This window comes from Arachis stenosperma, chromosome 9, assembly GCF_014773155.1.
Source record: "Arachis stenosperma cultivar V10309 chromosome 9, arast.V10309.gnm1.PFL2, whole genome shotgun sequence".
NCBI lineage: Eukaryota > Viridiplantae > Streptophyta > Magnoliopsida > Fabales > Fabaceae > Arachis > Arachis stenosperma.
Window position 1 is genome coordinate 58519343 of NC_080385.1, and position 72089 is coordinate 58591431.

The 72089-nt window shown below is 39.7% G+C and overlaps 2 non-coding genes across 2 annotated transcripts; both read left to right on the top strand.

Annotated features, from left to right (window-relative positions):
• Nucleotides 1–23320: 23320 nt before the first annotated feature.
• LOC130953378 (small nucleolar RNA R71) lies at nt 23321–23428 on the top strand. Its single transcript, XR_009075548.1, has one exon. It is a non-coding gene; the product is annotated as a small nucleolar RNA R71 (small nucleolar RNA).
• Nucleotides 23429–40944: 17516 nt separating this feature from the next.
• On the top strand, nt 40945–41052 carry LOC130953112 (small nucleolar RNA R71). Its single transcript, XR_009075284.1, has one exon. It is a non-coding gene; the product is annotated as a small nucleolar RNA R71 (small nucleolar RNA).
• Nucleotides 41053–72089: the final 31037 nt, after the last annotated feature.

Sequence of the window (72089 nt, forward strand, 5' to 3'; positions counted from 1 at the left end):
ATTCTGAACTTAAAAGGATAAAAGTGAGATGCCAAAACTGTTCAGAGGCAAAAAGCTACAAGTCCCGCTCATCTAATTGGAGCTAAGTTTCATTGATATTATGGAGTCCATAGTATATTCTCTTCCTTTTATCCTATTTGATTTTCAGTTGCTTGAGGACAAGCAACAATTTAAGTTTGGTGTTATGATGAGCGGATAATTTATACGCTTTTTGGCATTGTTTTTAGTATGTTTTTAGTATGTTTTAGTTAGTTTTTATTATGTTTTTATTAGTTTTTAGTTAAAATTCACTTTTCTGGACTTTACTATGAGTTTGTGTGTTTTTCTGTGATTTCAGGTATTTTCTGGCTGAAATTGAGGGACCTGAGCAAAAATCTGATTCAGAGGCTGAAAAGGACTGCAGATGCTGTTGGATTCTGACCTCCCTGCACTCGAAGTGGATTTTCTGGAGCTACAGAAGCCCAATTGGCGCGCTTTAAATTTCCTTCAAAAAGTAGACATCCTGGGCTTTCCAGAAATGTATAATAGTCCATACATTTCCCGATATTTGATGTCCCAAACCGGCGTTCCAAATCAGCTCAAAACTGGCCGGCGTTAAATGCCGGAACTGGCACAAGAATGGGAGTTAAACGCCCAAACTGGCACAAAAGCTGGCGTTTAACTCCAAGAAGAGTCTCTACACATGAAAGCTTCAATGCTCAGCCCAAGCACACACCAAGTGGGCCGGAAGTGGATTTTTATGTCATTTACTCATCTTTGTAAACCCTAAGCTACTAGTTCTCTACAAATAGGACCTTTTGCTATTGTACTTTCATCTTGGTTCTTCTGGTTCCCTCTCTGGGGCTGAAGCCAATGATCACCATTATCACTTATGTATTTCCAACGGTGGAGTTTCTACACACCATAGATTAAGGTGTGGAGCTCTGCTGTACCTCGAGTATTAATGCAATTACTATTGTTCTTCTATTCAATTTAGCTTATTCCTGTTCTAAGATATTCATTCGTGCCCAAGAACATGATGAATGTGATGATTATGTGACGCTCATCATCATTCTCACTTATGAACGCGTGCCTGACAACCACTTCCGTTCTACAAGCAAAGAAGGCTTGAATGTTTATCTCTTGGATTCCTTAATCGGAATCTTCGTGGTATAAGCTAGAATTGATGGCGGCATTCTTGAGAATCCGAAAAGTCTATACCTTGTCTGTGGTATTCCGAGTAGGATTCAAGGATTGAATGACTGTGACGAGCTTCAAACTCGTGATTGTAGGGCGTTAGTGACAGACGCAAAAGAATCACTGGATTCTATTCCGACATGATCGAGAACCGACAGATGAATAGCCGTGCTGTGACAGAGCGCGTTGAACATTTTCACTGAGAAGACGGGACTGTAGCCACTGACAACGATGATGCTCAACATACAGCTTGCCATGGAAAGGAGTAAGAAGGATTGGAAGAAGAGAGTAGGAAAGCAGAGAGACGGAAGGGACAAAGCATCTCCATTCGCTTATCTGAAATTCTCACCAATGAATTACATAAGTATCTCTATCTGTATTTTATGCTTTATTCATAAATCACCCATAACCATTTGAATTTGCCTGACTGAAATTTACAAGATGACCATAGCTTGCTTCATACCAACAATCTCCGTGGGATCGACCCTTACTCGCGTAAGGTTTATTACTTGGACGACCCAGTGCACTTGCTGGTTAGTTGTGCGAAGTTGTGATAAAGAGTTGAGATTGTAATTTAGCGTACCATGTTGATGGTGCCATTGATGATCACAATTTTGTGCACTAATTTCCATTAACTCAAATCTTTTGCTAATTCTATTAGTATGTTGATTAGTACATTTGGATTGAGGTTAACTAGTCTTGTTTGACTTTCACTCATGGAAGATAACTTCTACCTTCTTCCAATGTTGGGGATGACGAAATAAGATAAATTCTTGTTTATTATTGTGATAGGATTGATTAGTCTTATTTGACTTTCTCCCTGTTTGTTGGAGTTGACTAGATAAGATGAATTAATCATTGTATGACTAGGATAGAAAGCCTATGATCTCAACCCTTGCCAAGAATGTCTCTCTTTATTACTTGCTTTCTTTAATTGCTTGTTTGATTTACTCTTCTTGCCATTTTATAAACAAAACTCCTTGATCCCCGTAGTCAATAATTGAGCACTTCATTGCAATTCCTTGTGAGACGACCCGGATTTCAAATACTTCGGTTAAATCTTATTGGGGATTGTTAATTATGACAACCAATATTTTTGTATGAAAGGATTGTTGATTGGTTTGGAAACTATACTTTACAACGAGACTCCATATAGCGAGAATTGCGTTGATTAGGAATTTCTCTTATAGAAAGAAGAATTTCTTTGTAAGCATAGCTCCAAACCAACAAATAACTCTCACATCAAATTAAATTTGGTTGTCACAAGTAACAAACCCCAAATAAGAATTAACCAAAGTATTTGAACTCCGGATCGTCTCACAAGGAATTGCAATGAAGTGCTCAATTATTGGCTATGAGGATGCAAGGGGTTTTGATTTTGTATTTTTGCAAGAAAGTAAATGGCAAGAAAAGTAAATGAACAATTAACTAATAAGAGAAAGGAAAATTACTCTTGGCTAGACATAGGTAATTGAGATCACCATCCTTGTCTACAACCCATATATTGATAATTATGAGAGGCCAACCTATTAAGTCTACTTCCAAAAGCCTTAAGTACGTAGTATCTAATCCTAGGCTTGAAGTATATCAAATAGGCTTGATCATATCAACCCATAAGGTCTAACCTCACTACTAATTAACCTAGTAGTAGGCTAGTGTCAATGGCTATCAAATTGATCACCAAGGGTTCTCAAATCACCAATTCATTGAGTCCCATTGACTCAAGGTCACTCAATTCCCTTAGCATAGGCCAAGAGTAAAGAGAACTACTCAAAAACTAGTGAAAGCATTTTAATAAACACCTAGAGTGCAAGAAAGGTAAACATCATCAAATGCAAGAATTAGCAAAACCCATAACTATCACAAGCAAGAAATCAACAATAACATAGAAGAGCATGGAAACATAAAATTGCATTAAAGAAAAACAAGATCCAACAATTGTTCATAAACATAAAAGAGAGCAAAACAAGAAATTAACCAGAGAAACTAAGAAGACTAAGACAATAGAACACTAAAATATCAAGAGAGTTGAAATCAAAACAAGAAATGAAAGATAAATTTGAGAGTGATTAACCTAACTTTATCCTAATTTCTATCCTAAATCTAGAGAGAGGAGAGAGCCTATCTCTCTAGAATTCAACCCTAAAACATGATGAAAACTAAACTATGACTACTTGGTTCATTCCCCCTTCAATCCTTGGGTTCAATAGCATCAGAAATGAGATGGATTGGGCCCAAAATGAGCAAGAAATTGCCCCCAATGAGTTGCCCAAAATAGACCCACGCTGCTCCATCAGCGCACAGTGATCATGCAAGCTAAAATAGAAAAATACAACATAATGAAAGATTAGAAAAACAGCGATAAAGTAAAGATAGGGAGATTGAAACTAGACCACCTCAGCGATGGTGGTTGCTGCCCCCTCTTGGAAATCCTCTGGAGTGTTTAAGCTCCTCAATGTCATCTGATGGAGGAGAGTTGACTGGTTGTTGATAATTATGTTGAGGATAAGGTTCATAGGCATATGGTGGTAGTTGTTGATAGTCACAAGAAAATTCACTATAGCCATTGAATTGACATGCATTAGGATGGGAATTATACCTATAAGTAACTGGAGGTTATTGCTAAGAGGAGTGATCAATTCCTTGAGGTTCCTCCCATCTTTGATGGTTCCATCCTTGGTACATGTTGTCATTGAGGTTTACATTTCCTACAACATAGTTTGAACCAAACTCATAGCCACAGGGATGAAAATTCACGGTGAAACCAAAAACAAAACTAACAAAAGTCCTAAAGCTAACAAAAACTAGCAAATAAGCAAAAGGCAAACATATTCACAATATTCACATATATACAATAACCAATAACAAGGCACACAATTGCAATTCCCCGGCAACGGTGCCATTTCGATGAAGAGATTATTGATGGTATAAAATTTCACAATAAATTCTCGTTGCAAGTATAGTTTCTAGCCAACAAAGAATCATCTCATACAAAAATTTGGTTATTACAAGTAACAAACCCCTATAAAAACAAACCGAAGTATTCAAACCTCGGGTCGTTTCTCAAAGGAATTGCAGGATAGTGTTCTTGTTATTGGTTATGGACATGTATATTTTGCGGTTTTTGAATAATAAGAAACAAGAAATGTAAATGGCAAAAGAAATAAGCTAATGTCTAGAAAAACTCTTGGCAAGGTATGAGAATTAGAAGTCCAATCCTCATTATCTTTATCAATTGTGACAACAATTGTTCATTGCTCTACTTAGTTAACCTCTAACTATGAAGGAAAGTCAAGTGGAAATAATCAATTTGATTCCTCAAGTCCTAGTCAACTCCTAAGGAAAGACTAGCTTTAGTGAAATTCAAATCAATTAGCAACTTCTAATTATCAATCAATAAAGGACTTTGACAACTCAAGAGTCTCCAATTACTCAACCAAAGCCAAGAGGAGAAAAATCTACTCTTAGCATCCTTCCAAGTATTTTATCAAACACTTGGAAGGCATAAAAGGAAAGCAATCTAAAATCACAACAAGAATAAGATCTAACAACTACCAATTGTAAAGAATTAAGAACAACAATCAAAGAAGGCACATTTAACATGAATTACCTCAAATTGCATTAAAAAAAATAAGAGGAACAAGAATGTATCAACAACAAAGTATACAAAATAAGGGAGATCTCAACAAAAGAGTAAAAGAACAAGATGTAGCAACAAGAAATTGAGAAGGAGAAGTAAATGAGAAGAAGAATTAAAACCTAGATCTAAGAAGAGATTAAACCTAATCCTAATCCTAGGTCTAGAGAGAAGAGAGAGCTTCTCTCTCTAGAAACTAACTCTAAACTACTTCTCCAAATAAACTCTGACTAATTGGTAACTAATTGGTAACTTGTGTGGTAACTACTTGATAACTTCCCCTTCAATCCTTGGGTTTAATAGCATCAGAAGTGAGTTGAATTTGGGATTGGGATGCCCAGAAATTGTCCCCATCAGATTCACACTAAGTGGGTCACGTGCAAGTACTGACGTGTATGCATGGGTCACGCGTACGCGTCGCTTGACAATTTGCTATCCACACGTGCGCGTCGCCATGCGACTTCACTTTTCCACGCGTGTGCGTCGATCTCAGCATCCCAAATCCTTGTTTCTTCATGATTTCTCCACTTTGCATGCTTTTCTCCATTCCTTGCCTTTCCATCCTAAATTCAGTAACAAACACATCAAGGCATCTAGTGGAATCAAAGGTGAATCAAAATTATCAATTTAAGGGCCTAAAAAGCATGTTTTTACACTTAAGCACAATTTAGGAGAAGATTATGAAACCATGCTATTTCCTTGAATAAATGTGAGAAAAGTGGATAAAATCCACCTAAATTAAGCACAATATGTACCACGAAATAGTGGCACATCAAATCTCCCCACACTTAATCCAAGCATGTCCTCTTGCTCAACCAAGAAAGAGGCAAAGGGTACTATCATTTATTCAATGAAAATAACTATATGCAGTCTACCTAAATGCAACTATCTAAATGCAAGTTCCTAAATAGAAGTAAGTACTTAGTCAAAATAAATCAATTTCCAAGAAAACCAATATAAACATAAGGGCAAAGGGTATTAACAACTAAGCCAAACCACAATTGAATTGAGCTATTAAATATTATAAAAACTTGCAAGAGAGAAAATGATTCTAGGTGAAAACATGTAATTAAGCATTAAACCCTCACCGAATGTGTATCCGCTCTAGTCGCTCAAGTGTATAGGGTTGATCACTCAATTTTCCCCTAATCATGCTTTCCAAGATTTGTTTTTCATCTAACAATCAACAATTATTCAATGCATGCATACAAATATCATGAGGTCTTTTCTTGGGTTGTAATGGGGCTAGGGTCAAGTTAAGGGTATGCATATGGTCAAATGAGCTTGAGATTTGAATCTTTGATTAACTTAAACTTCCCACCTAACCTATGACAACCTATATAATTTCAAAGCTAACCTAACTACCTATTCTTCACTTTTTCACATACTCATGCATTTTCATTTCACTTCACAACACATATGCATTGATTTTTATTGAACTTCACTTTGGGGCATTTTGTCCCTTTTTTATTGTTTTTTGTTTTTTTCTTTTTCTATTTTTTTCTTTTCTTTTTCATATTTTTTTTCCTTTGTGTTTCTCATTTTTTTTTTCTTCTTGCAATAAAGTATACACAAAAGCATCAATGCATATGGGTTTACATTTAATTAACACATGAGTATGTACCTAATTCCCAATATTTTCAACAAAAATACAACGCATACCTTTTCCCAACCAATGTCCCAAGTTTTCCCACACTTGAATGATACACACTCTCACTAGCCTATGCTAATCAAAGATCCAAATAAAGGACATTTATTGTTTTCCGCTTTAAGGCTTGTAATGTGCTAAATTATTTGAAAGTGGTGCACGAAATTGCAATCACACTTTTGCAATCCGCACAACTAACCAGCAAGTGCACTGGGTCGTCCAAGTAATACCTTACGTGAGTAAGGGTCGATCCCACGGAGATTATTGGTTTGAAGCAAGCTATGTTTATTTTATTATTCTTAGTCAGCATTTCAATTAAAATTATCAGTTTGAATTATTAGAAAAATAAAAGAGCGTGAATTAATTACTTGTAATGCAGTAATGGAGAATATGTTGGAGTTTTGGAGATGCTTTGTCTTCTGAATTTCTGTAATGTAATATTCCATCCATGGAAAAGTGTAAAGTTCCCTCCATGGCAAGCTGTATGTAGGGTGTCACCATTGTCAGTGGCTACCTCCCATCCTCTCAGTGAAAACGGTCCAGATGCTCTGTCACAGCACGGCTAATCAGCTGTTGGTTCTCGATCATGTTGGAATAGGATCCATTGATCCTTTTGCGTTTGTCATCACGCCCAGCAATTGCGAGTTTGAAGCTCGTCACAGCCATTCAATCCTTGAATCCTACTCGGAATACCACACGTTTGAATGGAGAAATAGAAACAATTGCATTAATTCATCGAGACGCTGCAGAGCTCCTTACCCCCAACAATGGAGTTTAGAGACTCATGCCGTCAAAGTGTATAAAATTCAGATCTGAAAATGTCATCAGGTCCAAAATAAGTCCTAAAAGTTGTTTAAATAGTAAACTAGTAACCTAGGTTTACAGAAAATGAGTAAACTAAGATAATTGGTGCCGAAATCCACTTCTGGGGCCCACTTGGTGTATGCTGGGGCTGAGACTTAAGCCTCTCACGTGCTTGGGCTGTTTCTGGAGTTGAACGCTAGGTTGTAACGTGTTTTGGGCGTTGAACTCCAACTTGTAACCTGTTTCTGGCGCTGGCGTTTACGTCGTCTATCTTTGCGCAAAGTATGGACTATTATATATTGCTGGAAATCCCTGGATGTCTACTTTCGAACCCAATTGTGAGCACGTCAATTGGACTCCTGTAGCTCCAGAAAATCCATTCCGAGTACAGGGTGGTCAGGATCCAACAGCATTGGCAGTCCTTTTTCAGCCTAAATCAGATTTTTGCTCAGCTCCCTCAATTTCAGTCAGAAAATACCTGAAACACAGAAAAATACACAAACTCATAGTAAAGTCCAGAAATATGATTTTTGCCTAAAAACTAATGATATTCTACTAAAAACTAATTAAAACATACAAAAATCTACATGAAATTACCCCCAAAAAGCGTATAAAATATCCGCTCATCAGAAAGATAGGCTATTTGGGTAAGTGAGTTACATGAAACAATGTCCTCAATCATATATATGCATGTATACAAGGAATAATGGACATAAAGAATCAAACAAATCAAAGATCACAATCATAGAAAGAGAATAATGCACATAAGAAGGAAAATAAATGGTTATAAGATGTAACTACACAATTAGGCTCAAAACTCAGAAGCTTGTGTTCTTAGCTCAAAACATGTTCCACAAGATATAATTCAAGCAAGTTCAATGGAATCAAAATTTTTCACTCAAGTCAATTGGGCCCTATAAGTAATTTCTTGGAAAATCTCAATATTTTGACAAGGCTTATTTCCTCAATGCAATATTGTGATTGAGAAATTTTAAAATTCTCTTAGTTTATCCCTTTTTCAAACAAATCAAATTCTCTTATGTGAAAAGTGTCAACTAAGCTTCAATAATCCAAAATTTTTTTTTTTGGAATTTTTTTTCAAATCACAACCACTAAATCAAAACCACCAGACTAAAATAACTACATATATATATATATATATATATATATATATATATATATATATATATACTATCAACTACAAATGCAAATCCAACTAAAAGTATCAAAATATACACATCCAAAGATGCTAAGTGCAATAAACTAAAAGTACCTAAAATACCAATATGTACAATAATCTAAAGTGCAGTAAATGAGAGTGCAAGTGCTAAAATAAGACAAAATAAAGCAACTAAAACTGAAGTCTAAAATCGTCACCCAAAATATAAACCCCGCCGATGACGTCGACCTCCCCACACTTAGAATGAAGCATCGTCCCCGATGCTACAAGTGGGACTAGGTGGAAGGATTGACATCTGCATCTGGCTAGGGCTCTGGCTGTGGCTATGGTTGTGGCTGTGTAGAAGCCTGAATCTCTGGAGGTGCCTCTGCCTGTCCAGCCTCCTCCTCAAGATCTGTCTCCTCCTCAGAATGATCGAAAGTGTCGGGATCAAGGGATATGACTACTCCCAGCGATGCCAACATCTGAAACACGCGCTAAAAGTATCGTTCGATGCGCCTAAAGTGTCGCTCGTGGCGACAGTCGCTCTGATCCATGCGCCCGATAAGATCCTAAACTAGTCTGTAGGTCGGCTGAGGTGCTGATCACGGCAGTGGTGGTGGCTGACTGCCTGCTGCGGACGGTGCAGTGATGTTGCTGCTGCTGGAGAAGGTGGTGGACTAGATGTTGCTGCTGCTGAGCGGGCTCTGGATCTCCGTGGGGCTGGTCTATCGTCCACCCAAGTCCCTTACAAAATCACTTTCTCCTTTTCGTGGATCGGGGGCGGAGACTCCTCATCCTCATGCCAGGGTACGCCAACCCGCTGTCACATCTCTATGACCAAAGCAGGGAATCGGAGTGTGCCACGGACATGCGCTCGCCACATATACTTCCTGATCAGGCGGGGAAAATATAGCTGGTGCCCTTCCATAATGCACCTGATTAGAGCGAGCATGTCCACCAAAATCTCTGAGAAGTGCGTGGTAGGCATCACATAATGAACAAAGATCTGCTGCCATGTCCTCGCTTCCCGAGTCAGATAATCGAACATTATCCCCATGGGTTTTGTTTTATTGGCATCCATCTCCTAAGGGGCGTCCGGGGTGGCAACTATACTCCTCAGTGCATCATAGTCATATGTCATGCAGTGCATCTCCACCTCAGCCTGCATAAAAGCATCTGTATCACTGGTCTTGGGCTGACAGCAGAGTGCATCCTCACTGTCAGCTTTTGTAATCAGAACTTGCCTGCCTCTCAGGTGAATCGAATCAAGGGTCGGTGAAAAGAAATTGTAGTAAAATTCTCGGACCCACAAGTCATTCACTTTAACTAGAACCCTATCCACAAAGGACAGGCCCAACGCATCAATCCGAAGCTCAATGGACTACCTCACATATGAAGGAATGGCGAGCTTCTTCTCTAGATTGAGCTTCCGCCCCTGAAAATTTGGAAAATGGAGCTCACAGTACAGGTTTGGAAACTTGTCTGTGTCCGTGGTGGGCAGTAAATGATCTGCTTTCTCCTTGTCTGAAAGAGGGTTCTTGGCATAATCAAAGAAGGGAGAAGCAGTGGAAGATCGAGATTTTTTCCTTTTTTGAGAGGTAACCTTCGCTTTCCCTCTGTCAGTCATCCTGGAGAAAATAGAAATCACAGGATATAAACAATTAAGCCAAGAAGAGGAATATAAAGCAAGAAATCAAGTACGGACAGAAAAACACACTGCAAGAGGATTGAACATGTTCATGAAGTAAGTTAAAGGAGAGAATTCTTGGAATGCAAGCAAACATAATTCAGATAACAATCAAAACACAATTTAAGAAACATGCAATAATAACAAAATGCTTGTTTGTTAAGCAACCATAATCATCATGCCCAAAAGAATATATAAGAGTTAATGTTAAAACTAAAAAGAAGAATTAGAGAGTTAACAAGGGTCAAATGTTAGAAAACTAAGTTAAATATAGTGGCATGACAAATATGGAACTTAACCAAGAGAAGCTCACAATCATAAGAAACAAGCACGCTCACATTCATGAGAATGATGCGAATTATTGATGATGAAATATAAATTACATGAATGCATAGATTAGAAGAGCAAGTGATCATCAATATCCATGGTCACTAAGTTTGTAACAATTAGTGTTAAGAACAATTTTGGATTAGCACTTAGTGTGACCAAAAGAAAGTTGAAAGCAATTCGAGTTCGAAAGGGTTCACACTAGTGGAAGTTACAAATGTACGAACCTCTATCAAGAAAGACAAGTTTAAATCAAATGGTAAGCTTTGGCATTAGTTCATTGGTCAAGTAAGTTGAAAATTGAGCCTTAACCAAGAAGTCATAAAGCATTCGAGTTATCTTGAAATGTTGAGAACACAAGAAGGTTCACATTGAATAGTTAATCAAGGTACTATTTGACACAGAAGTCCGACAAATAGTTCTTTGAATTAACCAATTTCAATGCTCATCAACGGGAAACCAAATAAAACGGAAATGCCGACCAAGTTAACTAAGGAATTGCACTTGGTATAAAATGAATGAATTTTCAAACCAAAAAAGTGCCAAGTGCAGCACCTAAGTTGCAAGTTAATACCAAATTATTTTTCAAAAATTTTAGCAGCATTCCAACAGTAAATTAGACGTTCTCGGATAGCAAACAGCAGCAAAATAGCATCATGTGAATCCAAAATACATAAGACGTGTCTACAAGCAAGGATTTCATATGATTCAGGTAGCATCAAGCAAACCAAAATAACTTAAATCACATGGCAGTGCCCAAGATTAACAAACAGCAATATGGAAAAACACACAACACCAACATCATCACTATTCAGTATGCAAGTAACATTCAGAAATTAAACAAAAAATGGAGCATTTATCAGGCCTAGAATCCTCTAACCACAACCTAGCTACCTAACCTCATGCAATTCTATCTAACCTAATCAAAAAGCAATTAAACAATACTAACTAGGTTATTTACACAGAAGCATAAACGAGAAATGAAAAACGAAGGGGACATAGGGGGACCTGGAAAGATGAGCAGAGCAGAACTGGAAGAGGCAAGAGAAGTGTGAACGGAAGTTGAGGGGGCAGTGCCGATCAGAGACGGCAGCAGCCTGGTGCAGCTGTGGTGCTGAGATGGTGGACTGAGGCATCGTGTAGTAGCGCAGAGCAAGGAATATGGGAGCGAATTTTGCCCTGGGCGCGGAGACAGTAAAGAAATAGCGGATAGAGGATGAAGGGTTTGGTGATAGTGAAGTGGGGTTCGCTAGCAGCACTTGGTTCGCGGCGGTGCTGGCTTGAGCATAGCGGTAAAATAGCCGAAAGAGGGAAAGAGAGAGAAGGGAAAGAGAAGAAGAAATAAAGGAGGAAAGAAAGAGGGTGATTGACGATGGTGGGTGTCGCTGGAGTGATGGCGATGGTGGTGGTTGCAGAGCTTGAAGTTTGTGGTTATGGGGTTTGGTGGTGGGAGACGGAAATGGAACATTGAAAGGGGCAAAAGACGTGATTTTGCAAGGGCTTCTCACGTAGATGGGGTTTATCGAATTTGAATCCACGTGTATGCACAAGGCACGCGTGCGCGTGGGTGGACAGAAAAGGCATCGACGCAGAAGCGCTATGCACGCGTATGAGCATAGGGAGAGAGTGCCGACCGACGCGTACACGTGATGTACGCATATGCGTGGAATGAGAATTGTGCAAGAAGCACAATTCTTGCACCAAGTTGGCATGACTCTCGGGAAGAAGTATGGGTGGTGCACTTGACACATCGACACGTACGCGTCATGGACGCTTGCGCATAGATGGTGAGTTTGTGAATCGACGCGTACGCGTGATGTACGTGTATGCGTGGGTTGGAATTGTGCCAAAGGCACAAAATGGGCATAAATAGGGCACAACTCTCTAGAAAAATCTATGGGATGCTGGCCATTCGGCTATGCCTACCCTATTTTAACTTATGTATTTTCAACGGTGGAGTTTCTACACATCATAGATTAAGGTGTGAAGCTCTACTGTTCCTCGAGTATTAATGTAAAGTACTATTGTTCTTCTATTTAATTTATGCTTATTCTTATTCTAAGATATTCATTCGCACACAAGAACATGATTAATGTGATGATTATGTGAAACTCATCACCATTCTCACTGATGAACGCGTGATTGATAACCACTTCCGTTCTACATGGAAACAAGCTTGAATATATATCTCTTGCATTTCTAATCAACGATTCACATCGACTCCCCTCTGACAATGGGGCATCTGAATTCGAGATTAGAGTCTTCGTGGTATAGGCTAGACTCCATTGGCAGCATTCTTGAGATCCGAAAAGTCTAAACCTTGTCTGTGGTATTCCGAGTAGGATTTGGGATGGGATGACTGTGACGAGCTTCAAACTCGCGACTGTAGGGCTTGGTGAAAGACGCAAAAAGATAGTAAATCCTATTCCTACATAATCGATATCTGTGCATGGTATTTTTCATCCGAGACGAGCAATCCAACAGTTGATTAGCCGTACAGAAACCGTAGAGGACCATTTTCACTGAGAGGACGGGAAGTAGCCATTGACAACGATGACACCCAACATACAGCTTGCCATGGAAAGGAGTATGAAGGATTGGATGAAGGCAGTAGGAAAGTAGAGATTTAGAAGGAATAACGCATCTCCATATGCTTATCTGAAATTCTCACCAATGAATTACATAAGTATCTCTATCTTTATTTTTTGTTTATTTATATTTTAATTATTAAAACTCCATAGCCATTTCAATCCGCCTGACTGAGATTTACAAGATGACCATAGCTTGCTTCAAGCCAACAATCTCCATGGGATCGACCCCTACTCACGTAAGGTTTATTACTTGGACGACCCAGTGCACTTGATGGTTAGTTGTGCGAAGTTGTGAAAAAGAGTTGAGATTACAATTGTGCGTACCAAGTTGTTGGCGCCATTGAGATCACAATTTCGTGCACCAAGTTTTTGGCGCCGTTGCCGGGGATTGTTCGAGTTTGGACAACTGACGGTTCATCTTGTTGCTCATATTAGGTAATTTTCTTCTTGTTTTAACTATTATTTTCTTTTCAAAAAGTTTTCAAAAATCTTTCAAAATTTTTTTCTTTGTTTTTCTTTTTCCAAAAGATTTTTTTGAAAAAGAAATCCAAAAAAAAATTAATAAAATTATAAAAACCAAAAATTTTGTGTTTCTTGTTTGAGTCTAGTGTCAATTTTTAAGTTTGGTGTCAATTGCATGTTTTTAAAATTTGTGCATTTTTCGAAAAATTTCATGCATTGCATTCTTCATGATCTTCAAGTTGTTCTTGACAAGTCTTCTTGTTTGATCTTCATATTTTCTTGTTTTATGTCTTTTGTTGTTTTTCATATGCATTTTTTGAATTATTAGTGTCTAAACATGAAAAATCTCTAAGTTTGGTGTCTTGCATATTTTTCTTTTCTTGAAAATTTTCAAAAATAAGTTCTTGATGTTCACCATGATCTTCAAAGTGTTCTTGGTGTTCATCTTGACATTCATAGTGTTCTTGCATGCATCATTTGTTTTAATCCAAAATTTTTATGTCTTGAGTCATTTTGTTGGTTTTCTCTCTCCTCACTAAAAATTCAAAAATAAAAAAATTATCTTTTCCTTTAATTACTCATAAATTTCGAAATCTTTGGGTTGACTTAGTCAAAAAATTTTTGTTTCTTGTTAGTCAAGTCAAGATTTCAATTTAAAAAAAAATATATTTTCAAAATCTTTTTTAAAATCAATTCTTTTTCATTTTTATTTCATGATTTTCAAAAAATTTGTAAAAAATTGTTTTTCAAAATATTTTTCTTATTTTTACTTTAAATTTTCAAAAACTTTACTAACAATTAATGTGATTGATTCAAAAATTTCAAGTTTGTTACGTTCTTGTTAAGAAAGGTTCAACCTTTAAATTCTAGAATCATATCTTTTAGTTTCTTGTTAGTCAAATCATTAACTTTAATTTTCAAAATCAAATCTTTTTAAAATTTCTTTTTCAAATCTTTTTCAAAATAAATTTCAATCATATCTTTTTCAAATTATAATTTCAAAATCTTTTCTAACTTCTTATCTTTTCAAAATTGATTTTCAAATCTTTTTCAATTAACTAATTGACTTTTTGTTTGTTTTACTATTTCTTATCTTTTTCAAAACCACCTAACTACTTTTCTCTCTATAATTTTCGAAAATCACCTCCACTTTTTCAAAAATCTTTTTTATTTAACTAATTGTTTTAATTTTTAATTTTATCCCTTTTCTTAATTTTCAAATTTTAACTAATAATTAAAATAAAAACAAAAATATTTTTCCTTTTTCTTAATTAAAATTCGAATTTTCTTATGCCTCTCTCATTTCTTTCTATTTATTTATTCATTTACTAACTGTTCCGAGGGTTACCTGAAACTGTAGGTTGATCTCGAACGAGATCTTCTGTACTGGTCGGAGTTGACATTTTCGGCTGGTGGGTGGTAGCCGAAGATGTTGTGTCCGACTTGTTTGCCTGGCTATGCTGTTGATCCTTTGTCACCGGAGGGTAGTGGTACCTACAAGGGACCCTGATGCTTAAGTTAGAAAGGGTATTAAGCAGGTTTTTAGTAGAATTTGAGTATAAGTTATACCTGGGTGCTCCAGTGTATTTATAGAAGTGTGGAGTGACCTTTTTAGATAAGATAAGTTAGTTATCTTATCTTTATCTTATCTTTAAGTGAGGTCATCTTATCTTCAAAGGAACCGCCCTTCTCTCTGTAGGCTTTGGGATGCCTTAGGATTTGGGGTGTGGTCCTCCGTTTGGGCCCTTTTTTGGGCTTTCCTGGTGATTTGACCGAGCTCTTTGAGAAGAGGTCAGATTTTTCTAACCTGAAGAGGTCGGTCGACTTGTCAGTAGAGCATCCCGGGTCGGACAGCTCGACCCAGGGTATGAACAGTGCCTTTGCTCGAGCTTGGTCTTCTGTTTTGAGGTCGAGTCCTCAGTTTTAGGACTTCAATCCTTTTATGGTGAAGCCGAACTCGAGCATTTTGTCGATTTCTTCTTTGTAGGGTTCTCCTTTTTGAATAGGGAACACTTTTCTTTTGCTTCTTAAAAGCGCGCGTTCTTGCATTTAGTGCTCGTAGCCTTGGGAATGTGCAAGGGTTTAATACCCATATTAATTGGTTTTTAATTGCCCCGTTTCTCTTAAGCTCTCTGTTTTTGAATTTCATGCTTAAAAAATAGTTTCTCTTCTCCGTAACTTTCCTTTTCTTTCTCTCTTTCTATTTTCTTAAGTTTGCAGTTTTCGTATTTCTTCCTGCGACATTGCTTGGCGATTATTAGTGCTTTCCTTATTGTGAAAGGGAGACTCCTGATTCCATCTTCTACCTTTAACTTCGTCGAAGCTTTCTACTTTTTCCAGGTTGGTTCTTCTTACTGCTTTTTTTGCTTCCTTTGTTGCTTTGCATCCGGTTTTTGGTAAAGTTTGATTTTGTTGTGATGCATGTTGTCACTGATGCCTTTGCTTTCCTGGAAAGATTATTTCTTTGATATCTTTTCACCACGTTGGTAACTGTGATGACTTTGGGTATGAACAGTAACTTTGCTGACGAACCTTTGTAGAAAGTAACGATTTTTTGATGGCTGGTTTTATTTTGTGTCATTTGCCTATTTGGGGGGGATTTATTTCTCTGAAAAAGGTGGCGTGTTTGATGACTTCTTCTTGATACGTTTTGCTGCTTGGTAGTTTTATTTGCTGATAAGCTGAGACTGTGAATTTGGAAGGTAGTTATTTTAATGACTTTATTTGATTTGTAGCTTTTTGGGGTAATGTCTTTCTTTTCTTCTCGGGATGTCGCTTTTTAAGAGAGGGCTTTCCTTTGTCTTTGCTGAGAGTTTTGTTGGGATGTTAGTCTTGAAGGTTTTCCTGAGTCCTTATTCTGTTAACTGCCTCCAAAGGATGCCCCTGGATCTTTTTGGTGTGGGTCCTGGGGTTTCCTTTTGTTGACTGTATTGCACTGGATTATGTTGTCCGAGTTTTTTTGATTTCGTCCGAGATGTTTTTTTTGTAATCCAATCTTCTTTTCTTGTTTCTAGGACTAGTTGGCCCATGTTTTCTCGCAAAAATATTTTCGAGGCATCTTCTAAGGTCCCTGAGGGGATGTCCAATTGGCTGGACTCCTTTGTGTTGCTGTGTGTTTCTTTAGCCAATTCTGAATTTTGTGTAGCACTTAGAAGACATCACCGTATTTGTAGCAGTGAGGATCAAGAGAACAATTATGAGTTAGTGGCACCTGATTTTGATGATAGAGTTTGCTTCCCTGTCCTGACTCAGGGGGCGTCCCTTTTTCTATGCCTATGACTTCTTTTTCAGCCAAATGAACATCACATTTCCTTTTACTTCTTTTGAAACTGACTTGTTATGGTCCTATAACGTTGCCCACTCTCAGCTTCATCCGAATTCTTGGGGCTTCATCAAGATTTTTCAGTTGGTTTGTCAAGAATTTGCTGTTACACCTTCTCAAAGTCTCTTTTTGTATCTTTTCGTGTTGACCAAGCCTGGGACTACCAAGAAGAAGGCTTCTTGGATTTCTTTTAGGTCTGCCAAGGGGCATAAAGTTTTTTCTATGTATGACGAGTCTTTCTGGGATTTTAGGAATTACTTCTTTATGGTCCGGGCTATTGAAGGAGCCCGGCCTTTCTTTCTGGACAAAAATAATGAACAGCGCTTTCCTTTAGAGTGGCAGAGGAACGTAGTGGTATCCTGGTATACTTGGGAGATTGGTGGGCGAAATTGTGATCACTACAACTTCACACAACTAACCAGCAAGTGCACTGGGTCGTCCAAGTAATACCTTACGTGAGTAAGGGTCGATCCCACGGAGATTGTTAGCATTGAAGCAAGCTATGGTCATCTTGTAAATCTTAGTCAGGCAAACTCAAATGTATATGATGATGAACGAAAATAACATAGAAGATAAGGATAGTGATACTTATGTATATCATTGGTGTAAGAGCTTCAGACAAGTGTATGAAGATGCCTTCCCTTCCGTCTCTCTGCTTTCCTACTGCCTTCATCCAATCCTTCTTACTCCTTTCCATGGCAAGCTCGTGTAGGGTTTCACTGTTGTCAGCAGCTACCTCCCATCCGCGCAGTGAAAGCTAATGCACGCACTCTGTCACAGTACTGCCAATCACCGGTTTGGTTCCCTCCCCTACCGGAATAGAATCACTCTTTTGCGTCTGTCACTAACGCCCAGTAGGTTACAGGTTTGAAGCACGTCACAGTCATTCAGTCATTGAATCCTACTCAGAATACCACAGACAAGGTTAGACCTTCCGGATTCTCTTGAATGCCGCCATCAGTTCTTGCCTATACCACGAAGACTCTGATCTCACGGAATGGCTGGCTCGTTTGTCAGGCGAGCACTCGGTTGTCAGGCGATCAACCATGCATCATGCAATCAGAAATCCAAGAGATATTCACTAAGCCTCAGATGCTTGTAGAACAAGAATGGTTGTCAATCACCTTGTTCATGGGTGAGAATGGTGATGGGCGTCAATCATCACCTTCATCATGTTGAAGAACAAGTGATATCTTGGTAAAAGAACAAGCGGAATTGAATGGAAGAACAATAGTAATTGCATTAATACTCGAGGTACAGCAGGGCTCCACACCTTAATCTATGGTGTGTAGAAACTCCACCGTTGAAAATACATAAGAACAAGGTCTAGGCATGGCCGAATGGCCAGCCTCCCAAAGAGGGTTCAATCATAAAAACATGATCAAAAGGCTCTCTCTAATACAATAGTAAAAGGTCCTACTTATAGAAAACTAGTACATAGATGAGTAAATGACATAAAAATCCACTTCCGGGCCCACTTGGTGTGTGCATGGGCTGAGCAATGAAGCAATTTCGTGTAGAGACTCTCCTTGGAGTTAAACGCCAGCTTTAGTGCCAGTTTGGGCGTTTAACTCCCAATTAGGTGCCAGTTCCGGCGTTTAACGCTGGAATTTCTTGAGGTGACTTTGAACGCCGGTTTGGGCCATCAAATCTTGGGCAAAGTATGGATTATTATATATTGCTGGAAAGCCCAGGATGTCTACTTTCCAACGCCGTTGAGAGCGCGCCAATTGGGCTTCTGTAGCCCCAGAAAATCCACCTCGAGTGCAGGGAGGTCAGAATCCAACAGCATCTGCAGTCCTTTTGAGTCTCTGGATCAGATTTTTGCTCAGGTCCCTCAATTTCAGCCAGAAAATACCTGAAATCACAGAAAAACACACAAACTCATAGTAAAGTCCAGAAAAGTGAATTTTAACTAAAAACTAATAAAAATATAATAAAAACTAACTAGATCATACTAAAAATCTACTAAAAACAATGCCAAAAAGCATACAAATTATCCGCTCATCACAACACCAAACTTAAATTGTTGCTTGTCCCCAAGCAACTGAAGATCAAATAAGATAAAAAGAAGAGAATATGCAATGAACTCCAAAAACATCTATGAAGATCAGTATTAATTAGATGAGCGGGGCTTTTATCTTTTTGCCTCTGAATAGTTTTGGCATCTCACTCTATCCCTTGTAATTCAGAATGATTGGCTTCCTTAGGAACTTAGAATCCAGATAGTGTTATTGATTCTCCTAGTTAAGTATGATGATTCTTGAACACAGCTACTTATTGAGTCTTGGCTGTGGCCCAAAGCACTCTGTCTTCCAGTATTACCACCGGATACATACATGCCACAGACACATAATTGGGTGAACCTTTTCAGATTGTGACTCAGCTTTGCTAAAGTCCCCAATTAGAGGTGTCCAGGGATCTTAAGCACACTCTTATTTGCCTTGGATCACAACTCTTATTCTTTCTTTTTCTTTCTTCTTTTTTTTTTCTTTTCGGTTTTTTTTTTTTTTTTTTTTCGTTTGCTTCCTTCTTTTTTTTTCTGCTTTTTCTTGCTTCAAGAATCATTTTTAATGATTTTTCAGATCTTCAGTAACATGTCTCCTTTTTCATCATTCTTTCAAGAGCCAACATTCATGAACCACAAGTTCAAAAGACATATGCACTGTTCAAGCATACATTCAGAGAACAAAAGTGTCGCCACCACATCAAAATAATTAAACTATTATAAAATTCAGAATTCATGCAATTCTTTCCTTTTCAATTAAGCATGTTTTTATTAAGAGAGGTGATGGATTCATAGGACATTCATAACTTTAAGGCATAGACACAAAGACACTAATGATCACAAGACACAAACATGGATAAACATAAGGCATAAAAATCGAAAAACAGAAGAATAAAGAACAAGGAAATCAAGGAACGGGTCCACCTTAGTGATGGCGGCTCTTTCTTGCTCTTGAAGATCCTATGGAGTGCTTGAGCTCCTCAATGTCTCTTCCTTGTCTTTGTTGCTCCTCCTTCATGATTCTTTGGTCTTCTCTAATTTCATGGAGGAGAATGGAGTGTTCTTGATGCTCCACCCTTAGTTGTCCCATGTTGGAACTCAATTCTCCTAGGGAGGTGTTTAATTGCTCCCAATAATTTTGTGGAGGAAAGTGCATCCCTTGAGGAATCTCAGGGATCTCATGGTGAGAGGGGTCTCTTGTGTACTCCATCCTTTTCTTGGTGATGGGCTTGTCCTCATCAATGGGGGTATCTCCCTCTATGTCAACTCCAACTGAATAACAGAGGTGACAGATGAGATGAGGAAAGGCTAACCTTGCCAAGGTGGAGGTCTTGTCCGCCACCTTATAGAGTTCTTGGGCTATAACCTCATGAACCTCTATTTCTTCTCCAATCATGATGCTATGAATCATGATGGCCCGGTCTATGGTAACTTCGGACCGGTTGCTAGTGGGAATGATTGAGCGTTGTATGAACTCTAACCATCCTCTAGCCACGGGCTTGAGGTCATGCCTTCTCAATTGAACCGGCTTTCCTCTTGAATCTTGCTTCCATTGTGCGCCCTCTTCACATATGGTTGTGAGGACTTGGTCCAACCTTTGATCAAAGTTGACCCTTCTAGTGTAAGGATGCTCATCTCCTTGCATCATAGGCAAGTTGAACGCCACCCTCACACTCTCCGGACTAAAATCCAAGTATTTCCCCCGAACCATAGTGAGATAATTCTTGGGATTCGGGTTCACACTTTGGTCATGGTTCTTGGTGATCCATGCATTGGCATAGAACTCTTGAACCATCAAGATTCCGACTTGTTGAATGGGGTTAGTGAGTACTTCCCAACCTCTTCTTCGGATCTCATGGCGGATCTCCGGATATTCACCCTTTTTGAGTGAAAAGGGGACTTCGGGGATCACCTTCTTCAAGGCCACAACTTCATAGAAGTGGACTTGATGCACCCTTGAGAGGAATCTATCCATCTCCCATGACTCGGAGGTGGAAGCTTTTGCCTTCCCTTTCCTCTTTCTAGAGGTTTCTCCGGCCTTGGATGCCATAAACAGTTATGAAAAAGCAACGCTTTTACCACACCAAACTTAGAATGTTTGCTCGTCCTCGAGCAAAAGAAGAAAGAATAGAGTAGAAGAAGAAGAAATGAGGAAGAGGGGTGTAATGGTTCGGCCATGGAGGGTGGGTTTGGGAGGGAAAGTGGTTTGAATTTGAAGGGTGAGGTTGGTGGGGATTTATGAAGGATGGATGTGAGTGGTGAAGAGAAAGATGGGATTTGATAGGTGAAGGGTTTTTGGGGAAGAGGTATTGAGGTGATTGGTGAGTGGGGGAAGAAGAGAGAGAGTGATGGTGGGGTCCTGTGGGGTCCACAGATCCTGTGGTGTCAAGGAAAAGTCATCCCTGCACCAAATGTTGCTCAAAATCACGTTTTGAGCTATTTCTGGCGTTAAACGCCGGGCTGGTGCCCATTCCTGGCGTTTAACGCCAGGTTGTTGCCCTTTACTGGCGTTTAACGCCAGTCTGGTGCCCCTTTCTGGCGTTAAACGCCCAGAATGGTGCCAGACTGGGCGTTAAACGCCCAACAGCTAGCATTACTGGCGTTTGAATGCCAGCTTCTTCTCCTCCAGGGTGTGCTGTTTTTATTCCTGTTTTTCATTCTGTTTTTGCTTTTTTCATTGTTTTTGTGACTTCTTATGATCATCAACCTACAAAAAAGATAAAATAACAAAAGGAAATAGTTAGCTATAAAACATTGGGTTGCCTCCCAACAAGCGCTTCTTTAATGTCATTAGCTTGACAGAGGACTCTCATGGAGCTTCAGAAATGATCAGAGCAATGTTGGAACCTCCCAACACCAAACTTAGAGTATGAATGTGGGGGTTCAACACCAAACTTAGAGTTTGGTTGTGGCCTCCCAACACCAAACTTAGAGTTTGACTGTGGGGGCTCTGCTTGGCTCTGTTTTGAGAGAAGCTCTTCATGCTTCCTCTCCATGATGATAGAGGGATGTCCTTGGGCCTTAAACACCAAGGATTCTTCATTCACTTGAATGATCAACTCTCCTCTATCAACATCAATCACAGCTTTTGCTGTGGCTAGGAAGGGTCTGCCAAGGATGATGGATTCATCCATGCACTTCCCAGTCTCTAGGACTATGAAATCAGTAGGAATGTAATGGTCTTCAATCTTCACCAAAACATTCTCTACAAGTCCATGAGCTTGTTTTCTCGAATTGTCTGCCATCTCTAATGAGATTCTTGCAGCTTGCACCTCAAGGATCCCTAATTTCTCCATTACAGAGAGGGGCATGAGGTTTACACTTGACCCTAAGTCACACAAGGCCTTCTTGAAGGTCATGGTGCCTATGGTACAAGGTATAGAAAACTTCCCAGGATCCTGCCTCTTTTGAGGCAGTTTCTGCCTAGACAAGTCATCCAGTTCTTTGGTGAGCAAGGGAGGTTCATCCTCCCAAGTCTCATTTCCAAATAACTTGTCATTCAGTTTCATGATTGCTCCAAGGTATTTAGCAACTTGCTCTTCAGTGACATACTCATCCTCTTCAGAGGAAGAATACTCATCAGAGCTCATGAATGGCAGAAGTAAGTCCAATGAAATCTCTATGGTCTCATTTTGAGCCTCAGATTCCCATTGGAACTCAGAGGAGATTGGTACACGCTCACTGAGGTCTTCCTCAGTGGCGTCCTCCTCTTCTCTTTCCTCTCCATATTCGGCCATATCTATGGCTTTGCACTCTCCTTTTGGATTTTCTTCTGTATTACTTGGGAGAGTGCTAGGAGGGAGTTTAGTGACTTTCTTGCTCAGCTGACCCACTTGTCCTTCCAAATTTCTGATGGAGGACCTTGTTTCATTCATGAAACTTTGAGTGGTCTTTATTAGATCAGAGACCATTGTTGCTAAGTCAGAAGTATTCTGCTTAGAACTCTCTGTCTGCTGCTGAGAAGATGATGGAAAAGGCTTGCCATTGCTAAACCTGTTTCTTCCACCATTATTGTTATTGAGACCTTGTTGAGGTCTCTCTTGATTCTTCCATGAGAAATTGGGGTGATTTCTCCATGAAGAATTGTAGGTGTTTCCATAGGGTTCTCCTAGGTAATTCACCTCTTCCATAGAAGGGTTCTCAGGATCATAGGCTTCTTCCTCAGATGAAGCTTCCTTAGTACTGCTTGGTGCATTTTGCATTCCAGACAGACTTTGAGAAATCAAATTGACTTGTTGAGTCAATATCTTGTTCTGAGCCAATATGGCATTCAGAGTATCAATCTCAAGAACTCCTTTCTTCTGACTAGTCCCATTGTTCACAGGATTCCTTTCAGAAGTGTACATGAATTGGTTATTTGCAACCATTTCAATCAATTCTTGAGCTTCTGCAGGCGTCTTCTTCAGATGAAGAGATCCTCCAGCAGAGCTATCCAAAGACATCTTGGATAGTTCAGAGAGACCATCATAGAAAATACCTATGATGCTCCATTCAGAAAGCATGTCTGAAGGACATCTTCTGATTAATTGTTTGTATCTTTCCCAAGCTTCATAGAGGGATTCTCCATCCTTCTGTCTGAAGGTCTGGACTTCCACTCTAAGCTTACTCCATCTTTGTGGTGGAAAGAACTTTGCCAAGAAGGCATTGACTAGCTTTTCCCAAGAGTCCAGGCTTTCTTTAGGTTGAGAATCCAACCATATTCTAGCTCTGTCTCTTACAGCAAAAGGGAATAGCATCAGTCTGTAGACCTCAGGGTTAACCCCATTAGTCTTGACTGTGTCACAGATTTGCAAGAATTCAGCTAAGAACTGATGAGGATCTTCCATTGGAAGTCCATGGAACTTGCAATTCTGTTGCATTAGAGAAACTAATTGAGGCTTAAGCTCAAAGTTGTTTGCTCCAATGGCAGGGATAGAGATGCTTCTCCCATAGAAATCAAGAGTAGGTGCAGTGAAGTCACCCAGCACCTTCCTTGCATTGTTGGCATTGTTGTTGTTTTCGGCTGTCATGTCTTCTTCTTCTTTGAAGAATTCGGTCAGGTCCTCTAAAGAGAGTTGTGCTTTGGCTTCTCTTAGCTTTCTCTTCAAGGTCCTTTCAGGTTCAGGGTCAGCTTCAACAAGAATGCCTTTGTCTTTGTTCCTGCTCATATGAAAGAGAAGAAAACAAGAAAATATGGAATCCTCTATGTCACAGTATAGAGATTCCTTGAGGTGTCAGAGGAAAAGAAAAGTAGAAGACAGAAGTAGAAAATTCGAACTTATCAAAGAAGATGGAGTTCGAATTTTGCATTAAAGAATAGTGTTAGTCCATGAATAGAAGGATGTGAGAAGAAGGGAAGTAATTTTCGAAAATTTAAGTAAAAGATTTTGAAAACATTTTGAAAAACACTTAATTGATTTTCGAAAATAAGAGTGGAAAAGAAATCAAGTGATTTTTGAAAAAGATTTTGAAATTAGAAATTAAAAAGATTTGATTGAAAACTTATTTAAGAAAAAAAGATGTGATTGAAAAATTATGGTTTTAAAAAGATATGATTGAAAAGATATGATTTGAAAACAATTTTAAAAGATATGATTTGAAAACAATTTGAAAAGATATGATTTGAAAATTAATGACTTGCCTAACAAGAAAAGATATGATTCAAACATAAAACCTTTCTTAATAGAAAAGGCAAAAAATGTTCAATCAAATCATTAATTGTTAGTAAGTATCTTTGAAAAAGGAAAGAAATTGATTTTGAAAACATTTGATTGAAAAGATATGATTTGAAAAAGATTTGGTTTTAAAAAACTTTGGAAACTTGAAAAAAAATTGATTTTGAAAACAAAATCTTCCCCCTAGCACCATCCTGGCGTTAAACGCCCAGAATGGTATGCATTCTGGCGTTTAACGCCCAAAATGCTACCTCTTTGGGCGTTAAACGCCCAACCAGGTACCCTGGCTGGCGTTTAAACGCCAGTCTGCCTTCTTCACTGGGCATTTTTGAATGCTCAGCTTTTTCTGTATAATTCCTCTGCAGTATGTTCTGAATCTTCAATTCTTTGTATCATTGACTTGAAAAGACACAAATTAAAAATATTTTTGGATTTTTAATAATCAAAATGCAACAAGAATCAATTAACAATGCATGCAAGACACCAATCTTAGCAGTTTGTGTGCTCCTGACACTATATGAGACACATGAACACTCAAGTCAATAGAATTTAAAGATCAAAACAAGAAATATATGCATGGATTCGAAAAATATAACAAAAACATGCATTTGACACTAAACTTAAGATGAGACTCTAGACTCAAACAAGAAATATTTTTGGATTTTATGGTTTTGCAAATTTTTTTTTTTTTGTATTTTTCGAAAATTAAGTGGGAAAAGGTATCAAAATTCTTAATGAGAATTCCAGGAATCAGTGCAATGCTAGTCTAAGACTCCGGTCCAGGAATTAGACATGGCTTCACAGCCAGCCAAGCTTTCAAAGAAAGCTTCGGTCCAAAACACTAGACATGACCAAAGGTCAGCCAAGCCTTAGCAGATCACTGCTCCAAAAGCAAGATTGATTAAAATCAACAAGCTCTTGTGGTGATAAGTTGAAACCTCGGTCCAATCAGATTAGACATGGCTTCTCAGCCAGCCAGATTTCAACAAATCATCATGAAACTCTAGAATTCATCTTCAAGAATTTCGAAAAAAAAATACCTAATCTAAGCAACAAGATGAACCGTCAGTTGTCCAAACTAGAACAATCCCAGGCATTGTTACCAAAAGCTTGCTCAAAACTTGAACAATCCCCGGCAACGGCGCCAAAAACTTGGTGCGCGAAATTGTGATCACTACAACTTCACACAACTAACCAGCAAGTGCACTGGGTCATCCAAGTAATACCTTACGTGAGTAAGGGTCGATCCCACGGAGATTGTTAGCATTGAAGCAAGCTATGGTCATCTTGTAAATCTTAGTCAGGCAAACTCAAATGTATATGATGATGAACGAAAATAACATAGAAGATAAGGATAGTGATACTTATGTATATCATTGGTGTAAGAGCTTCAGACAAGTGTATGAAGATGCCTTCCCTTCCGTCTCTCTGCTTTCCTACTGCCTTCATCCAATCCTTCTTACTCCTTTCCATGGCAAGCTCGTGTAGGGTTTCACTGTTGTCAGCAGCTACCTCCCATCCGCGCAGTGAAAGCTAATGCACGCACTCTGTCACAGTACTGCCAATCACCGGTTTGGTTCCCTCCCCTACCGGAATAGAATCACTCTTTTGCGTCTGTCACTAACGCCCAGTAGGTTACAGGTTTGAAGCACGTCACAGTCATTCAGTCATTGAATCCTACTCAGAATACCACAGACAAGGTTAGACCTTCCGGATTCTCTTGAATGCCGCCATCAGTTCTTGCCTATACCACGAAGACTCTGATCTCACGGAATGGCTGGCTCGTTTGTCAGGCGAGCACTCGGTTGTCAGGCGATCAACCATGCATCATGCAATCAGAAATCCAAGAGATATTCACTAAGCCTCAGATGCTTGTAGAACAAGAATGGTTGTCAATCACCTTGTTCATGGGTGAGAATGGTGATGGGCGTCAATCATCACCTTCATCATGTTGAAGAACAAGTGATATCTTGGTAAAAGAACAAGCGGAATTGAATGGAAGAACAATAGTAATTGCATTAATACTCGAGGTACAGCAGGGCTCCACACCTTAATCTATGGTGTGTAGAAACTCCACCGTTGAAAATACATAAGAACAAGGTCTAGGCATGGCCGAATGGCCAGCCTCCCAAAGAGGGTTCAATCATAAAAACATGATCAAAAGGCTCTCTCTAATACAATAGTAAAAGGTCCTACTTATAGAAAACTAGTACATAGATGAGTAAATGACATAAAAATCCACTTCCGGGCCCACTTGGTGTGTGCATGGGCTGAGCAATGAAGCAATTTCGTGTAGAGACTCTCCTTGGAGTTAAACGCCAGCTTTAGTGCCAGTTTGGGCGTTTAACTCCCAATTAGGTGCCAGTTCCGGCGTTTAACGCTGGAATTTCTTGAGGTGACTTTGAACGCCGGTTTGGACCATCAAATCTTGGGCAAAGTATGGACTATTATATATTGCTGGAAAGCCCAGGATGTCTACTTTCCAACGCCGTTGAGAGCGCGCCAATTGGGCTTCTGTAGCCCCAGAAAATCCACCTCGAGTTCAGGGAGGTCAGAATCCAACAGCATCTGTAGTCCTTTTGAGTCTCTGGATCAGATTTTTGCTCAGGTCCCTCAATTTCAGCCAGAAAATACCTGAAATCACAGAAAAACACACAAACTCATAGTAAAGTCCAGAAAAGTGAATTTTAACTAAAAACTAATAAAAATATAATAAAAACTAACTAGATCATACTAAAAATCTACTAAAAACAATGCCAAAAAGCATACAAATTATCCGCTCATCAGAGATGTTGGACGAGGTCGAGTAGGCCTTTGTGAATGTCTTGGAGGATACTTGGAGGGAACCTCTTTATCTAGATACTAAAAAATCTTTTGGGGATCCATCCCTTGTTCGAACTGCTTTGGGTATTAGTTGATATATTTTGTTTCTTGTTTTTACTTTGCTTTCTCCTTCTTTCCTGGTTTGTAAAACTGTTGGTTTTCATTTTTCAGAGATGGCCAAGAATAATGACGCGATGAAGGATTTCAAAAAGGCGAGAAAGGCTACTGCAGCTCAGAACATCTCGACCCAGGCGGATGGGGAAGGGTCCTCTCAAGTCCCGTTGAAGCCGTCTGTGCCGAGCTCTCCTGGCCCGAGGAGAATGATCCCTACTCCTCGAGTTCTTTTAGTGGATCATCCACAGTCTTTTACTGCTGCTGTGGCTTCTTCTACAGCCGTTCCTCCTTCTAAAAGACCTCGGACTATTGAACCATTCAATCTGTATGCACCTGATTTTGACCCTATTGGATTTGTCGACCAGCAGATCGGTCCTTATGGTGCCCTCTCTATGGATGATGTTTCTCTCCTTCGTCATTTAGATTTTATAACTCGGAGTAGCATCAAGATGGCACATATGGGAACTGCCCTGTACTGAACTGCCTAAAATCTTCCTCTTCATGCTACCAAGGCCTTTATGGAGGAGGCTAAGCGGGAGTTTGACAGAATGAAGGGTTTGAAGGAGGAGCTCCAAGTGAAAGTGACCAAGCTGGAGAAGGAGTTGGAGAGTGAAAAGGCTAGTTCTGTTGCCTTGGCAGCTTCTATGCAGTTAGCTGAAGACACAGCGTTGAGGCACAAGGATAGCTATGTCACAACCTACAGGGAAGTGATGCGCCTCAGAGGGGAGTTGGAGTCGGCCCGGGCTGATTATGCCGATCTCCAGGGTCACCTTGTGGGCAGCATAAATGCTGCTTATGAGAACCTGAAGAAGCAAGTTCGGGTTCTTGCCCCTGAGGTCGACCTTACTCTCTTCAGCCTGACAATATTGTGAAGGATGGCAAGATTGTCCCAGACGAAGATGATGACGTTAAACCTCCCTCTGTGCCTGCTACCAAAGCCCCTCTGGTGCCGACTTCTTCAGTTCCTGAAGTCGGTTATTCCTGGTTGGAACCTGATTGTCAAATCTTAAACCGGGATGATGGGACAGTGGATGCTGTGTCTCTTCACACTCGCCCTCCCTCACCGTATGTTGATGCTGCTGAGAAGCCTTTGGATCCTTAATGAATTTTCTGGATGTTTGTGTGGATAGCTCGGCTTGTGGGCTTTTTGAACTCTTTAAATTTTGTAAATGGTGGTACTGACTTTTGCTACATTCCTAGTTGCTTGTTTAGCAACTTTATTTTGAAAAACAAAGTAATTTCCAAGCTCTTGGGGTTAGTTTTGATAGCCCTTTGAGTTTGTTATTATTATAACTTGTGTTTTTCGTAACATATCTATCTGCACTCATTTTGGTACCTTTCTAGATTTTGGGAGTGTTGGAACTTTCATTGTCTGACCTATTTAGATTGGCTTGATTCCCTCGAGCCTTTGCCTGATGTTATTTTCAGTAATTTGTTTTGTTTGGACCTTGTTTAGGTCTCTTAAGGTTTTCGAGATGTCGATTTCGTCATGTTGGTTTTGTCCAGGTCGTTGTTAGTAATCCTCTTTTTTGGACCTTTGTTAAGGTCTCTTTCAGGGATTACTTTTGTAACCTTGTGTTTTGGGCTGACTTCATCATGTCGGGCCCTTCTAAGTTATTTTTGTAATCCTCTTTCTTGGGCCTTTTTCAGGCCTCTTTCAGGGATTACTTTTATAACTTTATGTTTTGGGCCGACTTCATCATGTCGGGCCCTTCTAAGTTATTTTTGTAATCCTCTTTCTTGGACCTTGTTCCGGTCTCTTTTAGGGATTACTTTCATAACTTTGTGTTTTGGGCCGACTTCATCATGTCGGGCCCTTCTAAGTTATTTTTGTAATACTCTTTCTTGGACCTTGTTCTGGTCTCTTTCAGGGATTACTTTTATAACTTTGTGTTTTGGGCCGACTTCATCATGTCGGGCCCTTCTAAGTTTTTTTTGTAATCCTCTTTCTTGGACCTTATTCCGGTCTCTTTCAGGGATTACTTTTATAACTTTGTGTTTTGGGCCGACTTCATCATGTCGGGCCCTTCTAAGTTATAGTAATCCACTTTTATAGGGCTGGCCAGACCTCTTTCCAGGGATTTACCTATAACTTTGGTTATTATGACTGGTCTTACTTTTTTACGTCGGCCAATCTTTAAGTTATTTTTTAACAATCCATTTTATTAAGACCTCGTCAGGTCCTTTCTATGGATCACTTTCGATAACTTCTTGCATTATTATATTTTCATCTTTGCCGATTTTGTAGAAATTGGGTTTAATCTTCGTTTGGTCGACCTTTTAATGAATTTGGTTTTCATCTCTGTTGGTCTTTATCGTGATCGTGTAGTGAATTTGATTTTCACTTTCTGCCGATCTGTAGCTTTATAATCGAACGATGAATGTTTCAGATTATTGCGGCTTGAGAATTTGTAGAAGATCTAAACAGATTTTATTCAAAAGAAAATGCAAATATATACATGCGGGAGTTTTATCCCCTTAAATCGGGTGATTTGTAGGTCTTGGCTTAGCGCCTCATTAAAAAACCTTTTCAAGAAAAAGAGTGCACCTTAACCTAAGATCCTTTATCATCCCTAACTATAGTACCTTCTTAAGTTACAGGCGTGCCATGACCTAGGAAGCTCTCGCCCATCGAGTTCGGACAGTCTGTAGTAACCTTTTCCAAGTACTTCTATGACTCGGTAGGGTCCTTTCCAGTTTGCTGCCAGCTTTCTTTCTCCAGATCGGGTTGTTTCGATATCATTTTGGATTAGGATGAGGTCGTTTTCGACAAAAACTCACTGTACTACCTTTTGATTGTATCTCGAAGCCATTCGACATTTTAACGCTTCTTCCCTGATCCGAGCTCTTTCTTGGACTTCCGGAAGTAGGTCGAGTTCTTCCCTTTGAAGTTGGGAGTTGGCTTCCTCATTATAGTGGATCACTCTGGGCGACCCTTCTTCAATCTCTATTGGGATTATTGCCTCCATTCCGTATGCTAATCGGAAGGGAGATTCCTTTGTAGCGGAATATGGCGTTGTTCGATATGCCCATAGGACTTGTGGGAGCTCCTCAGCCCAGGCTCCTTTTGCGTCCTGTAATCTCCAGTTCAGCCTAGCCAATATGACTTTGTTGGTAGCTTCGGCTTGTCCATTGGCTTGGGGATGTTCTACGGAGGTGAATTGTTGTTTTATGTTCAAGTCAGCCACTAACTTTTTGAAGCCTGCATCTGTGAATTGGGTACCATTGTCTGTGGTGATGGAGTATGGAACCCCGAACCTTGTGATAATGTTCCTATATAGGAATTTTTGACTTCTTTGAGCAGTGGCATTAGCTAGGGGTTCTGCCTCGATCCACTTTGTGAAATAGTGTAACCCTACTATGAGGAATTTAACTTGTCCCGATCCCTGAGGGAAGGGTCCAAGAAGGTCGAGTTCCCATTTTGCGAATGGCCAAGGTGAGGTCACGCTGATGAGTTCCTCTGACGGGGCGATGTGAAAGTTGGCATGTTTCTGACATGGTGGACATGTCTTTACGAACTCTGTGGCTTCCTTTTGTAGAGTTGGCCAATAAAATCCTACCCGGAGTACTTTTTTGGTAAGTGCTTGCGCTCCGAGATGATTGCCATAAATGCCATTGTGTACTTCTTCTAGAAATTCCTTTGTGTTGGAAGTTGGCACACATTTTAACAATGGTATTGAAATTCCTCTTTTGAATAGAGTATTATTTATGAGAGTGTAGAATTTTTCCTCCCGTTTTAACCTCTGCCTCCTTTTCCTCCGTGGGGAGTGTTTTCGTTTTGAGGTAATTAATTATGGGAGTCATCCATCCTTGATCCTGACCTATTATGGCTAGGACTTTTTTTTCTTTCGAGATTGATGGATTCTATAGAATTTCTTGGATGAGGCTTCTATTGTTGCCCCCTGGTTTGGTGTTGGCTAGTTTTGAGAGTGCGTCAGCTCGGGCATTCTATTCTCGGGGTATGTGACGGACCTCATTTTCTCCGAGTTGTCCGAGCTGTTCCCTAGTTTTGTGCAAGTACTTTTTCATGGTGGGATTTTTGGCTTGGTAGCTCCTTGCTATTTGTGAAGTGACTACTTGTGAGTCGCTGAAGATGATAAGCTTTTGAGCTCCAACCTCCCTAGCCAGCTTCAAACCAGCTAGTAGTGCCTCATATTCCGCTTGGTTGTTCGAGGCAGGGAACCCAAATTTGAGGGAGAGTTCGATTTGGGTTCCTTGGTTGCTTTCAATTTTCATACCCGCGCCGCTTCCAATTTTATTTGAGGAACCATCCACGTAGAGATTCTATTCTGTGGGGATTTTCGGTGTGTCTGTAAATTCTGCAATGACGTCGGCCAGGTATTGTGATTTGATGACTCTCCGAGCTTCGTATTGAAGATCGAATTCGGACAACTCGACTGCCCATTGCAAGATTCTACCCGCTAGGTCTGTTTTTTGTAAAATCCCTTTTATTGGGCTGGTTGGTCCAAACCCGAATGGTGTGAGCTTTGAAGTATGGACGAAGTCGTCGAGATGTTAGTATGAGGGCGTAGGCAAATTTTTCTATTTTTTGGTAGTTCAGCTCGGATCCTTGTAATGCATTACTGATGAAGTATTCGGGTTGTTGCCCACTGTCATCTTCTCGAACTAGTGCTGAGGCTATTGCCCGACTTCCTGCCATGAGATACAATATGAGTGGTTCTCCTTCCCACAGCCGAGTTAGGATAGGTGGTTGTCCTAATAATCTTTTGAAATCTTGGAAGGCTTGCTCGCACTCCATCGTCCATTCAAACTTCTTTCCCTTCCTTAGAGTGGTGTAGAAGGGAAGAGATCTTATTGCCGATTCGGCTAGAAATCTGGACAAGGCTGCCAAATGATGAGCGGATAATTAATACGCTTTTTGGCATTGTTTTTAGGTAGTTTTTAGTAAGATCTAGCTACTTTTAGGGATGTTTTCATTAGTTTTTATGTTAAATTCACATTTCTGGACTTTACTATGAGTTTGTGTATTTTTCTGTAATTTCGAGTATTTTCTGGCTGAAATTGAGGGACCTGAACAAAACTCTGATAAGGAGGCTGACAAAGGACTGCTGATGTTGTTGGATTCTGACCTCCCTGCATTCGAAATGGATTTTCCTGGAGCTACAGAACTCCAAACGGCACGCTCTCAATGGCGTTAGAACGAAGACATCCAGAGCTTTCCAGAAATATATAATAGTCCATACTTTATTCGATATTAGACAATGCAAACTGGCGCTCAACGCCAATTCCATGCTACATTCTGGAGTCAAATGCCAGAAACACGTCATAAACTAGAGTGAAACGACAAAAACACGTTACAACTTGGCGTTTAACTCCAAAAGAAGCCTCTGCACGTGTAAAGCTCAAGCTCAGCCCAAGCACACACCAAGTGGGTCCCGTAAGTGGATTTCTACATTAATTACTTAATTCTGTAAACCCTAGTAGCTAATCTAGTATAAATAGGACATTTTACTATTGTATTAGACATCTTTGGATAATCTCTGGATTGTATTTTGATCCTTTGATCACGTTTTGGAGGCTGGCCTCTCGGCCATGCCTGGACCTTTATCACTTATATATTTTCAACGGTGGAGTTTCTGCACACCATAGATTAAGGGTGTAGAGCTCTGCTGTACCTCGAGTTTTAATGCAATTACTACTATTTTCTATTCAATTCAGCTTATTCTTGTTCTAAGATATTCGTTTCACTTCAACATGATGAATGTGATGATCCGTGACACTCATCATCATTCTCACCTATGAACGCGTGACTGACAACCACTTCCGTTCTACCTTAGAAAGAGCGAGTATCTCTTGGATTTCTTAATCAGAATCTTCATGGAATAAGCTAGAATTATTGGCGACCACACTTGAGGATTCGGAAAGTCTAAACCTTGTTTGTGGTATTCCGAGTAGGATTCAAGGATTGAATGGCTGTGATGAGCTTCAAACTCGCGATTGTTGGGCGTGATGACAAACGCAAAAGAATCAATGGATTCAATTCCGACATGATCGAGAACCGACAGATGATTAGCCGTGCTATGACCAGAGCATTTGGACCTTTTTCACTGAGAGGATGGGAAGTAGCCATTGACAACGGTGATACCCTACATACAACCTGCCATGGAAAAGAGTATGAAGGATTGAAAGTAAGAAAGCAGTATGTTGTAGAGATTCAATAGGGACAAAGCATCTTTATACACTTATCTGAATTTCCACCAATGATTTACATAAGTATTTCTATCTTTATTTTATGCTTTATTTATTAATAATTTTCAAAAATCCCATAACCATTTATTATCCGCCTAACTGAGATTTACAAGATAACCATAGCTTGCTTCATACCAACAATCTCCGTGGGATCGACCCTTACTCACGTAAGGTTTATTACTTCGACAACCTAGTGCACTTGCTGGTCAGTTGTGCGAAGTTGTGAAGAAAGTGCTGAGTTAGTAGATGCGCATACCAAGTTGAATGCCATTATTAGAGATCACAATTTTGTGCACCACCAACCTCCTGTTGACTTGTTGTACCTCTTTGACACAAGTCAGACTCTTCATGTCGAGTGTGGCCTGGTATTTATCCGGATTTGCCTCGATTCCTCTTTGTGTTAGCATAAAACCCAAGAATTTGCCAGCTTCCACTACGAAGGTGCATTTTACAAGATTGAGTCGCATGCCATGCTGTCTTATAGTGTCGAATACTTGGGTCAGGTCGGACAATAGCGTCGCTTCACTTTGTGTCTTTATTAACATGTCGTCCACATAGACTTCCATAATTTTTCCGATGTGATCCATAAAGACCTTATTCATTAATCTTTGATAAGTAGCTCCCGCAATTTTAAGACCAAAAGGCATGACGATGTAGCAGTAGTTTGCTTTTGGGGTTAAGAAGGAAGTTTTTTCTTGATCGGGTGGATACATTGGGATTTAATTGTATCCTGAATATGCGTCCATAAACGAGATATATTTATACCCGGAGGAGGCATCTACCAGAGCGTCGATACTTGGGAGTGGGTAAGGATCTTTTGGGCAGGCTTTGTTGAGATTAGTGTAGTCGGTGCACATTCGCCACTTCCCATTTGATTTTTTTCACCAAGACGATGTTAGCTAGCCCTAGTGGGCATTTGACTTCTCTTATGAATCTTGCCTCCAGTAGAGCTTGTACCTGCTCTTCCATAGCTTGGGATCATTCTGATCCAAGCTTTCTTCGTTTCTGTTGTACTGGATGAGATCCTGGGTAGACCGCCAACTTGTGGCACATTAATTTGTGGTCTATGCCTGGCATGTCTGCAGCATTCCATTCAAAGAGGTCGACGTTATCCTGTAAGAACTATACGAGTGATTCTTTTTGGTCTCCTTTTAGGATCGTACCAATATTGGTTGTTTTGTCCGGGATGTCTCCGATCTGGACTTTCTCTACTTCACCTTCGGGTTGTGGGCGGAGTGCTTCCCGCCTCTGAACTCCACCGAGTTCGATTGTGTGGAATTTTTCTCCTCTGTCTCTGAGCTTTAGACTTTTGTTGTAACAGCGGTGCGCCGTCTTCTGGTTTGCTTTTATTGTAGCTATCCCTTCTACCGTTGGGAATTTCATGCATAGATGTGGAGTCGAGACTGTTGCGCCGAGCTGATTCAATGTTGTCCGACCTATTAAGGCGTTGTAAGCTGAACTCACGTTGACCACAATGTAGTCTATCTTGAGTGTTCTTGACTAATTTCCTTTTCCGAATGTTGTGTGTAGTGAGATATATCCAAGTGGTTGAACCGTGGTGTCTCCTAGTCCGAACAGGCTGTTCGGATATGCTCTGAGTTCTTTTTCTTCCAGGCCGAGCTTGTCAAAGGCAGTTTTAAATAAGATGTCGGCAGAGCTCCCTTAGTCTATCAGCGTGCGGTGGAGATTTGTGTTTGCCAATATAATAGTGATGACCATAGGATCGTCGTGTCCCGAGATGGTACTAGATGCGTCTTCTTTGGTGAAAGTAATTGCGGGGATGTCGGGTGCTTCCTCTTTCCCCTCAACATGATATACTTCTTTAAGATATCTTTTGCGAGATGATTTGGAGATTCCTCCTCCCGCAAATCCACCGTGTATCATGTGGACATGTCTTTCTGGTGTACGAGGTGATCGCTCGGTTCGTCCGATATCTTCGTCCCTTCTTCTTTTTCTTTGCTCATCGTCCCGGGTGGCCAGGTACCGATCTAATTTCCCTTCTTTAACTAGTTTTTCTATGACATTCTTTAAGTCAAAACATTCGTTGGTGGAATGCCCGCAGATTCGATGGTATTCACAATATTCGGTCCGATTTCTTTCTCCTTTTTTGCCTTTGAGTGGTCGAGCTGGGGGTATTTTTTCATTGTGGCAAACTTCTTTGTAGACATCCACTAGGGACACTGGTGCACGAAATTGTGATCACTACAATTTCGCACAACTAACCAGCAAGTGCACTGGGTCGTCCAAGTAATACCTTACGTGAGTAAGGGTCGATCCCACGGAGATTGGTGGTATGAAGCAAGCTATGGTCATCTTGTAAATCTCAGTCAGGCAGACTCAAATGGGTATAGTGATAAACGAAAATACATAAAGATAAAGATAGAGATACTTATGTATATCATTGGTGTAAGAGCTTCAGACAAGCATATGAAGATGCCTTCCCTTCCATCTCTCTGCTTTCCTACTGTCTTCATCCAATCCTTCTTACTCCTTTCCATGGCAAGCTCGTGTAGGGTTTCACTGTTGTCAGCAGCTACCTCCCATCCGCGCAGTGAAAGCTAATGCACACACTCTGTCACAGTGCTGCCAATCACCGGTTTGGTTCCCTCCCCTACCGGAATAGAATAACTCTTTTGCGTCTGTCACTAACGCCCAGTAGGTTACAGGTTTGAAGCACGTCACAGTCATTCAATCATTGAATCCTACTCAGAATACCACAGACAAGGTTTAGACCTTCCGGATTCTCTTGAATGCCGCCATCAGGTCCTGCCTATTCCACGAAGACTCCGAAGAATCCAAGAGATATTCACTAAGCCTCGGATGCTTGTAGAACAAGAATGGTTGTCAGTCACCTTGTTCATGGGTGAGAATGGTGATGGGCGTCAATCATCACCTTCATCATGTTGAAGAACAAGTGATATCTTGGACAAAGAACAAGCGGAATTGAATGGAAGAACAATAGTAATTGCATTAATACTCGAGGTACAGCAGAGCTCCACACCTTAATCTATGGTGTGTAGAAACTCCACCGTTGAAAATACATAAGAACAGTGTGATCATTGGTTTCGGCCCCAAAGAGGGAACCAGAAGAACCAAGATGAAAATACAATAGTAAAAGGTCCTACTTATAGAAAACTAGTAGCCTAGGGTGTACAGAAGTGAGTAAATGACATAAAAATCCACTTCCGGGCCCACTTGGTGTGTGCTTGGGCTGAGCAATGAAGTAATTTTCGTGTAGAGACTCTTCTTGGCGTTTAACTCCCGTTTTAGTGCCAGTTTGGGCGTTTAACTCCCATTCTTATGCCAGTTTGGGCGTTTAACGCTGGGAATTCTGAGGGTGACTTTGAACGCCGGTTTGGGCCATCAAATCTTGGGCAAAGTATGGACTATTATATATTGCTGGAAAGCCCAGGATGTCTACTTTCCAACGCCGTTGAGAGCGCGCCAATTGGGCTTCTGTAGCTCCAGAAAATCCACTTCGAGTGCAGGGAGGTCAGAATCCAACAGCATCTGCAGTCCTTTTCAGTCTCTGAATCAGATTTTTGCTCAGGTCCCTCAATTTCAGCCAGAAAATACCTGAAATCACAGAAAAACACACAAACTCATAGTAAAGTCCAGAAAAGTGAATTTTAACTAAAAACTAATAAAAATATAATAAAAACTCAACTAAAACTAGCAAAAATACTAAAAACAATGCCAAAAAGCATACAAATTATCCGCTCATCACAACACCAAACTTAAATTGTTGCTTGTCCTCAAGCAACTGAAAATCAAATAAGATAAAAAGAAGAGAATATACTATAGACTCCAAATTATCAATGAAACATAGCTCCAAATTAGATGAGCGGGACTAGTAGCTTTTTGCCTCCAAACAGTTTTGGCATCTCACTTTATCCTCTGAGGTTCAGAATGATTGGCTTCTTTAGGAACTCAGAATCCAGATAGTGTTATTGATTCTCCTAGTTAAGTATGATGATTCTTGAACACAGCTACTTATTGAGTCTTGGCCGTGGCCCAAAGCACTCTGTCTTCCAGTATTACCACCGGATACATACATGCCACAGACACATAATTGGGTGAACCTTTTCAGATTGTGACTCAGCTTTGCTAAAGTCCCCAATTAGAGGTGTCCAGGGTTCTTAAGCACTCTCTTATTTGCCTTGGATCACAACTTTATTCTTTCTTTTTCTTTCTTTTTTTTTTTTCTTTTTTTTCGGTCCCTTTTTTTTTCGTTTTTTTTTTTTTTTTTTTTAAATGCTTTTTCTTGCTTCAAGAATCATTTTATTGATTTTTCAGATCCTCAGTAACATGTCTCCTTTTTCATCATTCTTTCAAGAGCCAACATTCATGAACCACAAATTCAAAAGACATATGCACTGTTTAAGCATACATTCAGAAAACAAAAAGTATTGTCACCACATCAAACTAATTAAGCTAGTTTTAAAGATGAATTTGAAATCCTGTACTTCTTGTTCTTTTGTGATAAAAATAGTTTTCATTTAAGAAAGGTGATGGATTCATATTGATAGCTTTAAGGCATAGACACTAAGACACTAATGATCATAAGACACAAACATAGATAAACATAAAGCATAATTTTCAAAAAACAGAAAAGCAAAGAACAAGGAGATTAAAGAACGGGTCCACCTTAGTGATGGCGGCTTGTTCTTCCTCTTTGAAGATCCTATGGAGTGCTTGAGCTCCTCAATGTCTCTTCCTTGTCTTTGTTGCTCATCTCTCATGATTCTTTGATCTTCTCTAATTTCATGGAGGAGGATGGCATGTTCTTGGTGCTCCACCCTTAGTTGTCCCATGTTGGAACTCAATTCTCCTAGGGAGGTGTTTAGTTGCTCCCAATAGTCTTGTAGAGGAAAGTGCATCCCTTGAGGTATCTCAGGGATCTCATGATGAGAGGGGTCTCTTGTTTGCTCCATCTTCTTCTTAGTGATGGGCTTGAGGTCATGCCTTCTCAGTTGAACCGGCTTTGGATGCCATAAATGGTTATGGAAAAACAAAAAGCAATGCTTTTACCACACCAAACTTAAAAGGTTTGCTCGTCCTCGAGCAAAAGAAGAGGGAAGAGAGTAGAAGAAGAAGAAATGGAGGAGAGGGAAATGGCTTTGTGTTCGGCCATGTATGGGGAGAAGTGGTGGTTTATGAAGGATGGATGTGAGTGGTGAAGAGAAAGAGATGTTGAGGTGATTGGTGAATGGGTGAAGAAGAAGAGAGAGTGGTAGGGTTGTTTGGGGATCCTGTGGGGTCCACAGATCTTGTGGTGTCAAGGAAAAGTCATCCCTGCATCAATTGGCATCAAAAATCACGTTTTGACCCATTTCTGGCGTTAAACGCCGGGCTGATGCCCATTCCTGGCGTTTAACGCCAGGTTCTAGCCCTTTTCTGGCGTTTAACGCCAGTCTGGTGCCCCTTTCTGGCGTTAAACGCCCAGAATGGTGCCAGACTGGGCGTTAAACGCCCAACTGCTAGGCTTACTGGCGTTTAAACGCCAGCAGCTTCTTCCTCCAGGGTGTGCTGTTTTTCTTCCTGTTTTTCATTCTGTTTTTGCTTTTTCAATGGATTTTGTGACTTCTCATGATCATCAACCTACAAAATAAAGTAAAATAACAAAAGAAAATAATTAATTATAAAACATTGGGTTACCTCCCAACAAGCGCTTCTTTACTGTCATTAGCTTGACAGAGGACTCCCATGGAGCCTCAGAAATACTCAGAACCGTGTTGGACCCTCCCAACACCAAACTTAGAGTTTGAATGTGAGGGTTCAACACCAAACTTAGAGTTTGGTTGTGGCCTCCCAACACCAAACTTAGAGTTTGACTGTGGAGGCTCTGTTTGGCTCTGTTTTGAGAGAAGCTCTTCATGCTTCCTCTCCATGATGATAGAGGGATATCCTTGGGCCTTAAACACCAAGGATTCTTCATTCACTTGAATGATCAACTCTCCTTTATCAACATCAATCACAGTCTTTGCTGTGGCTAGGAAGGGTCTGCCAAGGATGATGGATTCATCCATGCACTTCCCAGTCTCTAGGACTATGAAATCAGTAGGAATGTAATGGTCTTCAACCTTAACCAGAACATCCTCTACAAGTCCATAGGCTTGTTTTCTTGAATTGTCTGCCATCTCTAGTGAGATTTTTGCAGCTTGCACCTCAAAGATCCCTAATTTTTCCATTACAGAGAGGGGCATGAGGTTCACACTTGACCCTAAGTCACACAAGGCCTTCTTGAAGGTGATGGTGCCTATGGTACAAGGTATAGAAAACTTCCCAGGATCCTGCCTCTTTTGAGGCAATTGTTGCCTAGACAAGTTATCCAGTTCTTTGGTGAGCAAAGGGGGTTCATCCTCACAAGTCTCATTTCCAAATAACTTGTCATTTAGCTTCATGATTGCTCCAAGGTATTTAGCAACTTGCTCCTCAGTGACATACTCATCCTCTTCAGAGGAAGAATACTCATCAGAGCTCATGAAAGGCAGTAGTAAGTCCAAGGGAATCTCTATGGTCTCAGTATGAGCCTCAGATTCCCAAGGTTCCTCATTAGGGAACTCATTGGAGGCCAGTGGACGTCCAGTGAGGCCTTCCTCAGTGGCGTTCACTGCCTCTTCTTCCTCCCAGAATTCGGCCATATTTATGGCTTTGCACTCTCCTTTTGGATTTTCTTCAGTGTTACTTGGGAGAGTGCTTGGGGGAAGTTCAGTAGGCTGAGTTCAGTTCTTTGAGGAGGATCTAGTTTCAGTCATGAAACTTTGAGTGGTTTTGCTGAGTCAGAGATGATGGAAAAGGCTTGCTATTGCTAAACCTGTTTCTTCCACCATTATTATTATTGAAACCTTGTTGAGGTCTCTCTTGATTCTTCCATGAGAGATTTGGGTGATTTCTCCATGAAGAATTATAGGTGTTACCATAGGGTTCTCCTAGGTAATTCACCTCTTCCATTGAAGGGTTCTCAGGATCATAAGCTTCTTCCTCAGATGAAGCATCCTTAGTACTGCTTGGTGCATTTTGCATTCCAGACAGACTTTGAGAAATCAAATTGACTTGTTGAGTCAATATTTATTCTGAGCCAAAATGGCATTCAGAGTGTCAATCTCAAGAACTCCTTTCTTCTGACTAGTCCCATTGTTCACAGGATTCCTTTCAGAAGTGTACATGAATTGGTTATTTGCAACCATTTCAATCAATTCTTGAGCTTCTGCAGGCGTCTTCTTCAGATGAAGAGATCCTCCAGCAGAGCTATCCAAGGACATCTTAGATAGTTCAGAGAGACCATCATAGAAAATACCTATGATGCTCCATTCAGAAAGCATGTCTGAGGGACATCTTCTGATTAATTGTTTGTATCTTTCCCAAGCTTCATAGAGGGATTCTCCATCCTTCTGTCTGAAGGTTTGGACTTCCACTCTAAGCTTACTCCATCTTTGTGGTGGAAAGAACTTTGCCAAGAAGGCACTGACTAGCTTTTCCCAAGAGTCCAGGCTTTCTTTAGGTTGAGAATCCAACCATATTCTAGCTCTGTCTCTCACAGCAAAAGGGAATAGCATCAGTCTGTAGACCTCAGGGTTAACCCCATTAGTCTTGACTGTGTCACAGATTTGCAAGAATTCAACTAAGAACTGATGAGGATCTTCCATTGGAAGTCCATGGAACTTGCAATTCTGTTGCATTAGAGAAACTAATTGAGGCTTAAGCTCAAAGTTGTTTGCTCCAATGGCAGGGATAGAGATGCTTCTCCCATAAAAATCAGGAGTAGGTGCAGTAAAGTCACCCAGCACCTTCCTTGCATTGTTTGCATTATTGTTGTTTTCGGCTGCCATGTCTTCTTCTTCTTTGAAGAATTCGGGTAGGTCCTCTAAAGAGAGTTGTGCTTTGGCTTCTCTTAGCTTTCTCTTCAAGGTCCTCTCGGGTTCAGGGTCAGCTTCAACAAGAATGCTTTTGTCTCTGCTCCTGCTCATATGAAAGAGAAGAGAACAAGAAAATATGGAATCCTCTATGTCACAGTATAGAGATTCCTTGAAATGTCAGAGGAAAACAGAAATAGAAAGAAGAAGGAGAAGGAGAATTCGAATTTTAATTGATAAAATTCGAATTGTGCATTTAGAAGGAGTAGTACTCCAAAAATAGAAGGATGTGGGAAGGAGGGAAGAGAATTTTCGAAAATTCAATCAAAGGATTTTGAAAACATTTTGAAAATTTGATTGAAAATTTTCGAAAATTCAAAGTGAAGAAGAAATCAATTGATTTTTGAAAAAGATTTTGAAATTAGAAAAAAAAGATTTGATTGAAAACTATATTTAAAAAAAAAAAGATGTGATTAAAAAGATTTGATTGAAAAGTTATGGTTTTAAAAAGATGTGATTGAGAAGATATGATTTGAAAACAATTTTAAAAGATATGATTTGAAAACAATTTGAAAAGATATGATTTTAAGAATTAATGACTTGCCTAACAAGAAAAGATATGATTCAAACATAAAACCTTCCTCAACAGAAAAGGCAAAAAATGTTCAATCAAATCATTAATTGTTAGTAAGTATCTTTGAAAAAGGAAAGAAATTGATTTTGAAAACATTTGATTGAAAAGATATGATTTGAAAAAGATTTGATTTTGAAAAACTTTGAAAACTTGAAAAAAAATTGATTTGAAAACAAAATCTTCCCCCTGGCACCATCCTGGCGTTAAACGCCCAGAATGGTATACATTCTGGCGTTTAACGCCCAAAATGCTACCTTTTTGGGCGTTAAACGCCCAACCAGGTACCCTGGCTGGCGTTTAAACGCCAGTCTGCCTTCTTCACTGGGCATTTTTGAATGCTCAGCTTTTTCTGTATAATTCCTCTGCAGTATGTTCTGAATCTTCAATTCTCTGTATTATTGACTTGAAAAGACACAAATTAAAAATATTTTTGGATTTTTAATAATGAGGAATCATCAAAATGCAACTAAAATCAAATAACAATGCATGCAAGACACCAAACTTAGCAGTTTGTATATGAGAAACAACAAAACACTCAAGTCAATAGAATTCAAAGATCAAAACAAGGAAATCATCAAGAACAACTTGAAGATTAATTAAGACACATGCATAAATTCGAAAAATGCAAGAAGAACAGAAACATGCAATTGACACCAAACTTAAGATGAGACTCTAGACTCAAACAAGAAATATTTTTGGATTTTATGATTTTGTAATTTTTTTGGCTTTTTTCGAAAATTAAGTGAAAGGGAAATAAAGGTATCAAAGTTCTTTAATGAAAATTCCAGGAATCATGCAATGTTAGTCTAAAGCTTTAGTCTAAAGGAATTAGACATAGCTAGCTAAGCTTCAGCAAGACATTGCATTCAAGAGCTAAATTGATGATGATCAATCAGCTTTGGTGATGATAAGAACATCACCTTGAAACACTAGAATTCATTCTTAAGAACTCTGAAGAAAAATAATACCTAATCTAAGCAACAAGATGAACCGTCAGTTGTCCATACTCAAGAACAATCCCCGGCAACGGCGCCAAAAACTTGGTGCACGAAATTGTGATCACTACAATTTCGCACAACTAACCAGCAAGTGCACTGGGTCGTCCAAGTAATACCTTACGTGAGTAAGGGTCGATCCCACGGAGATTGGTGGTATGAAGCAAGCTATGGTCATCTTGTAAATCTCAGTCAGGCAGACTCAAATGGGTATAGTGATAAACGAAAATACATAAAGATAAAGATAGAGATACTTATGTATATCATTGGTGTAAGAGCTTCAGACAAGCATATGAAGATGCCTTCCCTTCCATCTCTCTGCTTTCCTACTGTCTTCATCCAATCCTTCTTACTCCTTTCCATGGCAAGCTCGTGTAGGGTTTCACTGTTGTCAGCAGCTACCTCCCATCCGCGCAGTGAAAGCTAATGCACACACTCTGTCACAGTGCTGCCAATCACCGGTTTGGTTCCCTCCCCTACCGGAATAGAATAACTCTTTTGCGTCTGTCACTAACGCCCAGTAGGTTACAGGTTTGAAGCACGTCACAGTCATTCAATCATTGAATCCTACTCAGAATACCACAGACAAGGTTTAGACCTTCCGGATTCTCTTGAATGCCGCCATCAGGTCCTGCCTATTCCACGAAGACTCCGAAGAATCCAAGAGATATTCACTAAGCCTCGGATGCTTGTAGAACAAGAATGGTTGTCAGTCACCTTGTTCATGGGTGAGAATGGTGATGGGCGTCAATCATCACCTTCATCATGTTGAAGAACAAGTGATATCTTGGACAAAGAACAAGCGGAATTGAATGGAAGAACAATAGTAATTGCATTAATACTCGAGGTACAGCAGAGCTCCACACCTTAATCTATGGTGTGTAGAAACTCCACCGTTGAAAATACATAAGAACAGTGTGATCATTGGTTTCGGCCCCAAAGAGGGAACCAGAAGAACCAAGATGAAAATACAATAGTAAAAGGTCCTACTTATAGAAAACTAGTAGCCTAGGGTGTACAGAAGTGAGTAAATGACATAAAAATCCACTTCCGGGCCCACTTGGTGTGTGCTTGGGCTGAGCAATGAAGTAATTTTCGTGTAGAGACTCTTCTTGGCGTTAAACTCCCGTTTTAGTGCCAGTTTGGGCGTTTAACTCCCATTCTTATGCCAGTTTGGGCGTTTAACGCTGGGAATTCTGAGGGTGACTTTGAACGCTGGTTTGGGCCATCAAATCTTGGGCAAAGTATGGACTATTATATATTGCTGGAAAGCCCAGGATGTCTACTTTCCAACGCCGTTGAGAGCGCGCCAATTGGGCTTCTGTAGCTCCAGAAAATCCACTTCGAGTGCAGGGAGGTCAGAATCCAACAGCATCTGCAGTCCTTTTCAGTCTCTGAATCAGATTTTTGCTCAGGTCCCTCAATTTCAGCCAGAAAATACCTGAAATCACAGAAAAACACACAAACTCATAGTAAAGTCCAGAAAAGTGAATTTTAACTAAAAACTAATAAAAATATAATAAAAACTCAACTAAAACTAGCAAAAACATACTAAAAACAATGCCAAAAAGCATACAAATTATCCGCTCATCAGACACCCGAAGAGGGGTGTAATTGTGGTATTTTTCTATTTTTTCCCCATGTCGATCTTCCTTCTTTTTGGACTCTTTATCCTTATCCCGGGAGGGATAGGTGAATTCGGATTTTGAGGTCTCTCCTAGTCGAGAGTTTTCCTCTATATTGATGTACTTCTCTACTCGTTCTTGCACTTCATTCAGAGATGTGGGGTGTTTTTTTGATATATATTGTCTAAAAGGTCCCTCTCGCAAGCCATTGATAAGTCCCACAATGGCAGCCTTTGTTGGTAGGCTTTGTATGTCCAGGCATATTTTATTGAATCTTTCCATGTAGTTGTGAAGACTTTCACGATCTCCTTGCTTGATTCCTAATAGATTTGTGGCGTGTTTAGCCTTATCTTCTTGGCTAAGTCGTCGAAGCTTGAGATGGACCTAGGAGGTAGATTATCGAACCATCTAATTACTGTCTTTGTTAAAGTAGTTGGAAAGGCTTTGCAGCGAACTGCATCTGAGGCGTCAGTGAGGTACATTTTACTTCTGAAATTGCTGAGATGATGGCCGGGATCTGTAGTGCCATCATACAAAGTCATATCCGGGAGTTTAAAGTCTTTTGGGTTTTGGTCTTCAAGATCTCCTTGGTAAATGGATCTTGGTCCTTGTAGGAGCTATCCTCATGAGAGGATCGATTAGCTTTGGCCTTGAGATCGGCTTCGAGTTTTAAGAGTTTGTCCTCTAATTCCCAGCGTCGTCTTATTTCCCTTTGTAGGTCTTTCTCAGCCTCTCGTTGACGTAGGGCTTCTTCTTCAAGTTGTTTTAAACGGTCCTGAAGCGCCTCCATGGCTCCGCATTTGGAGAATTCTTTTCGTTGTTAAGTTGAGGAGTATCCTTTGGTTTAGTGTTTGCGTATTTGTGCGGCATTGACATTAGGATTTTTTCTAGTAAAGAATTTTGTAAAAATATAGTCGCGTTGTAAGTATAGATTCTAAACCAACAGAAATTCCCTTCGTACAAATGTTTTGATTGTCACAAGTAACAAACCCCTAAATAAATTGATAACCGAAGTATTCAAACATCGGGTTGTCTTCTCAAGAAATTGCAGGGAGGTGTTCTTATTATTAGTTATGAGTCTTGTAAATTGGGGTTTTGAAAGTAAGGAAGAAGTATGTTAAATGACAAGTAAAATTAAAATAGTAATAATAAAATAAACTTTTGGCAAGGTATTAGAACTGGAAGTCCTATCCTTATCAATTGTGATGAGAATTGGATTTTAATCCCACTTAGTTAACTTTTACTAAAGCAACGAAAAGTCAAGTGGAATAATTAGTTTGATCCTCAAGTCCTATTCAGTCCCTGTGGGAAGACTAGCTTTAGAGCGATCTGCCAATTTCAACCACTGCTTTATTTGATAACTCAAGCGTCACCAATTACTTAACCAGAGCCAAAAGGGAAAATTCTAAATCAAATTGAAGACATCATAAATAGAATAAAGCAAGCATAAATCTAAAATACCTCAATTGCATTAATAAAAGCAGTCAAATGTAACATTGAAAAGTTCATAAGCCAATTGGGCAACATAAGTCAAATACAAATAAAAGCATTAAAGTATCTCAAAGTAGAAGAGAAGTCAAAATAAAGGAATATTAAACCTGGAGCTCAGAAGAATTGTAAGTTGAAATAATAATAAATCCTAAATCCTTTAAGAGGAATCCTAATCCTAAATCCTGAGAGAGAGGAGAGAGCCTCTCTCTCTCTAAAACTACATTTAAATTATGAAAAGTGAATTATGAGTTTGATCTGAATTATCCCCTTCATTCCTCCACTTTGCAGCCTTTAATCTGTATTTTCTGGGCTTGAAACTGGGCCGAAAATAGCCCAGAATTCGCTGGTTATGAAATTTGCCATGTTGATTTTTGCAGATGCGAGGCGTCCGCGTTGAGCGCGCATTCGCGTCGTCTATCTGTACGGCCACTATGGTAAATTATATATCAAATCGAAGCCTTGGAAGCTTTCCAACTCAACTGGAATCGCATCATTCAGATATCTGTAGCTCAAGTTATGGTCGTTTTAGTGCGATAGGGTCAGGCTGACAGCTTTGCAGTTCCTTCAACTTCTTGTATTCCTTCTACTTTTGCATGCTTTTTTTCCATCCTCTAAGCCATTCCTGCCCTGTAATCTCTTAAAACACTTAACACATATATCACGGCATCTAATGGTAATAAGAGAGGATTAATATTAGCAAATATAAGCCAAAGAAGCATGTTTTCAATCATAGCACAAAATCAGGAAGGAGAATGTAAACCCATGCATTTAGTATGAATAAGTGTATGAAAGATTGATAAAATCCACTCAATTAAGCACAAGACAAACCATAAAATAGTGGTTTATCAACCTCCCCACACTTAAACATTAGCATGTCTTCATGCTAAGCTCAAGAGAAGCTATAAAGGAGTGAAAAGGAATGATAGAATGTATGAAATGCAACCTATCTATATGAATGCAACTACATGCAAAGATGTTTCTACCTACTTGGTTAAAAGTAAATAAGTTCTCCAAGACAAAAATAATTCAAATTCCACTAATTCAAATCATACAGTGAAAACAAGTAAACTTGTAAGAAGATAGCTCATGAAAGCAGGGAACATAGAATCAAGCATTGAACCCTCACTAGTAGTGTATGTCTCACTCTAGTCTCTCTAGTGTATAGGGTAATCACTCTATTCTTCTCTAATCATGCTTTCTAAAGTTTGTTCTTCATCTAACCAATCAACAAATATTTAATGTACTAATGCAAACATCATGAGGTCTTTTCAAGGTTGTAATGGGGCTAAGGTAGAGGTGAGGATATATGTATAAGGCTAAGTGAGCTAACAAAGTGAATCCTTGATTAGTCTAAGATCTCACCTAACATACACACTTTATATAATTTAAAATTCTTTACCTAGCTACCCAAATTTTTCCCACTTTTGTATTACACGCTCATGTATCAAACTTGTTTTTAAGTTTTGTCCCATGTGCATTGATTCTTTTTATTTTGCATTTGGGGTAATATATATATATTTTTTTGTATCCCCTTATTTAATTACTTAATAATTTATTTTATTTTATTTTTTTATTTTTTTTATTTTCTTATCAATGCAATGATAATTTAATTATTTTGATTTCACATGAGCATGCTTTCCAAATTTTCAAATAACTTATTCAATTCAATTTCGTACTTTTTTCTATCATCCCATGTTCCCATAAAATTCTCCACACTTAAATTATACACAATATCTATCTTAAGCTAACCAAGAATTCAACTTGGGAATTTTTATTTTGTTTTTCTGCTTATAGCTAGTAATGTGGTTATAAAACAAGAGGGGAGTAAAAAGCTCAAGGTGGCTAACAAGGGTGACATAAAAGGGTAGGCTTTATTTGGGATAAGTGAGTTAATAATCAAATATAGCCTCAATCATATGCAAGCATGTACATACACTAAATAATGGACATATAGAATGGAACAAAGCAACGATTGCAATCATAGAGAAGAAAACCAACAAGAATAAAAATTTATGGTTAAATAATGTAACCATGTAAATAAGCTCAAATCTCACAGGTTGTGTGTTCTTTGGCTCAAAAACCATGTTCCAAATACAACTTCAAACAAATTTAACACATAAAAAATTTTAATTTTTAATTTAAATTAGTGAAATATTATAAAATAAAGTCTTGAAAAGAAATTTATTACTTCAACCAAGTGGTGATAAAATATGCACAAAATCTAACTATAATGCAATCAAACATGCAAATGCAAGAACTAACTACAGAGAAATTTAAACATTGGTGTTGAGTCAGAAAATACCTAACCCATGGTGATCGGTATCGACCTCCCCACACTTAAAGATTGCACCGTCCTCGGTGCATGCTAAGATGTATAAGTGGACGGGCTGCTCCAACTAATGCTTTTCTCCCAGGATTGTGCATATGGACTTGTTTGTCTCCCCTTGTAAACGTCTTCCAGTTCCCTTCCGAGTGGCCATCCTGAAAGAAAAAAGGGAAGAAAAGTAACCCAAAAATAAAGATAAGAAAACAAATAAAATATGGGTGTTAATGCCAAATAATGATGGTCTCAATTACACAGTAGCTACAACATGCAAGTGAGAAAACAGTACAAGCACATGGCAAATCAAGAGTGCAAAAGTTTGCAACAATGGGGAAGAGAGTGGGTAAAGAGAGATAATATAAATTCATATCAATGCAAAAGTAATACAGGTATAAAAGATAGGCATTGATTTAGTTAATGTTACCTAACAAGAATAAAACAAGTCCCTATGCACCAAGATAATATCAGAAAAGATACAACAGTTGAATAAAAAAATTTTAACACCAATGGAAAAGAAAAAGAAAGTAAGAAAGGAGGAAGAAAGAAGAAAAGATAGAAGAAATTAGGATTAGAAAAGAAAAGATAAGATAATTGGCGCTGGTCTGGATAAGCTGTGCGTCGCATATGACGCAGACGCGTGGTGCACGCGATCGCGTGGGGTGTGTTAAATTCAAGTGACGCGGACGCGTGGGGCACGCGGACGGGTGACTCGATTTGTGCTAGTGGCGCGAGAGTAGCCTCGCGTACGCACAACTCTCTGTTTAAATGCATTTTTGCCAAAAATCTGGGGTGACGCAGTTGCGTGGTTGACGCGATCGCGTGGATGGCCTAAATTTGAAAACGGCGCGGATGCGTGGGGCACGCGTACGCATGGCAGGGCTTGTGCTTCTAGCACGAGTCCAGCCCAATTCTAGCTCAACTTTCGGCCATACACCCTTTTTATGTCGATTTCAGGGCACGCGTTCGCGTGGTGACGCGGACGCGTGGGAGGCATTTTTCCCACATGACGCAGACGCGTCAGCGACGCGGTCACATGGATCAATTTGTGCCAAAGGCACGCCTCCAGCCACGCTCTCGCGTGACTCTCTATTCAATTTTTTTTCTTCTCAACGCACCTATGACGCGGACGCGTCAGCGATGCTGGCGCGTCGCGTGCGATTTCTTCTTTTTTTTTAATGCAATATGCAGATTTCAATGAATGTTATGCAAAATTCCAGGTTCAATCAAAACTCAAAAACAAACTAATATTTAAACTGAAAAAGGAACGGTCATACCATGGTGGGTTGTCTCCCACCTAGCACTTTTAGTTATTTTGCGAGCTCCTTGTCATGGTGGCTTGTGCTTGAACTCATCCTGAAACTTCCACCAATGCTTGGTCTTCCAATAAGCTCTATCCATACTAAGTAAATTCCTTAAGCTTTGATGGAGTTCTTCACAAGATTTGAGCTCCCAAAATTTATCATCATATATTCCCGGATCCCAAATCTTGTTTCTACACCCGTCTTCAAGTTGATTATCATGATGCCATCCGGGTGGTTCAGCTTTAGAATTCTCACTGAAACATCCAAACAACTTCCTATACCCATTCAATTGAGCTCTATACCAACCTTTGTCTTTAAACTCAAAGCTTCCGACCATACTGAACCTTGCAGGACAATTCTTACCACTGACCATCTTCCTCGTACTCTTAATTCTACAAAGAGCTCTAAGTTGACCATCCGTCTCCAGTAGCCCATATTCATGTGGAATTAGAAAGCTAAGGGATTTGAATTTTAGCCACTTGAATGTTGTGAAGGATGACGGAAACTTAGGGGGAGGTGTTTCTAATGAACGTGCAAGCTCCACTCCCTTGTGCTCTTCTTTGACATCTTCCACCTCCTTGCAAGCTTCTTCAATATCAACCTCTTCCTCTTGGTGGCTTTCTTCCAATTCAATCTCTTCTTCATTGCTCACCAAGGGCATGGGAGGTTGTTCTTCTTCTTCTTTAATCTCCATGTCAAGTCCAATGGAAGAGGATTCAAATGTAGATAAGAATTCATCAATGATTGAATCCATCTCTTGATCATCCCCTTCAAAGTCTTCAACCATGAGATGCCTTGGAGGTTGTACACCTTCCTCATCATCAGTTTCAAATGCCTTTGAAGGAGGCTCTATAACTTGACTTTCCCATGAAGGTTCAGCATCTCCTAAGTCATCAACCACTTCTTCCTCTTCAATGGCAGGCATAGCTTCTTCCAATTGTTCCAATACAAAATCGTGCTGCTCATTATCCACTAGAGTGTCTAACTTCTCCTTCCTGCTACGTTCTTTAGTAGATTTTCCACATGAAGCCATGGGGGTTCTTTAAATGTCCGAAAGTCGGAAAGGTAATCGATTTATTGCTTGATCCAGGTGTTTAAGTATGAAATCGTATTCATTCTTGATGATTTCCTGTTCAACTCTTTCTTCACCTTCAAGTATAAAATCCTCCTTGTTGTCTTTTTTCACTAGTTTTTCAATCGTGCTGTCAACTTCAAGGGTCTCTACTACCTTCACATTTAGTACCTCCTCTAGCTCCTTATGAAGTATGGATTCGCGAAGATGATCCTCTCTCTCTTGTTCCATGTCAATTGTATCAGTAGGATCATGTTTATCTTGGATTGATGGATGTTGGTGCTCTTCCACGGATGGTGGTGATGGGATGGGTAGATCATTATGTGGTTGAGATGGAAGTGCATTGCAGCTTGAGGGTTGAATATTGGGGGTAGAGGGTTGGTCCATGCGGGATATAAGTGCTTGAAGAGTAGAGGTGAGACTAGTGACAGAGGCAAGTGTGCTCTCCATGGAGGTTTGGGGTGGGTAGGAGGGTTCATTTGTCGGGAAAAAAGGTTCATAACACGGAGGTGGTTTCTCTTGATAAGGATATGGAGATGTTGTATATTGAGGTGGTGGTTCTGGGTATGGTTCATATGGTGGTTGGTGTGGTGAATAAGGATTGGGGTCATATAGAGGTGAATGGTGGAAAAGGGCTTGTGAATGTGGTGGTTAAAAGCTATGTTGAGGAGGTGGTTCATTGGCATATGATGGGGCTTGTTGGTAACTACAAGGAGGGTCCACCATACCTATCATCTTGGTATGCATTATAGAATGGTCTTCGTCCATGATATCTTGGAAGGTGTTGTCGCCTAAAGGGTTGATCAGATCCTCTTGGATCCATCCATCTTTGATTGCTTTGACCTTAATGCATATTCCTGTTATAGCTTTCTCTTCCTGCAACATAGTTGTAACTAGACTCATAGCCAAAGGGGTGAGATTTCATAGTTGTAGGAGAAAATATAAACAAAAACTAACAAAAAGAAAATATTTTGAAAAAGATTTTATTTTTTTGAAAAAATAAGATAAGATATTTTTGATAAAATAAGATAAGATATATATATATTGAAAAATATTTACCATAAAAAATAATAAGGCACACGTTTGCAGTTCCCCAGCAACGGCGCCATTTTGACGTTAGGATTTTTGCTAGTAAAGAATTTTGTAAAAATATAGTCGCGTTGGAAGTATAGATTCTAAACCAATAGAAAATCCCCTCGTACAAACGTTTTGTTGTCACAAGTAACAAACCCCTAAATAAATTGATAACCAAAGTATTCAAACCTCGGGTTGTTTTCTCAAGGAATTGTAGGGAGGTGTGATGCCAGGGCATCTAGGCCAGTTTCACTGACCTTTTCTTTACTGTTTTAGGGTAGTTTCATGCATTTTCTTAGTGAATAAGGTAAGTTTTGGATGAAATTACACTCACACCTTGATTCAAGCAACTTTTGTGAATTGCATGATAAATTGATGATGCATAATCTCATGACTTTGGATAGAGCTTTGATGCACTTAAATTGCTTGTTTTCAGGGCAAAAGAAGCAAGGAAGAACCACGTTAGTATTCACGTTAACCTAGTTAACGTGAACACTAACATGGAATGGTAATTGTTGCAACGTTAATGAGAAAAGTGATCACCAATAACGCATGCGAAGCCATCCAAAGCTCACGTTACTTGCCACGTTAACTAAGTTAACGTGGTAGTTAACGTAGAAGAAAAAGGAACTCCAACGTTAATGGTAAAAGTGAACACCACTAACGTTGGAGAACTTGGCAATGATCCACGTTAAGAGTCACGTTAACTTAGTTAACGTGAACTCTAACGTGGAAGAGGAAACAAAAGCCAACGTTTGTGACACTCACTTTGTCACTAACGTTGGACCATCTAGCATTGCCTACGTTAACCTTCACGTTAAGACTATTAACGTGAAAGTTAACGTGGAGTTGAGATCAAATAGCCAACGTTAGTGACACTCACTTTTGTCACTAACGTTGGAAGGTGGCATCACTACTACGTTAAGAGCCATGTTAACTTAGTTAACGTGAGTTCCAACGTGGAGAATGTGGCTATACTAACGTTAAGAGTCACGTTAGCTATACTAACGTGGACTCTAACATAGGAACATAGGGGCATTAAGCAACGTTAATGGGAAAAGTGATTCCCATTAACGTTTGCGAAGGGGTATAAGTCAACGTTATTGGGAAAAGTGGTGCACGAAATTGCAATAACACTTTTGCAATCCCGCACAACTAACCAGCAAGTGCACTGGGTCGTCCAAGTAATACCTTGCGTGAGCAAGGGTCGATCCCACGGAGATTGTCGGCTTGAAGCAAGCTATGGTTATCTTGTAAATCTTAGTCAGGATATCAGAAATTATCAGGATTGATTGTAAAAAGTAAAAGAACATGAAATGGTTACTTGTATTGCAGTAATGGAGAATAGGTTGAGGTTTGGAGATGCTCCATCTTCTGAATCTCTGCTTTCCTACTGTCTTCTTCATCAAACACGCAAGCCTCCTTCCATGGCAAGCTCATGTAGGGTTTCACCGTTGTCAATGGCTACCTCCCATCCTCGCAGTGAAAGCTAATGCACGCACTCTGTCACAGTACTGCCAATCACCGGTTTGGTTCCCTCCCCTACCGGAATAGAATCCCTCTTTTGCGTCTGTCACTAACGCCCAGTAGGTTACAGGTTTGAAGCACGTCACAGTCATTCAATCATTGAATCCTACTCAGAATACCACAGACAAGGTTTAGACCTTCCGGATTCTCTTGAATGCTGCCATCAGGTCCTGCCTATACCACGAAGATTCCGATTAAAGAACCCAAGAGATAACTACTCAATCTAAGATAGAACAGAGGTGGTTGTCAGGCACGTGTTCATAGTTGAGAATGATGATGATTGTCACGGATCATCACATTCATCCGGATTAAGAACAAGTGTTATCTTAGAATCGAAGCAAGCATGATTGAATAAGAAACAGTAGTAATTGCATTAATCCATCAAGACACAGCAGAGCTCCTCACCCCCAACCATGGGGTTTAGAGGCTCATACTGTGGAAAGAAACGTGTACAAAATGTTATGGGGTCATAAGGTACGGATACAATGTCAAAAGATCCTATAAGTAGTAAACTAGTGTCCTAAGGTTTACAGAATTGAGTAAATGACAGAAAAATCCACTTCCGGGCCCACTTGGTGTGTGCTTGGGCTGAGCAATGAAGGAATTTCGTGTAGAGACCTTTTCTGGAGTTAAACGCCAGCTTTCATGCCAGTTTGGGCGTTTAACTCCAAATTTATGCCAGTTCCGGCGTTTAACGCTGGAATTTCTGTAGGTGACTTTGAGCGCCGGTTTGGGCCATCAAATCTTGGGCAAAGTATGGACTATTAAATATTGCTGGAAAGCCCAGGATGTCTACTTTCCAATGCCGTTGAGAGCGCGCCAATTGGGCTTCTGTAGCTCCAGAAAATCCACTTCGAGTGCAGGGAGGTCAGAATCCAACAGCATCTGCAGTCCTTTTCAGTCTCTGGATCAGATTTTTGCTCAGGACCCTCAATTTCAGTCAGAAAATACCTGAAATCACAGAAAACACACAAACTCATAGTAAAGTCCAGAAAAGTGAATTTTAATTAAAAACTAATAAAAATATACTAAAAACTAACTAAATGATACTAAAAACATACTAAAAACAATGCCAAAAAGCATACAAATTATCCGCTCATCACAACACCAAACTTAAATTGTTGCTTGTCCCCAAGCAACTGAAAATCAAAATAGGATAAAAAGAAGAGAACATACTATAGACTCCAAAATATCAAAGAAACATAGCTCCAATTAGATGAGCGGGACTAGTAGCTTTTTGCCTCCGAACAGTTTTGGCATCTCACTCTATCCTTTGAAGTTCAGAATGATTGGCATCTATAAGAACTCAGAACTCAGATAGTGTTATTGATTCTCCTAGTTAAGTATATTGATTCTTGAACATAGCTAGTGTATGAGTCTTGGCTGTGGCCCAAAGCACTCTGTCTTCCAGTATTACTACCGGGTACATACATGCCACAGACACATAATTGGGTGAACCCTTTTTTAGATTGTGACTCAGCTTTGCTAAAGTCCCCAATTAGAGGTGTCCAGGGTTCTTAAGCACACTCTTTTGCCTTGGATCACAACTTTATTTCCTTCTTTTTCTTTCTTTTTCTTTCTCTTTTTTTTCGAAAAAAAATATATATTTTTTTTTTTTTGGATTCACTGCTTTTTCTTGCTTCAAGAATCAATTTGATGATTTTTCAGATCCTCAATAACAGTTCTCTTTTCTCCTCATTCTTTCAAGAGCCAACAAATTTAACATTCTTAAAAACAACAAATTCACAGACATATGCACTGTTCAAGCATTCATTCAGAAAACAAAAAGTATTGTCACCACATCAAACTAATTCAACTAGTTTTAGAGATAAATTTCGAAACCCTGTACTTCTTGTTCTTTTGTGATTAGAGCATTTTTCTTTTAAGAGAGGTGATGGATTCATAGGACATTCATAGCTTTAAGGCATAAACTTAAATTTTATTAATTATGAACTAAGAACAAGACTCAAATATAGATATAAGATGAGACTAAAAAAAATATAAAATAAGACAAAAAACGAAAAATATAGGCTCCTAATGATAGAGGTTTTCACAGAGTTAGGACTCAACAACCTTGATTTTGAGAAGTGGATGCTCCCTCAGCTTGAGAGGAGAGCTTTTGGCGTTTCATCTCTTGGATTTCACGCCCCTGCTTCTCTTGTTCCTTCAGCAATTTGCAGAGCATGCAGTTTTGATTCTGCTGTTCTTCCTTCAGTTGCTCCATAGTCTCTTGCAACTTGTTAATAGATGCTTCTAGGTTGGCCCAGTAGCCAATTTCAGGGAGTTCAGGGAGGAACTCATGCGCCCTCCTTTTGATGGAGTTGTCTTGCACTTGTCCTTCCATTGACTTCTTGGTGATTGGGTGTTCAATGGGTATGAACTCATCTACTCCCATCTTCACCCCAGCCTCTTTACAGAGCAAGGAAATCAAGCTTGGATAAGCCAATTTGGCTTCAGTGGAATTCTTATTTGCAATTGTGTAAATCTCACAAGCAATCACATGATGGACCTCCACCTCTTTTCCAAGCATAATGCAATGAATCATCACTGCTCTCTTGATGGTGACCTCAGAACGGTTGCTAGTGGGCAATATGGAACGCCCAATAAAGTCTAGCCAACCTCTTGCAATTGGTTTGAGGTCTCCCCTCTTGAGTTGGTTTGGGACACCCTTAGAATTGGTTATCCACTTAGTTCCAGGGAGGCATATGTCCTCTAGAACCTGATCCAACCCCTTATCTACTCTCACCATCCTCCTATTAAAGGAATTAGGATCATCTTGCAGTTGAGGCAACTTGAATATTTCTCTTATTTTGTCCAGATGGAAGTATATAACTTTCCCTCTGACCATGGTTCTATGGGTATGGTAAGCAGTTCCAGTCATTCTCTGCTTATCTGTTAGCCACAGATTTGAGTAGAATTCCTGAACCATGTTCCTTCCAACCTTTGTCTCAGGATTGGTTAGAACTTCCCATCCTCTGTTTCGAATTTACTCTTGGATCCCCGGATATTCATCTTCTTTCAGATCAAATTTAACTTCCGGGATCACTGACCTCAGACCCATTATTTTATGATAATGGTCTTCATGTTCTTTGGTTAAGAACTTCTCTTCATTCCAAAGATTCTTTGGATTATTCTCTTTCTTGCCTCTTAAATTGGTTTGTTTTCCCTTAGGAGCCATGATATTGATTAATCTTGGCTTAGTGATCACGGAAAAGCACACCAAACTTAGAGGTTTGCTTGTCCTCAAGCAAAAGGAAAGAGAGAAGAGAGGGGGAGGAAGAGAAAATTCGAATGGTGTGGGCAAAAGGGGGTTCCAAACGTGAATTTATAAGGGAGGGGAGAAGAGATTTCGAAAAATAAAAATTTGAAAGGAGATTTGAGAAGATATGAAAAGAAATTGAGAAAAGGGTGAGTTTTTGAAGAAGATTTGGGATTAATTTGAAATAGATTTGAAGAATGGTTTTGATTTGTGAAGATTTGAAAGTGAATAATGAAAGGTTGAAGTGCATTTATGTAGAAGAGTATGGTTAAAAAGAGGAAAGTTTGAAAAAAATTGAGTTGAAAACAAAAATGTGGTCCCCCCACCTTTCTGGTGTTAAACGCCCAGAATGGCACCCATTCTGGCGTTTAACGCCCATTTGCTACCCCTTTTGGGCGTTTAACGCCCAGCCAGGTGCCCTGGCTGGCGTTAAACGCCAGAAATCCTTTATCACTGGGCGTTTTTCCAAAACGCCCAGGATGCTGCACACCTGGCGTTAAACGCCCAGAATGGTGCCCATTCTGGCGTTTAACGCCCAAAATGGTACCATTACTGGCGTTAAACGCCCAGAATGGTGCCCATTCTGGCGTTTAACGCCCAAAATGCCCCTTACTGGCATTTTTTCGCCAGTAAGCTCATTTTCTCTGCTTTTTGAGCTGAATCCTTCTGTAACTCTGTGAATTCCTTCATTTTTGATACTTGCCTCTGTAAGAACTAATCATACACCTTCCTAATGACTGGGTTGCCTCCCAGCAAGCGCTTCTTTACTGTCTTTAGCTGGACTTTCACTGAGAATCACTCAAGTCTCAGTTTTGAGCATTCCTGCTCAAAATTTCCTTCAAGATAGTGCTTGATCCTCTGTCCATTAACAATGAACTTCTTGTCAAAATCAATATCCTGAAGCTCAACATATCCATATGGTGACACTCCTGTAATCACATACGGACCCCTCCACCGGGATTTGAGTTTTCCTAGAAACAGTTTGAGCCTGGAGTTGAAGAGCAGAACTTTTTGTCCTGGCTCAAAGACTCTGGTTGACAATCTCATGTCATGCCACTTCTTTGCCTTTTCCTTATAAATTTTTGCATTTTCAAAGGCATTGAGTCTGAACTCCTCTAGCTCATTTAGCTGGAGCAGTCTTTTCTCACCAGCTAACTGTGCATCCATGTTTAGGAATCTGGTTGCCCAATAGGCTTTATGTTCCAGTTCCACAGGCAAATGACAGGCCTTCCCATACACCAATTGGTATGGAGAGGTTCCTATAGGAGTCTTGAATGCTGTTCTGTATGCCCACAGAGCATCATCCAAGCTCTTTGCCCAATCCTTTCTTCGGGCCATTACAGTCCGTTCCAGGATTCTTTTTAGCTCTCTGTTAGAGACTTCAGCTTGCCCATTAGTCTGTGGATGATATGCAGTTGCCACTTTATGGCTAATTCCATATCTAACCATAGCAGAGTATAGCTGTTTGTTGCAGAAATGAGAGCCCCCATCACTGATTAGTACTCTGGGAACACCAAATCTGCTGAAAATGTTCTTCTGGAGGAATTTCAGTACAGTCTTGGTATCATTAGTGGGTGTAGCAATTGCTTCTACCCACTTAGATACATAGTCCACTGCCACCAGAATGTAAGTGTTTGAGTATGATGGTGGGAATGGTCCCATGAAATCAATTCCCCATACATCAAACAATTCTATCTCTAATATTCCTTGTTGAGGCATGGCATATCCGTGAGGCAGGTTACCAGCTCTTTGGCAACTGTCACAGTTACGCACAAACTCTCGGGAATCTTTATAGAGAGTAGGCCAGTAGAAGCCGCACTGGAGAACTTTAGTGGCTGTTCGCTCACTTCCAAAATGTCCTCCATACTGTGATCCATGGCAGTGCCATAGGATCCTTCGTGCTTCTTCTCTGGGTATACACCTGCGGATCACTCCGTCAGCACATCTCTTAAAGAGATATGGTTCATCCCAAAGGTAGTACTTGGCATCTGAAATTAGTTTCTTTCTCTGCACATAACTGTACTCTTTGGGTATGAACCTCACAGCTTTATAGTTTGCAATATCTGCAAACCATGGAGCTTCCCGAATGGCAAAGAGTTGCTCATCTGGGAAAGTCTCAGAGATCTCAGTAGAAGGGAGGGACGTCCCAGCTACTGGTTCTATCCGGGATAGATGATCCGCCACTTGGTTCTCTGTCCCTTTTCTGTCTCTTATTTCTATATCAAACTCTTGCAGAAGCAACACCCATCTTATAAGTCTGGGTTTTGAATCCTGCTTTGTGAGTAAGTATTTAAGAGCAGCATGGTCAGTGTACACAATCACCTTTGATCCCACTAGGTAGGATCTAAACTTGTCAATGGCATAAACCACTGCAAGTAACTCTTTCTCTGTGGTTGTGTAGTTCTTTTGTGCGTCATTTAGAACACGGCTAGCATAATAAATGACGTGCAAAAGCTTGTTATGCCTCTGTCCCAACACTGCACCAATGGCATGATCACTGGCATCACACATTAATTCAAATGGTAATGCCCAATCTGGTGCAGAGATGACTGGTGCTGTGACCAGCTTAGCTTTTAGGGTCTCAAATGCCTGCAGACACTGTGTGTCAAACACAAATGGTGTGTCAGCAGCTAACAGGTTACTCAGGGGTTTAGCAATTTTCGAAAAATCCTTGATAAACCTTCTGTAGAATCCTGCATGCCCCAGAAAGCTTCTGATTGCTTTAACATTGGCAGGTGGTGGTAATTTTTCAATTACCTCCACCTTTGCCTTATCCACCTCTATTCCCCTGCTTGAAATTTTGTGCCCAAGGACAATTCTTTCAGTCACCATAAAGTGACATTTCTCCCAGTTTAAAACCAGGTTAGTCTCTTGGCACCTTTTCAAGACAAGTGATAGGTGGTTAAGACAGGAGCTGAATGAGTCTCCATATACTGAAAAGTCATCCATGAAGACTTCCAGGAATTTCTCTACCATATCTGAGAAGATAGAGAGCATGCACCTCTGAAAGGTTGCAGGTGCATTGCACAGACCAAAAGGCATCCTTCTGTAGGCAAACACGCCAGAAGGGCAAGTGAATGCTGTTTTCTCTTGGTCCTGAGGATCTACTGCAATTTGGTTGTAGCCTGAATAGCCATCCAAAAAGCAGTAGTAATCATGACCAGCTAATCTTTCTAGCATTTGGTCTATGAATGGTAAAGGAAAATGATCCTTTCTGGTGGCTGTATTGAGCCTTCTGTAGTCAATACACATGCGCCACCCTGTGACTGTTCTTGTAGGAACCAGTTCATTTTTTTCATTATAAACCACTGTCATGCCTCCCTTTTTGGGAACAACTTGGACAGGGCTCACCCAGGGGCTATCAGAAATAGGATAAATAATCCCAGCCTCTAGTAATTTAGTGACCTCTTTCTGCACCACCTCCTTCATGGCAGGATTTAGCCTCCTCTGTGGTTGGACCACTGGTTTGGCATTATCCTCCAATAGGATCTTGTGCATGCATCTAGCTGGGCTAATGCCCTTAAGATCACTTATGGACCACCCAAGAGCTGTCTTGTGTGTCCTCAGCACTTTAATCAGTGCTTCCTCTTCCTGTGGATTTAAAGCAGAGCTTATAATCACTGGAAAAGTGTCACCCTCTCCCAGAAATGCATATTTCAGGGATGGTGGTAGTGGTTTGAGTTCAGGCTTAGGAGGCTTATCCTCCTCCTGAGGAATTTTCGAAAATTCCTTTGCCTCCTCTGGCTCTTCCTGATCAGTTTGAGCATCTTTGAAGATGTCCTCAAGCTCTGATTCTAGGCTTTCAGCCATATTGATCTCTTCTACCAGAGAGTCAATAATGTCAGCGTCCATACAGTCCTCTGGTGTGTCTGGATGCTGCATAGCTTTTACAGCATTCAACTTGAACTCATCCTCATTGACTCTCAGGGTTACTTCCCCTTTTTGTACATCAATGAGAGTTCGTCCAGTTGCTAGGAAAGGTCTTCCTAGAATGAGAGTTTCACTCTTGTGCTCCTCCATTTCCAGCACCACAAAGTCAGTTGGAAAGGCAAATGGCCCAACCTTTACAATCATGTCCTCTATTATGCCTGATGGGTGTTTAATGGAGCCATCAGCAAGTTGGAGGCATATCCTGGTTGGTTTGACTTCTCCAATCAACCCAAGCTTTCTGATAGTGAATGTAGGTATTAGATTGATGCTTGCTCCAAGATCACATAAAGCTATCTTGGTGCAAGTGCCTTCTAATGTGCATGGTATCAGAAAGCTTCCAGGATCTTGAAGCTTTTCTGGTAAGCTTTTTAGAATGACTGCACTGCATTCTTCAGTGAGAAACACTTTTTCAGTTTCTCTCCAATCCTTCTTATGACTTAAGATTTCCTTCATGAACTTAGCATAAGAAGGTATTTGCTCAAGTGCCTCTGCAAATGGAATCTTTATTTCAAGAGTCCTTAAATAATCTGCAAAGCGGGTAAATTGCTTATCCTGTTCCGCCTTGCGGAGTTTCTGAGGATAAGGCATCTTGGCTTGATATTCTTCAACCTTAGATGCTGCAGGTTTATTCCTTACAGAAGTGGTTGAAGAAGCCTTGTTAGAGGGATTACTGTCAGCACTCTCAGGTGTCTGATTTTCCCTTGGCGTTTGGACGCCAGGAATGGGTGGAAAATGGGCGTTTAACGCCAACTTTTCCCCCTTTTCTGGCGTTTGAACGCCAGAACTGGGCAAGGAATGGGCGTTTAACGCCAGCTTTCCTTCCCTTTCTGGCGTTTGAACGCCAATATTCCTCTCTGGGCTCTTACTGTCCTCAGAGGGATTTTGAACAGTGGGTTGGTTGTCCTCTGTCATTTGTTCCTTATTTGGCTTTTTGCTCTTTTGAACAGTGTTATTCAAGGTCTTTCCACTCCTCAATTGAACTGCTTGGCACTCCTCTATTATCTGTTTAGATATTTGCTGTTTTGCTTGATTCAACTGTAGTTCTATGCTCTTATTAGCAACTTTAGTTTCATGGAGCATCTCTTTAAATTCTGCTAACTGTTCTGTCATCAGGAGCAGTTGTTGATTAAGCTCCATTATCTGTTCTTGAGGATTAGAGTCAGTGACTACTGTCATGACTTCCTCTTCTGGAGGGAACTCATTACTAGAGTACAGATACTGGTTTCTAGCAACAGTGTCTATAAGCTCTTGAGCTTCTTCAATTGTTTTCCTTATGTGTATAGATCCACCAGCTGAGTGGTCTAAAGACATCTGAGCTTTTTCTGTAAGCCCATAGTAGAAAATGTCTAACTGTACCCACTCTGAAAACATTTCAGAGGGACATTTTCTTAGCATACCTCTATACCTCTCCCAGGCACTATAAAGGGATTCATTATCCTCTTGTTTAAAGCCTTGGATGTCCAGCCTTAGCTGTGTCATCCTTTTTGGAGGGTAAAAATGATTCAGGAATTTGTCTGATAACTGTTTCCATGTCTTTATGCTTGCTGTAGGTTGGTTATTTAACCACCTTTTAGCTTGATCTTTTACAGCAAATGGAAACAGTAATAGTCTGTAGACATCCTGATCTACCTCTTTATCATGCATTGTGTCAGCAATTTGTAAGAACTGTGCCAGAAACTCAGTAGGTTCTTCCTGTGGAAGACCGGAATACTGGCAATTTTGCTGCACTATGATAATGAGTTGAGGGTTTAGCTCAAAGCTGCTTGCTTTAATGGGAGGTATACAGATGCTACTCCCATATGCAGCTGTAATGGGGTTAGCATAAGACCCCAGAGTCCTCTTGGACTGATTAATTCCACTTGAGTCCATAATGGACAAAAGGGAAATGAGAATGATTGCAAAGAGATAAATTTTGTTTATTTTTAAATTTTTTTTTTTTGAAATAACCGAAAAAAAATAAAATAAAATAAAATAAAACAAAAGGAAAATAAAATAAAGAATTCGAAAATCAAAGGGAAAATGAGATCAAAGCAAATTGAGAACTGAATCAATTAGTAAAAAAAAAGATTTTGAAAACAGCAATTAAAAAGATATGATTGAAAAATTTTTATGAAAAAGATTTGATTCTAAAAAAAGAGGAAAGAGAAAAACACAAAAAGACACCAAACTTAAAATTTTTAGAAAATCAAACACTAAATTTTCGAAAATTTTGAAGGAAAAACACAAAGAGAACACCAAACTTAGAACTTTTGTGAATCAAAAAGGGACTAGGAATAAGAAAAATTCGAAAATCAAAAGAAAAACAACAGCATGCAATTGACACCAAACTTAAAATATGAAACTAGACTCAACTAAAAGACTCTAAACCAACAAAAATAAAATAGTCCTAATCTAAGCAACAAGATAAGCCGTCAGTTGTCCAAACTCGAACAATCCCCGGCAACGGCGCCAAAAACTTGGTGCACGAAATTGCAATAACACTTTTGCAATCCCGCACAACTAACCAGCAAGTGCACTGGGTCGTCCAAGTAATACCTTGCGTGAGCAAGGGTCGATCCCACGGAGATTGTCGGCTTGAAGCAAGCTATGGTTATCTTGTAAATCTTAGTCAGGATATCAGAAATTATCAGGATTGATTGTAAAAAGTAAAAGAACATGAAATGGTTACTTGTATTGCAGTAATGGAGAATAGGTTGAGGTTTGGAGATGCTCCATCTTCTGAATCTCTGCTTTCCTACTGTCTTCTTCATCAAACACGCAAGCCTCCTTCCATGGCAAGCTCATGTAGGGTTTCACCGTTGTCAATGGCTACCTCCCATCCTCGCAGTGAAAGCTAATGCACGCACTCTGTCACAGTACTGCCAATCACCGGTTTGGTTCCCTCCCCTACCGGAATAGAATCCCTCTTTTGCGTCTGTCACTAACGCCCAGTAGGTTACAGGTTTGAAGCACGTCACAGTCATTCAATCATTGAATCCTACTCAGAATACCACAGACAAGGTTTAGACCTTCCAGATTCTCTTGAATGCTGCCATCAGGTCCTGCCTATACCACGAAGATTCCGATTAAAGAACCCAAGAGATAACTACTCAATCTAAGATAGAACAGAGGTGGTTGTCAGGCACGTGTTCATAGTTGAGAATGATGATGATTGTCACGGATCATCACATTCTTCCGGATTAAGAACAAGTGTTATCTTAGAATCGAAGCAAGCATGATTGAATAAGAAACAGTAGTAATTGCATTAATCCATCAAGACACAGCAGAGCTCCTCACCCCCAACCATGGGGTTTAGAGGCTCATACTGTGGAAAGAAACGTGTACAAAATGTTATGGGGTCATAAGGTACGGATACAATGTCAAAAGATCCTATAAGTAGTAAACTAGTGTCCTAAGGTTTACAGAATTGAGTAAATGACAGAAAAATCCACTTCCGGGCCCACTTGGTGTGTGCTTGGGCTGAGCAATGAAGGAATTTCGTGTAGAGACCTTTTCTGGAGTTAAACGCCAGCTTTCATGCCAGTTTGGGCGTTTAACTCCAAATTTTATGCCAGTTCCGGCGTTTAACGTTGGAATTTCTGTAGGTGACTTTGAGCGCCGGTTTGGGCCATCAAATCTTGGGAAAAGTGTGGACTATTATATATTGCTGGAAAGCCCAGGATGTCTACTTTCCAAAGCCGTTGAGAGCGCGCCAATTGGGCTTCTGTAGCTCCAGAAAATCCACTTCGAGTGCAGAGAGGTCAGAATCCAACAGCATCTGCAGTCCTTTTCAGTCTCTGGATCAGATTTTTGCTCAGGACCCTCAATTTCAGTCAGAAAATACCTGAAATCACAGAAAAACACACAAACTCATAGTAAAGTCCAGAAAAGTGAATTTTAATTAAAAACTAATAAAAATATACTAAAAACTAACTAAAAGATACTAAAAACAATGCCAAAAAGCATACAAATTATCCGCTCATCAAAAAGTGAGTCCCAATAACGTTAGCCAAGTTTTGAGAAAGCAACGTTAGTGGTCACGTTAAGACCACTAACGTCGGATTTAACGTGGATATATGAGGTTGGAACGTTAGTGGAAAAAGTGAATGCCACTAACGTTCTCGAACCCACAATTGCAATCAACGTTAAATCTTACTAAATACCCAAAGCCAAATTCATCTTTCTCTGCAAGTTGGGCCCACTAAAGATGAGAACTACTTCAACTCAAGATCCAAAGCCCACATCTAAGACATGAAGAACTCACTAGAAGATCAAGAGGAGTAGTATATATAGGAGTAGTTTTGAACTATAGAGAAGCTTAGCACTTTTGGGAACTAATCTCTATAGATTTACTTTTCTGCACTTTTGGAATGGATTCTTCCTTTTTGTCATTTTTCATTTCTAGAGCTATGAACAACTAAACCCCTTTCATTGGGTTAGGGAGCTCTGTTGTAATTTAATGGATCAATTATAGTTTTCATTCTTCTTCTTCTTTCTTTTCTCTTGATCTTACTAGAAAGCTTTCGATCTTAATTCAATTGGTTAGTTGTCTTGGAAAAGAAACTCTCCATAATTGGATCTCCTTTGAGCCTTGAAAAAGGGATAAAGAGATCATGCTAGAAATGCTTTCTCATGTTGGACCAAATTGGGGTTTGGGCGGATATAATGACATGTAATCCTCCTAATACTTTGATTTGGAAATACATGTGGTATAATCAGTGACCACACTTCATCTCTTCCCATGAGCAATTAAATCAAGGAATTGGGCAATTGTTCAAGCTTAGAGAGATTGGATTGCCAAGGAATTAGGATCTAATCACTTAAAATTACCAAGGAGATCAATGAATGCAATGATTGAGGAAGAGATGATAATGAACTTGATTCAGAGAATGCAACATCTCCTGAACCCAATGATTTTTCCATTTCTGATCTTACCCATTCTCTTTACTTTCTGCCATTTAATTCCATGCTCATTACCCCAAATCCCCATTTAAGATTCTACACTTTAATTTCTATTATTTACTTTCCAGTCATTTAAATTTCTGCATCTCAATCTAAATTCTGTTTAGCTCAACTAGCATATTCTTCTGACCAAAAATTCTTGACCAATCAATCCTTGTGGGATTGGACCTCACTCTTTTGTGAGTTATTACTTGACGACAATTCGGTATACTTGCCGAAGGGAAATTTGTTAAGAGACAAGTTTTCATGCATCAAGTTTATGGCGTCGTTTCCGGGGATTGATTTTGAATCAACAATGATTAAATTTGAAGATCACTAGATTAAGCATTTTTCTTTTTGTTTACTTTATTCAGTTAATTTCTTTTAGTTTATTTTAATTTCTTCCTCACCCCCTGCACCCTCTTTTATTTTTCATTCTTTCTTTCTTTGATTACAATTCTGCTCACTAACCCACTAACTGTTTGATAATTTGCATTACTCACACTAACAATTACTCTAACAAGAATAGTTTTTTCATTTTATCTCTTGCTGTGCAATCTGTTTGTTGTATGACAGGGAGAAGAGAAGGAGCTTCAACATCCTTTGATTCAGAACCTGAAAGAACCATTTGGAGACTAAAAAGGGAAGCAAGAGGAAAAATGATTATTGGTGCTGAGGAAGAAGAGGAAGAGTATTTTGAACCCAACATGGAAGAAAATATGGAGAACAATCATGAAGAAGAAGCTCATAATCATGTCAGAGAAGGCCATGCAAACCGGACAGGGCAATAAAGGAGAGTCTTAGGATCCTATATCAATCCTAATCCTGGAAACTGTGGAAGCAGCATTCAGAAGCCCACCATACATGCCAACAATTTCGAGCTAAAACCCCAACTCATCACTCTTGTGCAAAATAATTGCTCATTTGGAGGAGGTGCTCAAGAAGATCCTAATCAACATTTGACCACCTTCCTGAGGATTTGTGACACAGTGAAGTCCAATGGAGTCTACCCAGATGTCTATAGGTTGCTCTTGTTCCCTTTTTCACTCAGGGACAAGGCATCCAAATGGCTTGAATCCTTCCCAAAGGAGAGCTTAACTAATTGGGAAGAAGTGGTGAACAAGTTTTTAGCAAGATATTACCCTCCTCAAAGGATCAATAGGCTAAGAACTGAGGTGCAAACTTTTAGACAACAAGATGGTGAGACACTTTATGAAGCATGGGAGAAATTCAAAGACCTGACAAGGAGATGCCCACCAGAGATGTTTAATGAGTGGGTTCAACTTCACATCTTCTATAAAGGTCTTTCCTATGAGTCCAAGAAGGCTGTGGATCATTCATCAGGAGGCTCTCTAAACAAGAAGAAAACCATTGAAGAAGCCATAGATGTCATTGAAACAGTTACTGAAAATGACTACTGATGTGTGGAAAACGATCCAACACAAAACTCACCGGCAAGTGTACCGGGTCGCATCAAGTAATAAAACCCACGGGAGTGAGGTCGATCCCACAAGGATTGAAGGATTGAGCAATTTTAGTTTAGTGGTTGATTTAGTCAAGCGAATCAAGTTTTGGTTGAGTGATTTTGTATCTAACAGTAAGTAAATGACAGAAAATGTAAAGGGGGAGGGAAGAATTGCAGAAATTAAAGAGAACTAAAAGTAAAAGAGCTGAATCTTAAAGAACGAGAAATTAAATGACTGAAACTTAAAGTGCAAGAAATGTAAATTGTAGTAACTTAAAGTGCAAGAAATATAAATTTCTTGAATGGAAAAGGGATTTGAGGACTGGGATTTCAGAATTCAAGCAAGGGAAATTAAATTGCAACAATTATCAAAGCAAGAGATGATTTGAGTTCTGTTAGATCTCAAACAGAAAGGGAAAGTAAATTGCAGCAGGGGTTCACAGAAGAACCAAAAGAAAAATGGGATCTCAGGACTCCAGAGACTAGATAGCAAAGTATAGATCTCAATTGCCTTCCAGATCCAAATTCACAAAGCAATTAACAAGAAATTAAAGAGGAAGCAGTAAAGGAAATTGGGCTCAACTCAATTATGCAGTGAGGTAATCAAAGAGATCTTAAATGGAGATTGAGACAGAAATTCCTCAATTCTTCACACCCAATACTCAAACAAGAAAAGTAAAACGTGCTCAAGCAAGAACGAGGAAGAAGAGAGATCAATTCTCCTTCCTAATTCTCTCAAATCTCAATTCAAAGCTCTCAGAGAAGATGAAGTTTCAAAATGTAAAAATTCAAAAATCAAAAGAAGGGTGCTAATTACATCAAACTATCTCCTATTTATACACTTTCTATTCTTGGATTTTAGAATTTGGATGGGCTTTTGATTTGGTGAAGAAATGAATTAAATTGGATTTTTAATCCAATTTTCAGCCCATGAGAAATTAGCTTCCAGGAGGCTGCCCTGCCCTTGTGGAGGGCAGAGCAGGAAATTGTGTGATGAAGCCTCATTGCGTGCTCGTGCTGCGTGTGATGCTGCAGGATACTGCCCTGCCCTTGTGGAGGGTAGGGAAGAGTTGCCATGGTGCGCCAAGTGCTGCCCGTGCGTGCATGCTGCTGGTCGAGTGCTCAAGTCCTGGCCATGCCAAGATGCTGCGCCATGCACCAAGAAATGCTGCCCTGCCCTTGTGGAGGGCAGGGCAATGTGTCAAAGGTGAAGTCCCACGTTCGAAACTCGGTGGAGGCACACGTTGCTCCTTTTTCCTTGGTTTTCTTGGCACCAAAGTAACGCTTAGTTCCTTGCTTCCTCATGGTGCCGTGTTCGATTCTTGGAGATTGAAAGCAAGCCAATTTTTGCTTGTTTTCCTTGTGGTTGAGCGCTACTTCTTTCCTCCTTGCTCTTGGGTTTGAAACCCATAGGAAGCACTAGGAAGCAATTTCCTTTGAATTATTTTCCATGAAAGCCCGATATTGCTCTTGAGGAGGGCAAGGCAGAGTTTTTGCTTCCTTTGGTTATTGGCATCAAATTGTGCTCCGCCCTTGTTGTGGGCAGGGCAGTGATGCTTTTCAAGGCTTGGTTCATTATGCTGCTCTCCTGGAGGGCATTGTGCTCTTGTGGAGGGCAGTGTTTGCCTCCTCCTTCTTTGTTGCACCACAATTCTCATTTCTTGGCCACACTTCTTAAGCCACGTTTTTCTTCTTTTCTTCCTTTCTTCACCTACCAGAAACCAAAACAACCAATCAAAGTATCTCTAAACTCATAAGGTTTATAATTCATTAAAAAATCAATTAATTTTAGCTCAAACCTCATGATTTAGCATCAATTTAATGGTGGTTGTTTGATTTAAAGAAGTTATGCATTTTCATTCCAAATTGCTTACTTAGGATGCAAGAAAGTGCATAAAGACTAGTAAAACAAGTGAAATTAGCTTGAAAAATGGGTATATGATGACCTGTCATCACAACACCAAACTTAATTCTTGCTTGTCCCCAAGCAAGCATCAAAACTAAGAGAAGATGAAATGAACAAGAAGAGCAAACATATGCTTATTAGGCATATAGCAGAACTTGATTCATGGAGTTTTTATGCAGACAATGATAACTCAGTTATTGTTGCTGTTACATAATATACATTTTTCCTCAAAGGTTTACTAAACTTGCTGTTATAAGGTTTATTCTTTACTTGCTCCCTTGCTAACTTTTCTTTTCTCATGTTGCTTAACAAGCTTATTATTCTTTGGAAGCTTGGTGTCTAATGTTGCAGTAGTAGCCTTTGGCTTTATTTTTACTCAACATCTTTCCACCACAGACACATGGCTCACTATTTCTTCCTAGGATCATTGATGCCCAGCATCTCTTTGGATAACTAAATGTTCTGTATCTAGGTTGCTCTTTATTGTGGACTTTCAATTGGCCATCCCAAATCAGTTGATCTAAGTGACCGGGTTTTGAAATACCCCTCAGAATTTACTTATCCAAGCATATCCTAGTACAAGAACACCACAGGCATGTGTCCTAGGGTCCAAGCTATTGGTGTCCAGCCTTTATTCTTTGTTTTTCTTGCCATATTGGCTTTTTCTTCTTCCTTTTCTTTCTGTTTTATTTTTGTTCTCAAGGGCTTTCTCTTTACTGATAAGAACCTTTATAACAGCAAGCTAGCTCACACTTCAATGAAAATGACATTATGCAACAATTATTTTATGAGTTATGCATTTAATCAAACACATACACCACCATTAACTTCCATTCTAACTTATGCAACATTGGATATTTACTTTCCAATTCAAACAATTCTCTTTTATTCAAGCATATGGGAAACAAAACAAAATTTAAGCTGAGTGATGAATAACAAGCATTATGTAGATTATCATACTTAATCAAACAACTTCACTTGCAACTAGATGAGCACTTTAGCAAGACATACAAGAATTCCTGAATTAAAACATTTCACAACAACAAGGATTAAGTTTAGATACAACCTTTGAAGTTGCAGCCCTTTGATTCTTCCTTCTGTTGTGTTCTCTTTGAGTTAAGATGCATAATATCTTCAATTGTTGACTCATGTCCTGCATAATTCTCAAAGTTGCTTGCTTCTCAAGCCTTTAAGTGCATGGTTAGTGTGCATAAATTGAGTGTGGCTCTTGGATTTATTTTGGTGTGAGAACACCAAACTTAATTACTTGCCACTACCTCTAATGCAACAAGTTAACCATATGTGAAGCCTTGTGTCCTTGCTAAAGGTTATGGAATTAAGACTAGAAAGTAGTTAAATAGTTGGATAATTTGTTTGATTGCTTGGAGCTAGCATTATTCAAGAGGTGAGAATGTGCTTTTAAATGTGGTTTTTGGTGGAACACCAAACTTAGAATCCTTCATTCTCCCTTAAATTGTTTTGGTGTGCAACACCAAACTTAGCTCCTTGCAATGCATACCAATTATTCAACATTTTTTATTGAAAAAGCTATGAAAAGAAAACTAACTCAGGTTGGGTTGCCTCCCAACAAGCGCTTCTTTATTGTCACTAGCTTGACATTGAACTCCCTTTAGGGTGGTTGATGCTGGTGATGTCTCAACTTGTCCCCTCTCACTGTAAGCTTTCTCTGTGTGCCTTGATGCTCAATTTGAATGTGCTCAAGAGAGAGTACTTGGTTGACAGTGTAATGATCTTTTGCTCCCAGCTGCTGATATACTAATTGCACCTTGTCACCTTTGGAAAATCCTTCAGTTGGGATTTTTTTATTCTTCCACCCTCTGTAAGCCTTCTTCTTATTTTTCTTCTTTTTCTTTCTTGTTGATCTTTCTCCCTTGACAGTGACTTGACTTGTGACACCTCCCTTTTTGTTTATCATCCCGGCCTCTTTTTGAATTTCTTCCCCTCCTTGCACCTGCTCATTCTTCTGTTCTACTGTGTTGTTGGTTGCTTGCCTTGGAAGATAGTCACTACTTGTCTTGCTTGTTTTTTCATTACTTTGTGATTCTGGAAACACTTTCAAGGTGATGCTTTCCTCATGCATCCTGAGGGTTAGCTCTCCCTGTTCTATATCTACAATGGCTCTAGCAGTGGCCAAAAATGGTCGACCAAGTATTATGGAGTCATTCTCGTTCTCTAATGAATCTAGGATCACAAAGTCTGCAGGAAAGATGAACTTGTCAACCTTAACTAAAAGGTTTTCAAACAACCCTTTAGGATACACCACTGATTGGTCCACCAATTCCAAGGACATCTGTATTGGTTTCACCTCTCCTATGCCAAGCTTTTTCACTAAAGAAGATGGAATTAGATTTATACTTGCTCCTAAGTCACACATTCCCTTGTTGATGAATAGACTTCCAATAGTGCAAGGTAGGAAGAAACCTCCAGGATCTTCGAGCTTAGGAGGGAGCCCTTTTTTGATTAGTGCACTACATTCTTCACTGAGCATTATAGTCTCCTTCTCATTCCAACTCCTTTTCTTATTGATGAGCTCCTTTAAGAACTTGGCATATAGAGGCATTTGCTCCAATACCTCAGCCAAAGGTATGTTGATTTCCAGCTTCTTGAAAGTCTCAAGGAATTTGTGGAAATGTTGATCCTTTGCTTCTTTTTGGAGTCTCTGTGGATAGGGTAGTGGAGGTGTAAGACTCTTCTCCACTTGCTGCTGTCTTGGATTTGGTTCTTCCATGATCTGCTTTCCCTTCTTTAAATTCTGTGGTTGGTTATTCTCTTCTGTGAGCTTTTCTGGGACATTCTTGCTTGTTATGTCCTTGTTGTTAGCTCCATCTTTCTCTGTTGGCTCTTTGTCATTCTCCATAAGTTTCTTGGTTGCTCCTTGGTTACCATCCACCAATGTCTTTCCACTCCTTAATTGCACAGCTTTGTATTCTTCTTTTGGATTAGGAATGGTATCACTTGGTAGTGAGCTTGAAGGTCTCTCTATAGAAATTTGCTTGGAGATTTGTCCAATCTGCCTTTCTAGGTTCTTCATGGAAGCTTCTTGGTTCTTTGTTGTCAATTCTTGG